This window comes from Oncorhynchus kisutch, unplaced genomic scaffold (genome assembly GCF_002021735.2).
Source record: "Oncorhynchus kisutch isolate 150728-3 unplaced genomic scaffold, Okis_V2 Okis02a-Okis13b_hom, whole genome shotgun sequence".
Taxonomy (NCBI): domain Eukaryota; kingdom Metazoa; phylum Chordata; class Actinopteri; order Salmoniformes; family Salmonidae; genus Oncorhynchus; species Oncorhynchus kisutch.
Genome location: NW_022261979.1, coordinates 16,084,381 through 16,156,469, shown reverse-complemented (window position 1 = coordinate 16,156,469; position 72,089 = coordinate 16,084,381).

Sequence of the window (72,089 nt, the reverse complement as noted above, 5' to 3'; positions counted from 1 at the left end):
TAGTTCATATCACATTAGTGTTTTACATTCTAGTTCATATCACATTAGTGTTTTACATTCTAGTTCATATCATATCTCATTAGTGTTTTACATTCTAGTTCATATCATATTAGTGTTTTACATTCTAGTTCATATCATATCACATTAGTGTTTAACATTCTAGTTCATATCATATTAGTGTTTTACATTCTAGTTCATATCGTATTAGTGTTTTACATTCTAGTTCATATCACATTAGTGTTTTACATTCTAGTTCATATCACCTTAGTGTTTTACATTCTAGTTCATATCATATTAGTGTTTTACATTCTAGTTCATATCATATTAGTGTTTACATTCTAGTTCATATCATATTTGTATTTTACATTCTAGTTCATATCATATCACATTAGTGTTTACATTCTAGTTCATATCACATTAGTGTTTTACATTCTAGTTCAATCACAGTAGAGTTTTACATTCTAGTTCATATCACATTAGTGTTTTACATTCTAGTTCATATCACATTAGTGTTTTACATTCTAGTTCATATCATATTAGTGTTTTACATTCTAGTTCATGTCATATTCGTGTTTTATATTCTAGTTCATATCATATCACATTAGTGTTTTACATTCTAGTTCATATCATATTAGTGTTTACATTGTAGTTCATATCATATCTGTCATTATCATTTAACCAAATATAGTTGTTTACATACTGATTTAAATCATATCACATCTAAAACTATAATTTTAAATAAATCTAGTGGTTTTCACATTCTATTTTTTATCATATCACATCTAAAATTATTATTTAAATACATCTAGTTTTTTTACATTCTAATTCACATAAAATTGTATTTTACATTCTAGTTCATATCATATCACATTAGAGTTTTACATTCTAGTTCATATCATATTTGTGTTTTACATTCTAGTTCATATCATATCACATTAGTGCTTTACATTCTAGTTCATATCATATCACATTAGTGTTTTACATTCTAGTTCATAGCATACTAGTGTTTTACATTCTAGTTCATATCATATCATATTAGTGTTACATTCTAGTTCATATCATATCTCATTAGTGTTTTACATTCTAGTTCATATCATATTAGTGTTATACATTCTAGTTCATATCATATTAGTGTTATACATTCTAGTTCATATCATATTACTGTTTTACATTGTAGTACATATCATGGTAGTGTTTTACATTCTAGTTCATATCACATTAGTGTTTTACATTCTAGTTCATATCATATTAGTGTTTTACATTCTAGTTCATATCATATCACATTAGTGTTTAACATTCTAGTTCATATCATATTAGTGTTTTACATTCTAGTTCATATCGTATTAGTGTTTTACATTGTAGTTCATATCACATTAGTGTTTACATTCTAGTTCATATCACCTTAGTGTTTTACATTCTAGTTCATATCATATTAGTGTTTTACATTCTAGTTCATATCATATTAGTGTTTTACATTCTAGTTCATATCATATTTGTATTTTACATTCTAGTTCATATCATATCACATTAGTGTTTTACATTCTAGTTCATATCATATTTGTGTTTTACATTCTAGTTCATATCATATCACATTAGTGCTTTACATTCTAGTTCATATCATATCACATTAGTGTTTTACATTCTAGTTCATAGCATACTAGTGTTTTACATTCTAGTTCATATCATATCATATTAGTGTTACATTCTAGTTCATATCATATCTCATTAGTGTTTTACATTCTAGTTCATATCATATTAGTGTTATACATTCTAGTTCATATCATATTACTGTTTTACATTGTAGTACATATCATGGTAGTGTTTACATTCTAGTTCATATCACATTAGTGTTTTACATTCTAGTTCATATCACATTAGTGTTTTACATTCTAGTTCATATCATATTAGTGTTTTACATTCTAGTTCATGTCATATTCGTGTTTTATATTCTAGTTCATATCATATCACATTAGTGTTTTACATTCTAGTTCATATCATATTAGTGTTATACATTCTAGTTCATATCATATTACTGTTTTACATTGTAGTACATATCATGGTAGTGTTTTACATTCTAGTTCATATCACATTAGTGTTTTACATTCTAGTTCATATCATATCACATTAGTGTTTAACATTCTAGTTCATATCATATTAGTGTTTTACATTCTAGTTCATATCGTATTAGTGTTTTACATTCTAGTTCATATCACATTAGTGTTTTACATTCTAGTTCATATCACCTTAATGTTTTACATTCTAGTTCATATCATATTAGTGTTTTACATTCTAGTTCATATCATATTAGTGTTTTACATTCTAGTTCATATCATATTTGTGTTTTACATTCTAGTTCATATCATATCACATTAGTGCTTTACATTCTAGTTCATATCATATCACATTAGTGTTTTACATTCTAGTTCATATCTTATTAGTGTTTTACATTCTAGTTCATATCATATTAGTGTTTTACATTCTAGTTCATATCAAATTAGTGTTTTACATTCTAGTTCATATCATATCACATTAGTGCTTTACATTCTAGTTCATATCATATCACATTAGTGTTTTACATTCTAGTTCATAGCATACTAGTGTTTTACATTCTAGTTCATATCATATCTCATTAGTGTTTTACATTCTAGTTCATATCATATTAGTGTTATACATTCTAGTTCATATCACATTAGTGTTTTACATTCTAGTTCATATCACATTAGTGTTTTACATTCTAGTTCATATCATATCTCATTAGTGTTTTACATTCTAGTTCATATCATATTAGTGTTTTACATTCTAGTTCATATCATATCACATTAGTGTTTAACATTCTAGTTCATATCATATTAGTGTTTTACATTCTAGTTCATATCGTATTAGTGTTTTACATTCTAGTTCATATCACATTAGTGTTTTACATTCTAGTTCATATCACCTTAGTGTTTTACATTCTAGTTCATATCATATTAGTGTTTTACATTCTAGTTCATATCATATTAGTGTTTTACATTCTAGTTCATATCATATTTGTATTTTACATTCTAGTTCATATCATATCACATTAGTGTTTTACATTCTAGTTCATATCACATTAGTGTTTTACATTCTAGTTCAAATCACAGTAGAGTTTTACATTCTAGTTCATATCACATTAGTGTTTTACATTCTAGTTCATATCACATTAGTGTTTTACATTCTAGTTCATATCATATTAGTGTTTTACATTCTAGTTCATGTCATATTCGTGTTTTATATTCTAGTTCATATCATATCACATTAGTGTTTTACATTCTAGTTCATATCATATTAGTGTTTTACATTGTAGTTCATATCATATCTGTCATTATCATTTTAACCAAATATAGTTGTTTTACATACTGATTTAAATCATATCACATCTAAAACTATAATTTTAAATAAATCTAGTGGTTTTCACATTCTATTTTTTATCATATCACATCTAAAATTATTATTTTAAATACATCTAGTTTTTTTTACATTCTAATTCACATAAAATTTGTATTTTACATTCTAGTTCATATCATATCACATTAGAGTTTTACATTCTAGTTCATAGCATACTAGTGTTTTACATTCTAGTTCATATCATATCATATTAGTGTTACATTCTAGTTCATATCATATCTCATTAGTGTTTTACATTCTAGTTCATATCATATTAGTGTTATACATTCTAGTTCATATCATATTACTGTTTTACATTGTAGTACATATCATGGTAGTGTTTTACATTCTAGTTCATATCACATTAGTGTTTTACATTCTAGTTCATATCACATTAGTGTTTTACATTCTAGTTCATATCATATTAGTGTTTTACATTCTAGTTCATGTCATATTCGTGTTTTATATTCTAGTTCATATCATATCACATTAGTGTTTTACATTCTAGTTCATATCATATTAGTGTTTTACATTCTAGTTCATATCACATCACATTAGTGTTTTACATTCTAGTTCATATCATATTAGTGTTTTACATTGTAGTTCATATCATATCTGTCATTATCATTTTAACCATATATAGTTGTTTTTCATACTGGTTCATATCACATCTGTCATTATCATTTTAAACAAATATAGTTGTTTTACATACTGATTTAAATCATATCACATCTAAAACTATAATTTTAAATAAATCTAGTGGTTTTCACATTCTATTTTTTATCATATCACATCTAAAATTATTATTTTAAATACATCTAGTTTTTTTTACATTCTAATTCACATAAAATTTGTATTTTACATTCTAGTTCATATCATATCACATTAGAGTTTTACATTCTAGTTCATATCATATTTGTGTTTTACATTCTAGTTCATATCATATCACATTAGTGCTTTACATTCTAGTTCATATCATATCACATTAGTGTTTTACATTCTAGTTCATAGCATACTAGTGTTTTACATTCTAGTTCATATCATATCATATTAGTGTTACATTCTAGTTCATATCATATCTCATTAGTGTTTTACATTCTAGTTCATATCATATTAGTGTTATACATTCTAGTTCATATCATATTACTGTTTTACATTGTAGTACATATCATGGTAGTGTTTTACATTCTAGTTCATATCACATTAGTGTTTTACATTCTAGTTCATATCATATTAGTGTTTTACATTCTAGTTCATATCATATCACATTAGTGTTTAACATTCTAGTTCATATCATATTAGTGTTTTACATTCTAGTTCATATCGTATTAGTGTTTTACATTCTAGTTCATATCACATTAGTGTTTTACATTCTAGTTCATATCATATTAGTGTTTTACATTCTAGTTCATATCACATCACATTAGTGTTTTACATTCTAGTTCATATCATATTAGTGTTTTACATTGTAGTTCATATCATATCTGTCATTATCATTTTAACCATATATAGTTGTTTTTCATACTGGTTCATATCACATCTGTCATTATCATTTTAAACAAATATAGTTGTTTTACATACTGATTTAAATCATATCACATCTAAAACTATAATTTTAAATAAATCTAGTGGTTTTCACATTCTATTTTTTATCATATCACATCTAAAATTATTATTTTAAATACATCTAGTTTTTTTTACATTCTAATTCACATAAAATTTGTATTTTACATTCTAGTTCATATCATATCACATTAGAGTTTTACATTCTAGTTCATATCATATTTGTGTTTTACATTCTAGTTCATATCATATCACATTAGTGCTTTACATTCTAGTTCATATCATATCACATTAGTGTTTTACATTCTAGTTCATAGCATACTAGTGTTTTACATTCTAGTTCATATCATATCATATTAGTGTTACATTCTAGTTCATATCATATCTCATTAGTGTTTTACATTCTAGTTCATATCATATTAGTGTTATACATTCTAGTTCATATCATATTACTGTTTTACATTGTAGTACATATCATGGTAGTGTTTTACATTCTAGTTCATATCACATTAGTGTTTTACATTCTAGTTCATATCATATTAGTGTTTTACATTCTAGTTCATATCATATCACATTAGTGTTTAACATTCTAGTTCATATCATATTAGTGTTTTACATTCTAGTTCATATCGTATTAGTGTTTTACATTCTAGTTCATATCACATTAGTGTTTTACATTCTAGTTCATATCACCTTAATGTTTTACATTCTAGTTCATATCATATTAGTGTTTTACATTCTAGTTCATATCATATTAGTGTTTTACATTCTAGTTCATATCATATTTGTGTTTTACATTCTAGTTCATATCATATCACATTAGTGCTTTACATTCTAGTTCATATCATATCACATTAGTGTTTTACATTCTAGTTCATATCTTATTAGTGTTTTACATTCTAGTTCATAGCATACTAGTGTTTTACATTCTAGTTCATATCATATCATATTAGTGTTACATTCTAGTTCATATCATATCTCATTAGTGTTTTACATTCTAGTTCATATCATATTAGTGTTATACATTCTAGTTCATATCACATTAGTGTTTTACATTCTAGTTCATATCACATTAGTGTTTTACATTCTAGTTCATATCATATCTCATTAGTGTTTTACATTCTAGTTCATATCATATTAGTGTTTTACATTCTAGTTCATATCATATCACATTAGTGTTTAACATTCTAGTTCATATCATATTAGTGTTTTACATTCTAGTTCATATCGTATTAGTGTTTTACATTCTAGTTCATATCACATTAGTGTTTTACATTCTAGTTCATATCACCTTAGTGTTTTACATTCTAGTTCATATCATATTAGTGTTTTACATTCTAGTTCATATCATATTTGTATTTTACATTCTAGTTCATGTCATATCACATTAGTGTTTTACATTCTAGTTCATATCATATTAGTGTTTTACATTCTAGTTCATATCATATTAGTGTTTTACATTCTAGTTCATATCATATTAGTGTTTTACATTCTAGTTCACATCACATTAGTGTTTTACATTCTAGTTCATATCACATCACATTAGTGTTTTACATTCTAGTTCATATCACATTAGTGTTTTACATTCTAGTTCAAATCACATTAGAGTTTTACATTCTATTTCATATCACATTAGTGTTTTACATTCTAGTTCATATCACATTAGTGTTTTACATTCTAGTTCATATCATATTAGTGTTTTACATTCTAGTTCATGTCATATTCGTGTTTTATATTCTAGTTCATATCATATCACATTCGTGTTTTACATTCTAGTTCATATCATATTAGTGTTTTACATTCTAGTTCATATCACATCACATTAGTGTTTTACAGTCTAGTTCATATCATATTAGTGTTTTACATTGTAGTTCATATCATATCTGTCATTATCATTTTAACCATATATAGTTGTTTTTCATACTGGTTCATATCACATCTGTCATTATCATTTTAAACAAATATAGTTGTTTTACATACTGATTTAAATCATATCACATCTAAAACTATAATTTTAAATAAATCTAGTGGTTTTCACATTCTATTTTTTATCATATCACATCTAAAATTATTATTTTAAATACATCTAGTTTTTTTTACATTCTAATTCACATAAAATGTGTATTTTACATTCTAGTTCATATCATATCACATTAGAGTTTTACATTCTAGTTCATATCGTATTTGTGTTTTACATTCTAGTTCATATCACATCACATTAGTGTTTTACATTCTAGTTCATATCATATTAGTGTTTTACATTCTAGTTCATATCATATTAGTGTTTTACATTCTAGTTCATATCATATTTGTGTTTTACATTCTAGTTCATATCACATTAGTGTTTTACATTCTAGTTCATATCATATTAGTGTTTTACATTCTAGTTCATGTCATATTCGTGTTTTATATTCTAGTTCATATCATATCACATTAGTGTTTTACATTCTAGTTCATATCATATTAGTGTTTTACATTCTAGTTCATATCACATCACATTAGTGTTTTACATTCTAGTTCATATCATATTAGTGTTTTACATTGTAGTTCATATCATATCTGTCATTATCATTTTAACCATATATAGTTGTTTTTCATACTGGTTCATATCACATCTGTCATTATCATTTTAAACAAATATAGTTGTTTTACATACTGATTTAAATCATATCACATCTAAAACTATAATTTTAAATAAATCTAGTGGTTTTCACATTCTATTTTTTATCATATCACATCTAAAATTATTATTTTAAATACATCTAGTTTTTTACATTCTAATTCACATAACATTTGTATTTTACATTCTAGTTCATATCATATCACATTAGAGTTTTCCATTCTAGTTCATATCATATTTGTGTTTTACATTCTAGTTCATATCATATCACATTAGTGCTTTATATTCTAGTTCATATCATATCACATTAGTGTTTTACATTCTAGTTCATAGCATACTAGTGTTTTACATTCTAGTTCATATCATATCATATTAGTGTTACATTCTAGTTCATATCATATCTCATTAGTGTTTTACATTCTAGTTCATATCATATTAGTGTTATACATTCTAGTTCATATCATATTACTGTTTTACATTGTAGTACATATCATGGTAGTGTTTTACATTCTAGTTCATATCACATTAGTGTTTTACATTCTAGTTCATATCATATTAGTGTTTTACATTCTAGTTCATATCATATCACATTAGTGTTTAACATTCTAGTTCATATCATATTAGTGTTTTACATTCTAGTTCATATCGTATTAGTGTTTTACATTCTAGTTCATATCACATTAGTGTTTTACATTCTAGTTCATATCACCTTAATGTTTTACATTCTAGTTCATATCATATTAGTGTTTTACATTCTAGTTCATATCATATTAGTGTTTTACATTCTAGTTCATATCATATTTGTGTTTTACATTCTAGTTCATATCATATCACATTAGTACTTTACATTCTAGTTCATATCATATCACATTAGTGTTTACATTCTAGTTCATATCTTATTAGTGTTTTACATTCTAGTTCATATCATATTAGTGTTTTACATTCTAGTTCATATCATATTTGTGTTTTACATTCTAGTTCATATCATATCACATTAGTGTTTTACATTCTAGTTCACATCACATTAGTGTTTTACATTCTAGTTCATATCACATCACATTAGTGTTTTACATTCTAGTTCATATCACATTAGTGTTTTACATTCTAGTTCAAATCACATTAGAGTTTTACATTCTAGTTCATATCACATTAGTGTTTTACATTCTAGTTCATATCACATTAGTGTTTTACATTCTAGTTCATATCATATTAGTGTTTTACATTCTAGTTCATGTCATATTCGTGTTTTATATTCTAGTTCATATCATATCACATTAGTGTTTTACATTCTAGTTCATATCATATTAGTGTTTTACATTCTAGTTCATATCACATCACATTAGTGTTTTACATTCTAGTTCATATCATATTAGTGTTTTACATTGTAGTTCATATCATATCTGTCATTATCATTTTAACCATATATAGTTGTTTTTCATACTGGTTCATATCACATCTGTCATTATCATTTTAAACAAATATAGTTGTTTTACATACTGATTTAAATCATATCACATCTAAAACTATAATTTTAAATAAATCTAGTGGTTTTCACATTCTATTTTTTATCATATCACATCTAAAATTATTATTTTAAATACATCTAGTTTTTTTTACATTCTAATTCACATAAAATTTGTATTTTACATTCTAGTTCATATCATATCACATTAGAGTTTTACATTCTAGTTCATATCATATTTGTGTTTTACATTCTAGTTCATATCATATCACATTAGTGTTTTACATTCTAGTTCATATCATATTAGTGTTTTACATTCTAGTTCATATCATATTAGTGTTTTACATTCTAGTTCATATCATATTTGTGTTTTACATTCTAGTTCATATAATATCACATTAGTGTTTTACATTCTAGTTCATATCACATCACATTAGTGTTTTACATTCTAGTTCATATCACATTAGTGTTTTACATTCTAGTTCATATCATATCACATTACTGTTTTACATTCTAGTTCACATCACATTAGTGTTTTACATTCTAGTTCATATCACATTAGTGTTTTACATTCTAGTTCAAATCACATTAGTGTTTTACATTCTAGTTCATATCATATTAGTGTTTTACATTCTAGTTCATATCATATCACATTAGTGTTTTACATTCTAGTTCATATCATATTAGTGTTTTACATTCTAGTTCATATCATATTAGTGTTTTACATTCTAGTTCATATCATATTAGTGTTTTACATTCTAGTTCATGTCATATTAGTGTTTTACATTCTAGTTCATATCACATCACATTAGTGTTTTACATTCTAGTTCATATCACATTAGTGTTTTACATTCTAGTTCATATCATATCACATTACTGTTTTACATTCTAGTTCACATCACATTAGTGTTTTACATTCTAGTTCATATCACATTAGTGTTTTACATTCTAGTTCAAATCACATTAGAGTTTTACATTCTAGTTCATATCACATTAGTGTTTTACATTCTAGTTCATATCACATTAGTGTTTTACATTCTAGTTCATATCATATTAGTGTTTTACATTCTAGTTCATATCACATTAGTGTTTTACATTCTAGTTCATATCATATTAGTGTTTTACATTCTAGTTCATATCACATCACATTAGTGTTTTACATTCTAGTTCATATCATATTAGTGTTTTACATTGTAGTTCATATCATATCTGTCATTATCATTTTAACCATATATAGTTGTTTTTCATACTGGTTCATATCACATCTGTCATTATCATTTTAAACAAATATAGTTGTTTTACATACTGATTTAAATCATATCACATCTAAAACTATAATTTTAAATAAATCTAGTGGTTTTCACATTCTATTTTTTATCATATCACATCTAAAATTATTATTTTAAATACATCTAGTTTTTTTACATTCTAATTCACATAAAATGTGTATTTTACATTCTAGTTCATATCATATCACATTAGAGTTTTACATTCTAGTTCATATCGTATTTGTGTTTTACATTCTAGTTCATATCACATCACATTAGTGTTTTACATTCTAGTTCATATCATATTAGTGTTTTACATTCTAGTTCATATCATATTAGTGTTTTACATTCTAGTTCATATCATATTTGTGTTTTACATTCTAGTTCATATCACATTAGTGTTTTACATTCTAGTTCATATCATATTAGTGTTTTACATTCTAGTTCATGTCATATTCGTGTTTTATATTCTAGTTCATATCATATCACATTAGTGTTTTACATTCTAGTTCATATCATATTAGTGTTTTACATTCTAGTTCATATCACATCACATTAGTGTTTTACATTCTAGTTCATATCATATTAGTGTTTTACATTGTAGTTCATATCATATCTGTCATTATCATTTTAACCATATATAGTTGTTTTTCATACTGGTTCATATCACATCTGTCATTATCATTTTAAACAAATATAGTTGTTTTACATACTGATTTAAATCATATCACATCTAAAACTATAATTTTAAATAAATCTAGTGGTTTTCACATTCTATTTTTTATCATATCACATCTAAAATTATTATTTTAAATACATCTAGTTTTTTTACATTCTAATTCACATAAAATTTGTATTTTACATTCTAGTTCATATCATATCACATTAGAGTTTTCCATTCTAGTTCATATCATATTTGTGTTTTACATTCTAGTTCATATCATATCACATTAGTGCTTTATATTCTAGTTCATATCATATCACATTAGTGTTTTACATTCTAGTTCATAGCATACTAGTGTTTTACATTCTAGTTCATATCATATCATATTAGTGTTACATTCTAGTTCATATCATATCTCATTAGTGTTTTACATTCTAGTTCATATCATATTAGTGTTATACATTCTAGTTCATATCATATTACTGTTTTACATTGTAGTACATATCATGGTAGTGTTTTACATTCTAGTTCATATCACATTAGTGTTTTACATTCTAGTTCATATCATATTAGTGTTTTACATTCTAGTTCATATCATATCACATTAGTGTTTAACATTCTAGTTCATATCATATTAGTGTTTTACATTCTAGTTCATATCGTATTAGTGTTTTACATTCTAGTTCATATCACATTAGTGTTTTACATTCTAGTTCATATCACCTTAATGTTTTACATTCTAGTTCATATCATATTAGTGTTTTACATTCTAGTTCATATCATATTAGTGTTTTACATTCTAGTTCATATCATATTTGTGTTTTACATTCTAGTTCATATCATATCACATTAGTACTTTACATTCTAGTTCATATCATATCACATTAGTGTTTTACATTCTAGTTCATATCTTATTAGTGTTTTACATTCTAGTTCATATCATATTAGTGTTTTACATTCTAGTTCATATCATATTTGTGTTTTACATTCTAGTTCATATCATATCACATTAGTGTTTTACATTCTAGTTCACATCACATTAGTGTTTTACATTCTAGTTCATATCACATCACATTAGTGTTTTACATTCTAGTTCATATCACATTAGTGTTTTACATTCTAGTTCAAATCACATTAGAGTTTTACATTCTAGTTCATATCACATTAGTGTTTTACATTCTAGTTCATATCACATTAGTGTTTTACATTCTAGTTCATATCATATTAGTGTTTTACATTCTAGTTCATGTCATATTCGTGTTTTATATTCTAGTTCATATCATATCACATTAGTGTTTTACATTCTAGTTCATATCATATTAGTGTTTTACATTCTAGTTCATATCACATCACATTAGTGTTTTACATTCTAGTTCATATCATATTAGTGTTTTACATTGTAGTTCATATCATATCTGTCATTATCATTTTAACCATATATAGTTGTTTTTCATACTGGTTCATATCACATCTGTCATTATCATTTTAAACAAATATAGTTGTTTTACATACTGATTTAAATCATATCACATCTAAAACTATAATTTTAAATAAATCTAGTGGTTTTCACATTCTATTTTTTATCATATCACATCTAAAATTATTATTTTAAATACATCTAGTTTTTTTTACATTCTAATTCACATAAAATTTGTATTTTACATTCTAGTTCATATATCACATTAGAGTTTTACATTCTAGTTCATATCATATTTGTGTTTTACATTCTAGTTCATATCATATCACATTAGTGTTTTACATTCTAGTTCATATCATATTAGTGTTTTACATTCTAGTTCATATCATATTAGTGTTTTACATTCTAGTTCATATCATATTTGTGTTTTACATTCTAGTTCATATAATATCACATTAGTGTTTTACATTCTAGTTCATATCACATCACATTAGTGTTTTACATTCTAGTTCATATCACATTAGTGTTTTACATTCTAGTTCATATCATATCACATTACTGTTTTACATTCTAGTTCACATCACATTAGTGTTTTACATTCTAGTTCATATCACATTAGTGTTTTACATTCTAGTTCAAATCACATTAGAGTTTTACATTCTAGTTCATATCACATTAGTGTTTTACATTCTAGTTCATATCACATTAGTGTTTTACATTCTAGTTCATATCATATTAGTGTTTTACATTCTAGTTCATGTCATATTCGTGTTTTACATTCTAGTTCATATCACATCACATTAGTGTTTTACATTCTAGTTCATATCACATTAGTGTTTTACATTCTAGTTCATATCATATCACATTACTGTTTTACATTCTAGTTCACATCACATTAGTGTTTTACATTCTAGTTCATATCACATTAGTGTTTTACATTCTAGTTCAAATCACATTAGAGTTTTACATTCTAGTTCATATCACATTAGTGTTTTACATTCTAGTTCATATCACATTAGTGTTTTACATTCTAGTTCATATCATATTAGTGTTTTACATTCTAGTTCATATCACATTAGTGTTTTACATTCTAGTTCATATCATATTAGTGTTTTACATTCTAGTTCATATCACATCACATTAGTGTTTTACATTCTAGTTCATATCATATTAGTGTTTTACATTGTAGTTCATATCATATCTGTCATTATCATTTTAACCATATATAGTTGTTTTTCATACTGGTTCATATCACACCTGTCATTATCATTTTAAACAAATATAGTTGTTTTACATACTGATTTAAATCATATCACATCTAAAACTATAATTTTAAATAAATCTAGTGGTTTTCACATTCTATTTTTTATCATATCACATCTAAAATTATTATTTTAAATACATCTAGTTTTTTTTACATTCTAATTCACATAAAATTTGTATTTTACATTCTAGTTCATATCATATCACATTAGAGTTTTACATTCTAGTTCATATCATATTTGTGTTTTACATTCTAGTTCATATCACATCACATTAGTGTTTTACATTCTAGTTCATATCATATTAGTGTTTTACATTCTAGTTCATATCATATTTGTGTTTTACATTCTAGTTCATATCATATCACATTAGTGTTTTACATTCTAGTTCATATCATATTAGTGTTTTACATTCTAGTTCATATCATATTTGTGTTTTACATTCTAGTTCATATCATATTTGTGTTTTACATTCTAGTTCATATAATATCACATTAGTGTTTTACATTCTAGTTCATATCACATCACATTAGTGTTTTACATTCTAGTTCACATCACATTAGTGTTTTACATTCTAGTTCATATCACATCACATTAGTGTTTTACATTCTAGTTCATTTCACATTAGTGTTTTACATTCTAGTTCAAATCACATTAGAGTTTTACATTCTAGTTCATATCACATTAGTGTTTTACATTCTAGTTCATATCACATTAGTGTTTTACATTCTAGTTCATATCATATTAGTGTTTTACATTCTAGTTCATGTCATATTCGTGTTTTATATTCTAGTTCATATCATATCACATTAGTGTTTTACATTATAGTTCATATCATATTAGTCTTTTACATTCTAGTTCATATCACATCACATTAGTGTTTTACATTCTAGTTCATATCATATTAGTGTTTTACATTGTAGTTCATATCATATCTGTCATTATCATTTTAACCATATATAGTTGTTTTTCATACTGGTTCATATCACATCTGTCATTATCATTTTAAACAAATATAGTTGTTTTACATACTGATTTAAATCATATCACATCTAAAACTATAATTTTAAATAAATCTAGTGGTTTTCACATTCTATTTTTATCATATCACATCTAAAATTATTCTTTTAAATACATCTAGTTTTTTTTACATTCTAATTCACATAAAATTTGTATTTTACATTCTAGTTCATATCATATCACATTAGAGTTTTACATTCTAGTTCATATCATATTTGTGTTTTACATTCTAGTTCATATCATATCACATTAGTGCTTTACATTCTAGTTCATATCATATCTCATTAGTGTTTTACATTCTAGTTCATATCATATTAGTGTTATACATTCTAGTTCATATCATATTACTGTTTTACATTGTAGTACATATCATGGTAGTGTTTTACATTCTAGTTCATATCACATTAGTGTTTTACATTCTAGTTCATATCATATTAGTGTTTTACATTCTAGTTCATATCATATCACATTAGTGTTTAACATTCTAGTTCATATCATATTAGTGTTTTACATTCTAGTTCATATCGTATTAGTGTTTTACATTCTAGTTCATATCACATTAGTGTTTTACATTCTAGTTCATATCACCTTAATGTTTTACATTCTAGTTCATATCATATTAGTGTTTTACATTCTAGTTCATATCATACTAGTGTTTTACATTCTAGTTCATATCATATTTGTGTTTTACATTCTAGTTCATATCATATCACATTAGTGCTTTACATTCTAGTTCATATCATATCACATTAGTGTTTTACATTCTAGTTCATATCTTATTAGTGTTTTACATTCTAGTTCATATCATATTAGTGTTTTACATTCTAGTTCATATCATATTAGTGTTTTACATTCTAGTTCATATCATATTTGTGTTTTACATTCTAGTTCATATCATATTTGTGTTTTACATTCTAGTTCATATCATATCACATTAGTGCATTACATTCTAGTTCATATCATATCACATTAGTGTTTTACATTCTAGTTCATAGCATACTAGTGTTTTCCATTCTAGTTCATATCATATTAGTGTTACATTCTAGTTCATATCATATTAGTGTTTTACATTCTAGTTCATATCGTATTAGTGTTTTACATTCTAGTTCATATCACATTAGTGTTTTACATTCTAGTTCATATCACCTTAGTGTTTAACATTCTAGTTCATATCATATTAGTGTTTTACATTCTAGTTCATATCATATTAGTGTTTTACATTCTAGTTCATATCATATCACATTAGTGTTTTACATTCTAGTTCATATCATATTAGTGTTTTACATTCTAGTTCATATCACATCACATTAGTGTTTGACATTCTAGTTCATATCATATTAGTGTTTTACAATCTAGTTAATATTATATCACATTAGTGTTTTACATTCTAGTTCATATCACATTAGAGTTTTACATTCTAGTTCATATCACATTAGTGTTTTACATTCTAGGTCATATCATATTAGTGTTTTACATTGTAGTTCATATCACATTAGTGTTTTACATTCTAGTTCATATCATATCACTTAGTGCTTTATATTCTAGTCCATATCATATCACATTAGTGTTTTACATTCTAGTTCATATCATATTAGTGTTTTACATACTTGTTCATATCAAATTATGTGTTTTACATTCTACTTCATATCATATTAGTGTTTTACATTCTAGTTCATATCACATTAGTGTTTTACATTCTAGTTCATATCACATTAGTGTTTTACATTCTAGTTCATATCATATTAGTGTTTTACATTCTAGTTCATATCACATTCATGGACAGATTTAGGTAAAAATGTCATTTCAGTCGTGTAGCACTTTTTTCTATCTATGTGAAACCCTTCAATGTCAATGTCTCTTTTCTTCTGCAGATCAGTTTGTTTGCACAAAAGCTTTTTTTAATTTAGAGATGGCTCGGTTGTTTTGGACCTGCATGAGAGCAGCATAACATTTAGCCATTTCCTTTTAACTGTTAGGTACATGTTGTCAGTCAAACCCTGTGTACATCTGCCATCCATGCCATCTGCCATCCATGCCATCTGCCATCCATGCCACGTGAAATCTATTTATTTAAAGTTTTGGTCACACATGGAAAGTTCAGCAGACGGTAGAGGGAGAGAGACGCCCCCCTCCCCCCACACTCCTTCTCTAATCCACTATTTGATGTATTATCTTTATGCCTGCCCATCTCCAGACAGCAACACTCTTGTTTTGCCATTATAAACAGATCTAATCAGTAGTGAGTGGATGTTTTATGCATTGGGTGTTGGGACATGGACATCACCACTGTAGATCACTAGAATAAACAACGCTGGCTGATTCCATTACAACAGTCCAGCCACTTTTATCTGCCTGTGACATCATTTCAATCAAAATGTAAAATAATCCAGTCCAATAGATACAATAGAGATAGGATACAGACTGCTGCACTTAGTCATTTAATAAAAAAATACAAGACATTCTCCCTGTGACAGGTCTGATGAAGTCCCCATTCCCAACTCCATTACCTGTTATAATAGTTTTCACACACAACTCCACAGCCCAGACGGTCTATTATTATGTATTAGTCAGAGTTGTTCTTGGAGGATACAGCCTGCTGCTCTTTGGTTCGTTTCATTAACAGTAATAGACAATTCTTCTTCCAGACAACATTTCTCTTTTGTTTTAGCAACAGAAATGACCATGTCGCATTAAAGGGGATGAATTGAAAACTCTGCTCAGCCTGTATTAATAGGAAGGTGGTATAGCTATTCAGAATGATGGGTTTGATCACAATAGGATGCAGACCACTGCACTTTAACCAGTTTAATTAACAAAGCAAAATGCACTTTGACTGAATATTTGGACCATTCTGGAGAAGAGTGATTACTTTCAATAATAATGTTCAAGATAATTGAATGTAGGAACATGTAGGACATAGTTAATAATAAGTCTGGAGCTATCTACACTGGGGTAATCTAATAGAATGCAATTCATTTAGGACACAGGCCACTGCACTTTTTACTCATTTAATTATCGTCTGGGCTGTTTTGTTGTTATAATATAAAGACACCCTGTCAAACCGGAGAAGTTGTTTCTATATTCACTGTGAGGTGGGCTGTGTCTGAGGAGATAAAACCTCACTAGAAACCCCTAAAAGCACTAGATATTAGGTAATACCACACTATATACCTTTATTATCACAGTAACACTGGAACCACACAATCCATGAAGTCCTGCTCATACCATTCAGAAAATCAAATTCTATGTTGCTGTTTATTCAACTGCAACTACAGTAAACTGCCACCCAAGTAAAGTACATCAACTGACCAAAAAGCTCTAGAATATGAATATGCACCTACATCAAAAAAATCTAACCTTTTTTTAGCTAGGCATGTCAGTTAAGAACACATTCTTATTTACACTGACGGCCTAGGAACAGTGGGTTAACGGCCTAGGAACAGTGGGTTAACGGCCTAGGAACAGTGGGTCAACGGCCTAGGAACAGTGGGTTGACGGCCTAGGAACAGTGGGTTAACGGCCTAGGAACAGTGGGTTGACGGCCTAGGAACAGTGGGTTGACGGCCTAGGAACAGTGGGTTAACGGCCTAGGAACAGTGGGTTGACGGCCTAGGAACAGTGGGTTGACGGCCTAGGAACAGTGGGTTAATGGCCTACACCGGCCAAAACTGGACAACGCTGGGCCAATTGTGTGTCACTCTTTGAGACTCCCAATCACGGCCGGTTGTGATACAGCCTGGAATCGAACCAGGGTGTCTGTAGTGACCCCTCAGTTCTATTGAACCGCTGAACCAGGGTGTCTGTAGTGACCCCTCAGTTCTATTGAACCGCTGAACTAGGGTGTCTGTAGTGACCCCTCAGTGCTATTGAACCGCTGTACCAGGGTGTCTGTAGTGACCCCTCAGTTCTATTGAACCGCTGAACCAGGGTGTCTGTAGTGACCCCTCAGTTCTATTGAACCGCTGAACCAGGGTGTCTGTAGTGACCCCTCAGTTCTATTGAACCGCTGAACCAGGGTGTCTGTAGTGACCCCTCAGTTCTATTGAACCGCTGAACCACTCAGGAATAACATGTAGCCCTACTGTAGAAGCACATACCTCAGTAGGTAATATGAAGACATGGTGCTTCCAGCCAGGTACCCTGTAGATTAGAAGTTGAGCTGTAGGTAATATGTACCATGTAGATTAGAAGGTTCAGCTGTCGGTAATATGTACCCCCTATATTAGAAGGTAGAGCTGTAGGTATTATGTACCCTCTACATTAGAAGGTAGAGCTATAGGTAATATGTAGATTAGAAGGTAGAGCTGTAGGTAATATGTGCCCTCTACATTAGAAGGTAGAGCTGTAGGTAATATGTACCCTGTAGATTAGAAGGTAGAGCTGTAGGTAATATGTACCCTGTAGATTAGAAGGTAGAGCTGTAGGTAATATGTACCCTCTACATTGGAAGGTAGAGCTGTAGGTAATATCTACCCTCTACATTAGAAGGTAGAGCTGTAGGTAATATCTACCCTCTACATTAGAAGGTAGAGCTGTAGGTAATATCTACCCTATACATTAGAAGGTAGAGCTGTAGGTAATATGTAGATTAGAAGGTAGAGCTGTAGGTAATATGTACCCTCTACATTAGAAGGTAGAGCTGTAGGTAATATGTACCCTCTACATTAGAAGGTAGAGCTGTAGGTAATATCTACCCTCTACATTAGAAGGTAGAGCTGTAGGTAATATCTACCCTCTACATTAGAAGGTAGAGCTGTAGGTAATATGTAGATTAGAAGGTAGAGCTGTAGGTAATATGTACCCTCTACATTAGAAGGTAGAGCTGTAGGTAATATGTACCCTCTACATTAGAAGGTAGAGCTGTAGGTAATATCTACCCTCTACATTAGAAGGTAGAGCTGTAGGTAATATCTACCCTCTACATTAGAAGGTAGAGCTGTAGGTAATATCTACCCTCTACATTAGAAGGTAGAGCTGTAGGTAATATGTAGATTAGAAGGTAGAGCTATAGGTAATATCTACCCTCTACATTAGAAGGTAGAGCTGTAGGTAATATCTACCCTCTACATTAGAAGGTAGAGCTGTAGGTAATATGTAGATTAGAAGGTAGAGCTGTAGGTAATATCTACCCTCTACATTAGAAGGTAGAGCTGTAGGTAAAATGTAGATTAGAAGGTAGAGCTGTAGGTAATATGTACCCTCTACATTAGAAGGTAGAGCTGTAGGTAATATGTACCCTCTACATTAGAAGGTAGAGCTGTAGGTAATATCTACCCTCTACATTAGAAGGTAGAGCTGTAGGTAATATGTAGATTAGAAGGTAGAGCTGTAGGTAATATGTACCCTCTACATTAGAAGGTAGAGCTGTAGGTAATATCTACCCTCTACATTAGAAGGTAGAGCTGTAGGTAATATGTAGATTAGAAGGTAGAGCTGTAGGTAATATGTACCCTCTACATTAGAAGGTAGAGCTGTAGGTAATATGTACCCTCTACATTAGAAGGTAGAGCTGTAGGTAAAATGTACCCTCTACATTAGAAGGTAGAGCTGTAGGTAATATGTAGATTAGAAGGTAGAGCTGTAGGTAATATGTACCCTGTAGATTAGAAGGTAGAGCTGTAGGTAATATGTACCCTGTAGATTAGAAGGTAGAGCTGTAGGTAATATGTACCCTCTACATTAGAAGGTAGAGCTGTAGGTAATATCTACCCTCTACATTAGAAGGTAGAGCTGTAGGTAGTATCTACCCTATACATTAGAAGGTAGAGCTGTAGGTAATATGTAGATTAGAAGGTAGAGCTGTAGGTAATATGTACCCTCTACATTAGAAGGTAGAGCTGTAGGTAATATGTACCCTCTACATTAGAAGGTAGAGCTGTAGGTAATATGTACCCTCTACATTAGAAGGTAGAGCTGTAGGTAATATCTACCCTCTACATTAGAAGGTAGAGCTGTAGGTAATATCTACCCTCTACATTAGAAGGTAGAGCTGTAGGTAATATGTAGATTAGAAGGTAGAGCTGTAGGTAATATGTACCCTCTACATTAGAAGGTAGAGCTGTAGGTAATATGTACCCTCTACATTAGAAGGTAGAGCTGTAGGTAATATGTACCCTCTACATTAGAAGGTAGAGCTGTAGGTAATATCTACCCTCTACATTAGAAGGTAGAGCTGTAGGTAATATCTACCCTCTACATTAGAAGGTAGAGCTGTAGGTAATATGTAGATTAGAAGGTAGAGCTGTAGGTAATATCTACCCTCTACATTAGAAGGTAGAGCTGTAGGTAATATCTACCCTCTACATTAGAAGGTAGAGCTGTAGGTAATATGTAGATTAGAAGGTAGAGCTGTAGGTAATATCTACCCTCTACATTAGAAGGTAGAGCTGTAGGTAAAATGTAGATTAGAAGGTAGAGCTGTAGGTAATATGTACCCTCTACATTAGAAGGTAGAGCTGTAGGTAATATCTACCCTCTACATTAGAAGGTAGAGCTGTAGGTAATATGTAGATTAGAAGGTAGAGCTGTAGGTAATATGTACCCTCTACATTAGAAGGTAGAGCTGTAGGTAATATCTACCCTCTACATTAGAAGGTAGAGCTGTAGGTAATATGTAGATTAGAAGGTAGAGCTGTAGGTAATATGTACCCTCTACATTAGAAGGTAGAGCTGTAGGTAATATCTACCCTCTACATTAGAAGGTAGAGCTGTAGGTAATATGTAGATTAGAAGGTAGAGCTGTAGGTAATATGTACCCTCTACATTAGAAGGTAGAGCTGTAGGTAATATCTACCCTCTACATTAGAAGGTAGAGCTGTAGGTAATATGTACCCTCTACATTAGAAGGTAGAGCTGTAGGTAATATGTACCCTCTACATTAGAAGGTAGAGCTGTAGGTAATATGTACCCTCTACATTAGAAGGTAGAGCTGTAGGTAAAATGTACCCTCTACATTAGAAGGTAGAGCTGTAGGTAATATGTAGATTAGAAGGTAGAGCTGTAGGTAATATGTACCCTGTAGATTAGAAGGTAGAGCTGTAGGTAATATGTACCCTGTAGATTAGAAGGTAGAGCTGTAGGTAATATGTACCCTCTACATTAGAAGGTAGAGCTGTAGGTAATATCTACCCTCTACATTAGAAGGTAGAGCTGTAGGTAGTATCTACCCTATACATTAGAAGGTAGAGCTGTAGGTAATATGTAGATTAGAAGGTAGAGCTGTAGGTAATATGTACCCTCTACATTAGAAGGTAGAGCTGTAGGTAATATGTACCCTCTACATTAGAAGGTAGAGCTGTAGGTAATATGTACCCTCTACATTAGAAGGTAGAGCTGTAGGTAATATCTACCCTCTACATTAGAAGGTAGAGCTGTAGGTAATATCTACCCTCTACATTAGAAGGTAGAGCTGTAGGTAATATGTAGATTAGAAGGTAGAGCTGTAGGTAATATGTACCCTCTACATTAGAAGGTAGAGCTGTAGGTAATATGTACCCTCTACATTAGAAGGTAGAGCTGTAGGTAATATGTACCCTCTACATTAGAAGGTAGAGCTGTAGGTAATATCTACCCTCTACATTAGAAGGTAGAGCTGTAGGTAATATCTACCCTCTACATTAGAAGGTAGAGCTGTAGGTAATATGTAGATTAGAAGGTAGAGCTGTAGGTAATATCTACCCTCTACATTAGAAGGTAGAGCTGTAGGTAATATCTACCCTCTACATTAGAAGGTAGAGCTGTAGGTAATATGTAGATTAGAAGGTAGAGCTGTAGGTAATATCTACCCTCTACATTAGAAGGTAGAGCTGTAGGTAAAATGTAGATTAGAAGGTAGAGCTGTAGGTAATATGTACCCTCTACATTAGAAGGTAGAGCTGTAGGTAATATCTACCCTCTACATTAGAAGGTAGAGCTGTAGGTAATATGTAGATTAGAAGGTAGAGCTGTAGGTAATATGTACCCTCTACATTAGAAGGTAGAGCTGTAGGTAATATCTACCCTCTACATTAGAAGGTAGAGCTGTAGGTAATATGTAGATTAGAAGGTAGAGCTGTAGGTAATATGTACCCTCTACATTAGAAGGTAGAGCTGTAGGTAATATCTACCCTCAACATTAGAAGGTAGAGCTGTAGGTAATATGTAGATTAGAAGGTAGAGCTGTAGGTAATATGTACCCTCTACATTAGAAGGTAGAGCTGTAGGTAATATCTACCCTCTACATTAGAAGGTAGAGCTGTAGGTAATATGTACCCTCTACATTAGAAGGTAGAGCTGTAGGTAATATGTACCCTCTACATTAGAAGGTAGAGCTGTAGGTAATATGTACCCTCTACATTAGAAGGTAGAGCTGTAGGTAAAATGTACCCTCTACATTAGAAGGTAGAGCTGTAGGTAATATGTAGATTAGAAGGTAGAGCTGTAGGTAATATGTACCCTGTAGATTAGAAGGTAGAGCTGTAGGTAATATGTACCCTGTAGATTAGAAGGTAGAGCTGTAGGTAATATGTACCCTCTACATTAGAAGGTAGAGCTGTAGGTAATATCTACCCTCTACATTAGAAGGTAGAGCTGTAGGTAGTATCTACCCTATACATTAGAAGGTAGAGCTGTAGGTAATATGTAGATTAGAAGGTAGAGCTGTAGGTAATATGTACCCTCTACATTAGAAGGTAGAGCTGTAGGTAATATGTACCCTCTACATTAGAAGGTAGAGCTGTAGGTAATATGTACCCTCTACATTAGAAGGTAGAGCTGTAGGTAATATCTACCCTCTACATTAGAAGGTAGAGCTGTAGGTAATATCTACCCTCTACATTAGAAGGTAGAGCTGTAGGTAATATGTAGATTAGAAGGTAGAGCTGTAGGTAATATGTACCCTCTACATTAGAAGGTAGAGCTGTAGGTAATATGTACCCTCTACATTAGAAGGTAGAGCTGTAGGTAATATGTACCCTCTACATTAGAAGGTAGAGCTGTAGGTAATATCTACCCTCTACATTAGAAGGTAGAGCTGTAGGTAATATCTACCCTCTACATTAGAAGGTAGAGCTGTAGGTAATATGTAGATTAGAAGGTAGAGCTGTAGGTAATATCTACCCTCTACATTAGAAGGTAGAGCTGTAGGTAATATCTACCCTCTACATTAGAAGGTAGAGCTGTAGGTAATATGTAGATTAGAAGGTAGAGCTGTAGGTAATATCTACCCTCTACATTAGAAGGTAGAGCTGTAGGTAATATGTACCCTCTACATTAGAAGGTAGAGCTGTAGGTAATATGTACCCTCTACATTAGAAGGTAGAGCTGTAGGTAATATCTACCCTCTACATTAGAAGGTAGAGCTGTAGGTAATATGTAGATTAGAAGGTAGAGCTGTAGGTAATATGTACCCTCTACATTAGAAGGTAGAGCTGTAGGTAATATCTACCCTCTACATTAGAAGGTAGAGCTGTAGGTAATATGTAGATTAGAAGGTAGAGCTGTAGGTAATATGTACCCTCTACATTAGAAGGTAGAGCTGTAGGTAATATCTACCCTCTACATTAGAAGGTAGAGCTGTAGGTAATATGTACCCTCTACATTAGAAGGTAGAGCTGTAGGTAATATGTACCCTCTACATTAGAAGGTAGAGCTGTAGGTAATATGTACCCTCTACATTAGAAGGTAGAGCTGTAGGTAAAATGTACCCTCTACATTAGAAGGTAGAGCTGTAGGTAATATGTAGATTAGAAGGTAGAGCTGTAGGTAATATGTACCCTGTAGATTAGAAGGTAGAGCTGTAGGTAATATGTACCCTGTAGATTAGAAGGTAGAGCTGTAGGTAATATGTACCCTCTACATTAGAAGGTAGAGCTGTAGGTAATATCTACCCTCTACATTAGAAGGTAGAGCTGTAGGTAGTATCTACCCTATACATTAGAAGGTAGAGCTGTAGGTAATATGTAGATTAGAAGGTAGAGCTGTAGGTAATATGTACCCTCTACATTAGAAGGTAGAGCTGTAGGTAATATGTACCCTCTACATTAGAAGGTAGAGCTGTAGGTAATATGTACCCTCTACATTAGAAGGTAGAGCTGTAGGTAATATCTACCCTCTACATTAGAAGGTAGAGCTGTAGGTAATATCTACCCTCTACATTAGAAGGTAGAGCTGTAGGTAATATGTAGATTAGAAGGTAGAGCTGTAGGTAATATGTACCCTCTACATTAGAAGGTAGAGCTGTAGGTAATATGTACCCTCTACATTAGAAGGTAGAGCTGTAGGTAATATGTACCCTCTACATTAGAAGGTAGAGCTGTAGGTAATATCTACCCTCTACATTAGAAGGTAGAGCTGTAGGTAATATCTACCCTCTACATTAGAAGGTAGAGCTGTAGGTAATATGTAGATTAGAAGGTAGAGCTGTAGGTAATATCTACCCTCTACATTAGAAGGTAGAGCTGTAGGTAATATCTACCCTCTACATTAGAAGGTAGAGCTGTAGGTAATATGTAGATTAGAAGGTAGAGCTGTAGGTAATATCTACCCTCTACATTAGAAGGTAGAGCTGTAGGTAATATGTACATTAGAAGGTAGAGCTGTAGGTAATATCTACCCTCTACATTAGAAGGTAGAGCTGTAGGTAATATGTACATTAGAAGGTAGAGCTGTAGGTAATATCTACCCTCTACATTAGAACGTTCAGCCGTGACGCTGGGTACCTCTCAGTCCCGCTGTGAGTTTTCAACTTTTAAAGGAGGAACCACTGTAATTTAACTTCATGTCTCCAATCAGTTGCCCTGTAACATTCTGACACTTCTCTAAATGAAAGATGACACATCTAACCAGGTCACACACATGGACTATTGACATAGGTAATTTTCATGAAACAAATTTTATTGATATGCCCCAACATAGATTTTTCCTTGTCTAACGTAAGCATAGTAAAGGTTATGACTGTAAGGTTTAGGTAGGGATGGAGGTTATTGAGGATTGAAGGGATGGAGGGAGGGACAGACTGAGTTTTCTCCCCAAACAAGCATTTTATAATTCATCAGCAGTTTGACAGATGAGTCCTGCTGGAGAATATTACAAAATGTCTCAAATCTCATATATATGCTAATGGTATGCTGGTGGAGGCTGACTGGTGGGTGTGTAGGGTAGGGGTGTAGTGTCTGGGTAGTATGGCTGGCACTATTTTAATCTGCCCTGACCACTGAGAAGACAAGTAGAGGAGACAAGTCATTCTGCACTCAACAATTTATGATGAAACATCCGCGAGACAGAGAGGAAAAGAACAGAAGAGGACATACAGGGATAGGGAAGAGAGTTGTTTTCTAATTGAATAGTAATAACGCAACACAAACTCAGTTGGATGTTAAATGAGTCTTGTTGCCATTCACAGTGTTGCATTACACTTCCCTTGTCTCTCCTTGTGATTGATGACATGTTGCTCTCCACATGAAGGTCTTCCCTTTAAGAAGGAAGCTTGTTGTAATCCACATATTTTCTTTGATAAATGTCTGGATGTTCCAAACACTTCTCTACTCAGCAGAAAACAGTACTACTGTTTCTCATTCATGTGACGGTCCTATATAAATGTCTGGATGTTCCAAACACCTCTCTACTCAGCAGAAAACAGTACTACTGTTTCTCATTCATGTGACGGTCCTATATAAATGTCTGGATGTTCCAAACACCTCTCTACTCAGCAGAAAACAGTACTACTGTTTCTCATTCATGTGATGGCCCTATATAAATGACTGTGACAGTTACTGTAATCAGTCCAATCCACTCAGAAGAAGAGGTGCAGAATGTTGCTCTCTAGTGACAGTTGATACTGTTTTGTCAGGTAAAAGCTACGTCACCGATGAGTCTTTCAGCCACTATAAAATGGCACACATAATAGAAGACCCTACACTTGAATAATCCTAGTTTACATCTCTTAATGGAAAACATTTCAAACAACTTATTTCCTCACTACCATTATTCTGTGTGGATATGTCTGTTTACCAATATATCCAGTGACTCGTGGGGGTTGTTTTATACAATTCTAAATGGTTTTCTCAAGATCCTTAGTATGCAGTGATGATATTGGAGAGAGAGATGTTGGGGAACGCTATTGTCCCAGTGCAGTTTGTCCGCTAAGTAACTAAAGACACAGGCCTTCACTGAGGTAGTCTGCCGTCCCCTACATTACCCTTCGGTTTCTAAACCTGGGAACGTCTATGAACCTGTGAACGTCTATGAACCTGTGAACATCTATGAATGTCTATGAACGTCTATGAACGTCTATGAACGTCTATGAACCTGTGAACGTCTATGAACCTGTGAAAGTCTATGAACCTGTGAACATCTATGAACGTCTATGAACGTCTATGAACTTCTATGAACCTGTGAACGTCTATGAACCTGTGAACGTCTATGAACCTGTGAACGTCTATGAACGTCTATGAACCTGGGAACGTCTATGAACCTGTGAACATCTATGAACCTGTGAACGTCTATGAACCTGTGAACGTCTATGAACCTGTGAACATCTATGAACCTGGGAACGTCTATGAACCTGTGAACATCTATGAACCTGGGAACATCTATGAACCTGTGAATATCTATGAACCTGGGAACGTCTATGAACGTCTATGAACCTGTGAACGTCTATGAACCTGTGAACGTCTTTGAACGTTATTGGTCCCATACACATGGTTAGCAGATGTTATTGGTCACATACACATGGTTAGCAGATGTTATTGGTCACATACACATGGTTAGCAGATGTTATTGGTCACATACACATGGTTAGCAGATGTTATTGGTCACATACACGTGTTTAACAGATGTTATTGGTCACATACACATGGTTAGCAGATGTTATTGGTCACATACACATGGTTAGCAGATGTTATTGGTCACATACACATGGTTAGCAGATGTTATTGGTCACATACACGTGTTTAACAGATGTTATTGGTCACATACACGTGTTTAACAGATGTTATTGGTCACATACACATGGTTAGCAGACGTTATTGCGGGTGTAGTGAAATGCTTGTGTTTCTAGCTCCGACAGTGCAGTAATATCTAACTAAATGCTTGTGTTTCTAGCTCCGACAGTGCAGTAATATCTAACTAAATGCTTGTGTTTCTAGCTACGACAGTGCAGTAATATCTAACTAAATGCTTGTGTTTCTAGCTCCGACAGTGCAGTAATATCTAACTAAATGCTTGTGTTTCTAGCTCCGACAGTGCAGTAATATCTAACTAAATGCTTGTGTTTCTAGCTCCGACAGTGCAGTAATATCTAACTAAATGCTTGTGTTTCTAGCTCCGACAGTGCAGTAATATCTAACTAAATGCTTGTGTTTCTAGCTCCGACAGTGCAGTAATATCTAACTAAATGCTTGTGTTTCTAGCTCCGACAGTGCAGTAATATCTAACTAAATGCTTGTGTTTCTAGCTCCGACAGTGCAGTAATATCTAACTAAATGCTTGTGTTTCTAGCTCCGACAGTGCAGTAATATCTAACTAAATGCTTGTGTTTCTAGCTCCGACAGTGCAGTAATATCTAACTAAAAGCTTGTGTTTCTAGCTCCGACAGTGCAGTAATATCTAACTAAATGCTTGTGTTTCTAGCTCCGACAGTGCAGTAATATCTAACTAAATGCTTGTGTTTCTAGCTCCGACAGTGCAGTAATATCTAACTAAATGCTTGTGTTTCTAGCTCCGACAGTGCAGTAATATCTAACTAAATGCTTGTGTTTCTAGCTCCGACAGTGCAGTAATATCTAACTAAATGCTTGTGTTTCCAGCTCCGACAGTGCAGTAATATCTAACTAAATGCTTGTGTTTCTAGCTCCGACAGTGCAGTAATATCTAACTAAATGCTTGTGTTTCTAGCTCCGACAGTGCAGTAATATCTAACTAAATGCTTGTGTTTCTAGCTCCGACAGTGCAGTAATATCTAACTAAATGCTTGTGTTTCTAGCTCCGACAGTGCAGTAATATCTAACTAAATGCTTGTGTTTCTAGCTCCGACAGTGCAGTAATATCTAACTAAATGCTTGTGTTTCTAGCTCCGACAGTGTAGTAATATCTAACTAAATGCTTGTGTTTCTAGCTCCGACAGTGCAGTAATATCTAACTAAATGCTTGTGTTTCTAGCTCCGACAGTGCAGTAATATCTAACTAAATGCTTGTGTTTCTAGCTCCGACAGTGTAGTAATATCTAACTAAATGCTTGTGTTTCTAGCTCCGACAGTGCAGTAATATCTAACTAAATGCTTGTGTTTCTAGCTCCGACAGTGCAGTAATATCTAACTAAATGCTTGTGTTTCTAGCTCCGACAGTGCAGTAATATCTAACTAAATGCTTGTGTTTCTAGCTCCGACAGTGCAGTAGTATCTAACTAAATGCTTGTGTTTCTAGCTCCGACAGTGCAGTAATATCTAACTAAATGCTTGTGTTTCTAGCTCCGACAGTGCAGTAATATCTAACTAAATGCTTGTGTTTCTAGCTCCGACAGTGCAGTAATATCTAACTAAATGCTTGTGTTTCTAGCTCCGACAGTGCAGTAGTATCTAACTAAATGCTTGTGTTTCTAGCTCCGACAGTGCAGTAGTATCTAACTAAATGCTTGTGTTTCTAGCTCCGACAGTGCAGTAATATCTAACTAAATGCTTGTGTTTCTAGCTCCGACAGTGCAGTAATATCTAACTAAATGCTTGTGTTTCTAGCTCCGACAGTGCAGTAATATCTAACTAAATGCTTGTGTTTCTAGCTCCGACAGTGCAGTAATATCTAACTAAATGCTTGTGTTTCTAGCTCCGACAGTGCAGTAGTATCTAACTAAATGCTTGTGTTTCTAGCTCCGACAGTGCAGTAATATCTAACTAAATGCTTGTGTTTCTAGCTCCGACAGTGCAGTAATATCTAACTAAATGCTTGTGTTTCTAGCTCCGACAGTGCAGTAATATCTAACTAAATGCTTGTGTTTCTAGCTCCGACAGTGCAGTAATATCTAACTAAATGCTTGTGTTTCTAGCTCCGACAGTGCAGTAATATCTAACTAAATGCTTGTGTTTCTAGCTCCGACAGTGCAGTAATATCTAACTAAATGCTTGTGTTTCTAGCTCCAACAGTGCAGTAATATCTAACTAAATGCTTGTGTTTCTAGCTCCAACAGTGCAGTAATATCTAACTAAATGCTTGTGTTTCTAGCTCCGACAGTGCAGTAATATCTAACTAAATGCTTGTGTTTCTAGCTCCGACAGTGCAGTAATATCTAACTAAATGCTTGTGTTTCTAGCTCCGACAGTGCAGTAATATCTAACTAAATGCTTGTGTTTCTAGCTCCGACAGTGTAGTAATATCTAACTAAATGCTTGTGTTTCTAGCTCTGACAGTGCAGTAATATCTAACTAAATGCTTGTGTTTCTAGCTCCGACAGTGCAGTAATATCTAACTAAATGCTTGTGTTTCTAGCTCCGACAGTGCAGTAATATCTAACTAAATGCTTGTGTTTCTAGCTCCGACAGTGCAGTAATATCTAACTAAATGCTTGTGTTTCTAGCTCCGACAGTGCAGTAATATCTAACTAAATGCTTGTGTTTCTAGCTCCGACAGTGCAGTAGTATCTAACTAAATGCTTGTGTTTCTAGCTCCGACAGTGCAGTAATATCTAACTAAATGCTTGTGTTTCTAGCTCCGACAGTGCAGTAATATCTAACTAAATGCTTGTGTTTCTAGCTCCGACAGTGCAGTAATATCTAACTAAATGCTTGTGTTTCTAGCTCCGACAGTGCAGTAATATCTAACTAAATGCTTGTGTTTCTAGCTCCGACAGTGCAGTAATATCTAACTAAATGCTTGTGTTTCTAGCTCCGACAGTGCAGTAATATCTAACTAAATGCTTGTGTTTCTAGCTCCAACAGTGCAGTAATATCTAACTAAATGCTTGTGTTTCTAGCTCCAACAGTGCAGTAATATCTAACTAAATGCTTGTGTTTCTAGCTCCGACAGTGCAGTAATATCTAACTAAATGCTTGTGTTTCTAGCTCCGACAGTGCAGTAATATCTAACTAAATGCTTGTGTTTCTAGCTCCGACAGTGCAGTAATATCTAACTAAATGCTTGTGTTTCTAGCTCCGACAGTGTAGTAATATCTAACTAAATGCTTGTGTTTCCAGCTCCGACAGTGCAGTAATATCTAACTAAATGCTTGTGTTTCTAGCTCCGACAGTGCAGTAATATCTAACTAAATGCTTGTGTTTCTAGCTCCGACAGTGCAGTAATATCTAACTAAATGCTTGTGTTTCTAGCTCCGACAGTGCAGTAATATCTAACTAAATGCTTGTGTTTCTAGCTCCGACAGGGCAGTAATATCTAACTAAATGCTTGTGTTTCTAGCTCCGACAGTGCAGTAATATCTAACTAAATGCTTGTGTTTCTAGCTCCGACAGTGCAGTAATATCTAACTAAATGCTTGTGTTTCTAGCTCCGACAGTGCAGTAATATCTAACTAAATGCTTGTGTTTCTAGCTCCGACAGTGCAGTAGTATCTAACTAAATGCTTGTGTTTCTAGCTCCGACAGTGCAGTAATATCTAACTAAATGCTTGTGTTTCTAGCTCCGACAGTGCAGTAATATCTAACTAAATGCTTGTGTTTCTAGCTCCGACAGTGCAGTAATATCTAACTAAATGCTTGTGTTTCTAGCTCCAACAGGGCAGTAATATCTAACTAAATGCTTGTGTTTCTAGCTCCGACAGGGCAGTAATATCTAACTAAATGCTTGTGTTTCTAGCTCCGACAGTGCAGTAATATCTAACTAAATGCTTGTGTTTCTAGCTCCGACAGTGCAGTAATATCTAACTAAATGCTTGTGTTTCTAGCTCCGACAGTGCAGTAATATCTAACTAAATGCTTGTGTTTCTAGCTCCGACAGTGCAGTAATATCTAACTAAATGCTTGTGTTTCTAGCTCCGACAGTGCAGTAATATCTAACTAAATGCTTGTGTTTCTAGCTCCGACAGTGCAGTAATATCTAACTAAATGCTTGTGTTTCTAGCTCCGACAGTGCAGTAATATCTAACTAAATGCTTGTGTTTCTAGCTCCGACAGTGCAGTAATATCTAACTAAATGCTTGTGTTTCTAGCTCCGACAGTGCAGTAATATCTAACATGTATTATCTAACAGTTTCACAGCATATAACAAAAATACACATCAATCTAAGTGAGGATTAAGAATATATACATGTCAGAGCAGCATTGGACTAAGATACAGCGGCGTAGTATGGAGTACAGTTTATACTTAAGAGATGAGGAATGCAAGATGCAGAGACATTATTAAAGTGGTTAGTGTTTATTTCCTTAAAGTGGCCAGTGATTCCTAATCTATGTCTATAGGCAGCAGCCTCTGATGCTGGAGATGGCTGTTTAACAGTCAGTGGTGTAGTATAGAATACAATATCGTATATACATTTGAGATGGGTAATGCAATATGAAAACACAATTAAAAAGTGACTAAGATACCGTGGAATAGTGTGGAGTGCGGTTTATACATATGAGATGAGTAATGCTAGATACGGAAGCATAATTAAAGTGGCTAGTGATCCATTATTAAAAGTGGTCAGGGATTCCTAATCTATGTCAAAAGGCAGCCTCTCTATAGGAGTCTGATATGAAGTATTAATAAATGATTCCCTGCTCTATAGGAGTCTGATATGAAGTATTAGTAGATGATTCCCTGCTCTATAGGAGTCTGATATGAAGTATTAATAGATGATTCCCTGCTCTATAGGAGTCGGATATGAAGTATTAGTAGATGATTCCCTGCTCTATAGGAGTCTGATATGAAGTATTAATAGATGTAGACGATTCCCTGCTCTATGGAAGTCTGATATGAAGTATTAATAGATGATTCCCTGCTCTATAGGAGTCTGATATGAAGTATTAATAGATGATTCCCTGCTCTATGGGAGTCTGATATGAAGTATTAATAGATGATTCCCTGCTCTATAGGAGTCTGATATGAAGTATTAATAGATGATTCCCTGCTCTATAGGAGTCTGATATGAAGTATTAATAGATGTAGATGATTCCCTGCTCTATAGGAGTCTGACATGAAGTATTAATAGATGATTCCCTGCTGTATAGGAGTCTGATATGAAGTATTAATAGATGATTCCCTGCTCTATAGGAGTCTGATATGAAGTATTAATAGATGATTCCCTGCTCTATAGGAGTCTGATATGAAGTATTAATAGATGATTCCCTGCTCTATAGGAGTCTGATATGAAGTATTAATAGATGTAGATGATTCCCTGCTCTATAGGAGTCTGATATGAAGTATTAATAGATGATTCCCTGCTCTATAGGAGTCTGATATGAAGTATTAATAGATGATTCCCTGCTCTATAGGAGTCTGATATGAAGTATTAATATATGATTCCCTGCTGTATAGGAGTCTGATATGAAGTATTAATAGATGATTCCCTGCTGTATAGGAGTCTGATATGAAGTATTAATAGATGATTCCCTGCTCTATAGGAGTCTGATATGAAGTATTAATAGATGATTCCCTGCTCTATTGGAGTCTGATATGAACTATTAATAGATGTAGATGATTCCCTGCTCTATAGGAGTCTGATATGAAGTATTAATAGATGATTCCCTGCTCTATTGGAGTCTGATATGAACTATTAATAGATGTAGATGATTCCCTGCTGTATAGGAGTCTGATATGAAGTATTAATAGATGATTCCCTGCACTATAGGAGTCTGACATGAAGTATTAATAGATGTAGATGATTCCCTGCTCTATAGGAGTCTGATATGAAGTATTAATAGATGATTCCCTGCTCTATTGGAGTCTGATATGAAGTATTAATAGCAGCAGAGATGGCCTTTATTTTTCTTCTTACGAACATATCAAAAATCAAGCATTTATGTAGAGCTGGGAGTGTTGTGATTGGTGGGAGACGGTTCAGGGAAATAAAGTCTCATCCAGGTTTTAGTACTCTCATCTCTCTAACACTGCTTAGTTTAGTCGTTATACCATATGTGTATTATATACTTATTGAAAACAACTGATGATTCACTTATTTTAAAACAACTTGCTATGTCTTGCTAGTTGATTAAACCTATAGAAACAGACCATTACATGTTCCGCCCCATGCCTCAGTTTTTGGAATCAATCACTTTATGAGTTGAAAACCTATAGAATTATGCACATAGACAAAGCCATGTTTAAGTTGAATTTGTCCTCAGTGAAAGGGTTAACTTTTCCCCCTGCTGTGTCCTATGAGGACAAGTCTGCCACGGCCCTGTAAGGTGACCATAAACATGGTTTAATCACCACCCTGTAGCTCTACTATAACCCTCTTTAGGATACAACAGCTACAACCACCGCCAACCAATAAACACCTTCCTAAAAGCATTATGAGGAAATCTCATTGAATATAGCTGTATTTCTCTGACTTTACGGCAATGGACTGAGCAGAGACTAAGAAGATCTCTCTGCTACGATATGGACTGAGCAGAGACTAAGAAGATCTCTCTGCTACGATATGGACTGAGCAGAGACTAAGAAGATCTCTCTGCTACGATATGGACTGAGCAGAGACTAAGAAGATCTCTCTGTTACGATATGGACTGAGCAGAGACTAAGAAGATCTCTCTGCTACGATATGGACTGAGCAGAGACTAAGAAGATCTCTCTGTTATGATATGGACTGAGCAGAGACTAAGAAGATCTCTCTGCTACGATATGGACTGAGCAGAGACTAAGAAGATCTCTCTGCTACAATATGGACTGAGCAGAGACTAAGAAGATCTCTCTGCTACGATATGGACTGAGCAGAGACTAAGAAGATCTCTCTGCTACGATATGGACTGAGCAGAGACTAAGAAGATCTCTCTGTTATGATATGGACTGAGCAGAGACTAAGAAGATCTCTCTGCTACGATATGGACTGAGCAGAGACTAAGAAGATCTCTCTGTTATGATATGGACTGAGCAGAGACTAAGAAGATCTCTCTGCTACGATATGGACTGAGCAGAGACTAAGAAGATCTCTCTGCTACGATATGGACTGAGCAGAGACTAAGAAGATCTCTCTGCTACGATATGGACTGAGCAGAGACTAAGAAGATCTCTCTGTTATGATATGGACTGAGCAGAGACTAAGAAGATCTCTCTGCTACGATATGGACTGAGCAGAGACTAAGAAGATCTCTCTGTTATGATATGGACTGAGCAGAGACTAAGAAAATCTCTCTGTTATGATATGGACTGAGCAGAGACTAAGAAGATCTCTCTGCTACGATATGGACTGAGCAGAGACTAAGAAGATCTCTCTGCTACGATATGGACTGAGCAGAGACTAAGAAGATCTCTCTGCTACGATATGGACTGAGCAGAGACTAAGAAGATCTCTCTGCTACGATATGGACTGAGCAGAGACTAAGAAGATCTCTCTGCTACGATATGGACTGAGCAGAGACTAAGAAGATCTCTCTGCTACGATCTGGATGTTACAGGGGAACCAGGCTCTGTTATGATATGGATGCTGCAGGGGAACCAGGCTCTGTCTCTGTTATGATATGGATGCTGCAGGGGAACCAGGCTCTGTTATGATATGGATGTTGCAGGGGAACCAGGCTCTGTCTCTGTTATGATATGGATGCTGCAGGGGAACCAGGCTCTGTCTCTGTTATGATATGGATGCTGCAGGGGAACCAGGCTCTGTTATGATATGGATGTTGCAGGGGAACCAGGCTCTGTCTCTGTTATGATATGGATGCTGCAGGGAAACCAGGCTCTGTCTCTGTTATCATATGGATGTTGCAGGGGAACCAGGCTCTGTCTCTGTTATGATATGGATGTTGCAGGGGAACCAGGCTCTGTCTCTGTTATGATATGGATGTTGCAGGGGAACCAGGCTCTGTCTCTGTTATGATATGGATGCTGCAGGGGAACCAGGCTCTGTCTCTGTTATGATATGGATGTTGCAGGGAAACCAGGCTCTGTCTCTGTTATGATATGGATGCTGCAGGGGAACCAGGCTCTGTCTCTGTTATGATATGGATGCTGCAGGGGAAACAGGCTCTGTCTCTGTTATGAATTGGATGTTGCAGGGAAACCAGGCCCTGTCTCTGTTATGATATGGATGCTGCAGGGGAAACAGGCTCTGTCTCTGTTATGAATTGGATGTTGCAGGGAAACCAGGCCCTGTTATGATATGGATGTGATCTCTCTTTTGAAGAACATATCAAGACCATTTCAAGGACAGCTTTTTTCCATCTACGTAACATTGCAAAAATCAGAAACTTTCTGTCCAAAAATGATGCAGAAAAATTAATCCATGCTTTTGTCACTTCTAGGTTAGACTACTGCAATGCTCTACTTTCTGGCTACCCGGATAAAGCACTAAATAAACTTCAGTTGGTGCTAAATATGGCTGCTAGAATCCTGACTAGAACCACATTTTTTTGATCATTTTACTCCAGTGCTAGCCTCTCTACACTGGCTTCCTGTCAAAGCAAGGGCTGATTTTAAGGTTTTACTGCTAACCTACAAAGCATTACATGGGCTTGCTCCTACCTATCTCTCTGATTTGGTCCTGCCGTACATACCTACACATACGCTACGGTCACAAGACGCAGGCCTCCTAATTGTCCCTAGAATTTCTAAGCAAACAGCTAGAGGCAGGGCTTTCTCCTATAGAGCTCCATTTTTATGGAACGGTCTGCCTACCCATGTCAGAGACGCAAACTCGGTCTCAACCTTTAAGTCTTTACTGAAGACTCCTCTCTTCAGTGGGTCATATGATTGAGTGTAGTCTGGCCCAGGAGTGGGAAGGTGAACGGAAAGGCTCTGGAGCAACGAAACGCCCTTGCTGTCTCTGCCTGGCCGGTTCCCCTCTTTCCACTGGGATTCTCTGCCTCTAACCCTATTACAGGGGCTGAGTCACTGGCTTACTGGGGCTCTCTAATGCTGTCCCTGGAAGGGGTGCGTCACCTGAGTGGGTTTATTCACTGATGTGGTCATCCTGTCTGGGTTGGCGCCCCCCCATGGGTTGTGCCATGGCGGAGATCTTTGTGGGCTATACTCGGCCCTGTCTCAGGATGGTAAGTTGGTGGTTGAAGATATCCCTCTAGTGGTGTGGGGGCTGTACTTTGGCAAAGTGGGTGGGGTTATATCCTTCCTGTTTGGCCCTGTCCGGGGGTGTCCTCGGATGGGTCCACAGTGTCTCCTGACCCCTCCTGTCTCAGCCTCCAGTATTTATGCTGCAGTAGTTTATGTGTCGGGGGGCTAGGGTCAGTTTGTTATATCTGGAGTACTTCTCCTGTCTTATTCGGTGTCCTGTGTGAATCGAAGTGTGCGTTCTCTAATTCTCTCCTTCTCTCTTTCTTTCTCTCTCTCGGAGGACCTGAGCCCTAGGACCATGCCCCAGGATTACCTGACATGATGACTCCTTGCTGTCCCCAGTCCACCTGGCCGTGCTGCTGCTCCAGTTTCAACTGTTCTGCCTTCTTATTATTCGAACATGCTGGTCATTTATGAACATTTGAACATCTTGGCCATGTTCTGTTATAATCTCCACCCGGCACAGCCAGAAGAGGACTGGCCACCCCACATAGCCTGGTTCCTCTCTAGGTTTCTTCCTAGGTTTTGGACTTTCTAGGGAGTTTTTCCTAGCCACCGTGCTTCTACACCTGCATTGCTTGCTGTTTGGGGTTTTAGGCTGGGTTTCTGTACAGCACTTTGAGATATCAGCTGATGTACGAAGGGCTATATAAATACATTTGATTTGATTTGATGTTACAGGGAACCAGGCTCTGTTATGATATGGATGTTACAGGGGAAACAGGCCCTGTCTCTGTTATGATATGGATGCTGCACATTAACTTGGCAGGCTCCAAGAGGATTAAGGGAGATGGTTTTCAAGAAGGGCAATTTCCTGGTTGATAAATATTTTCCTGCTTACCATGGAGACTACCAGCACCCCTGACCCACACGGCTGGAGTAATGAGAAGGAAAATCAAATGAGTGACAAGGCAGGTTTAAAGACATTCTCAATCTAATTTCTACACCTTTTTCCAGACTAATGCATCTGATAATGCTTTGATATGTTAGAATTTCTCCACACATCCCAGTTCCCCACTGCCTGGTGAGACATCCCCTGCTCCTCTCCTCTCATCCCCTCCACTCCCCTCATCTCCTCTTGTCCTCCTGTCCTCCTCTCCTCTCTTCCTATTCTTCCCTGCTCCTCTCAAATCAAATCAAATCAAATGTATTTATATAGCCCTTCATACATCAGCTGATATCTCAAAGTGCTGTACAGAAACCCAGCCTAAAACCCCAAACAGCAAGCAATGCAGGTGTAGAAGCACGGTGGCTAGGAAAAACTCCCTAGAAAGTCCAAAACCTAGGAAGAAACCTAGAGAGGAAACCTCTCCTCTCCTCCCCTCCCCTCCCCTTGTCCTCCTCTCCTCTCCTCTCCTCTCCTCTCCTCTCCTCTCCTCTCCTCTCCTCTCCTCTCCTCTCCTCTCCTCTCCTCTCCTCTCCTCTCCTCTCCTCTCCTCTCCTCTCCTCTCCTCTCCTCTCCTCTCCTCTCCTCTCCTCTCCTCCTATCCTTCCCTGCTCCTCCTCCCCTCTCCTTTCCTCCTCTCCTTCTCTCCTCCTCTCCACTCTAACATCTACTAACTGACACACTGACAGAACATTATTACATGTCATTACACTTCTTAAATCACAATTTACCCAGCCTCCCTCTGAAAATGATTATTCTATGAGACCAGGTTTTAATGGAAAGTGTCGTCTCCACTTTACGTCCTCCTCTCTCCTCCTCTGTCACATGGAGCTATCAGCTATCTGGTTATCTCAGGACTTCTCTCCCCTCTCTTCTCTTCTCCTCTGTCCCATGGAGCTATCAGCTGTCTGGTTATCTCAGGACTTCCCTCTCCTCTCTTCTCCTCTGTCCCATGGAGCTATCAGCTGTCTGGTTATCTCAGGACTTTTCTCTCCTCTCTCCTCCTCTGTCCCATGGAGCTATCAGCTTTCTGGTTATCTCAGGACTTCTCTTTTCCTTCTTCTCCACTTTCCCATGGAGCTATCAGCTGTCTGGCTATCTCAGGACTTCTCTCTCCTCTCTTCTCCTCTGTCCCATGGAGCTATCAGCTGTCTGGTTATCTCAGGACTTCTCTCTCCTCTCTTCTCCTCTGTCCCATGGAGCTATCAGCTGTCTGGTTATCTCAGGACTTCCCTCTCCTCTCTTCTCCTCTGTCCCATGGAGCTATCAGCTGTCTGGTTATCTCAGGACTTTTCTCTCCTCTCTCCTCCTCTGTCCCATGGAGCTATCAGCTTTCTGGTTATCTCAGGACTTCTCTTTTCCTTCTTCTCCACTTTCCCATGGAGCTATCAGCTGTCTGGTTATCTCAGGACTTCTCTCTCCTCTCTTCTCCTCTGTCCCATGGAGCTATCAGCTGTCTGGTTATCTCAGGACTTCTCTCTCCTCTCTTCTCCTCTGTCCCATGGAGCTATCAGCTGTCTGGTTATCTCAGGACTTCCCTCTCCTCTCTTCTCCTCTGTCCCATGGAGCTATCAGCTGTCTGGTTATCTCAGGACTTTTCTCTCCTCTCTCCTCCTCTGTCCCATGGAGCTATCAGCTTTCTGGTTATCTCAGGACTTCTCTTTTCCTTCTTCTCCACTTTCCCATGGAGCTATCAGCTGTCTGGTTATCTCAGGACTTCTCTCTCCTCTCTTCTCCTCTGTCCCATGGAGCTATCAGCTGTCTGGTTATCTCAGGACTTCTCTCTCCTCTCTTCTCCTCTGTCCCATGGAGCTATCAGCTGTCTGGTTATCTCAGGACTTCTCTCTCCTCTCTTCTCCTCTGTCCCATGGAGCTATCAGCTGTCTGGTTATCTCAGGACTTCTCTCTCCTCCTCTGTCACATGGGCCTATCAGCTGTCTGGTGATGTCAGGACTTCTCTCTCCTCTCCTCCTCTGTCACATGGGCCTATCAGCTGTCTGGTGATGCCAGGACTTCTCTCTCCTCTCCTCCTCTGTCACATGGGCCTATCAGCTGTCTGGTGATGTCAGGACTTCTCTCTCTCCTCCTCTGTCACATGGGCCTATCAGCTGTCTGGTGATGTCAGGACTTCTCTCTCGTCCTCTGTCACATGGGCCTCTCAGCTGTCTGGTGATGTCAGGACTTCTCTCTCCTCCTCTGTCACATGGGCCTATCAGCTGTCTGGTGATGTCAGGACTTCTCTCTCCTCCTCTGTCACATGGGCCTATCAGCTGTCTGGTGATGTCAGGACTTCTCTCTCGTCCTCTGTCACATGGGCCTATCAGCTGTCTGGTGATGTCAGGACTTCTCTCTCCTCTGTCACATGGGCCTATCAGCTGTCTGGTGATCTCAGGACTTCTCTCTCTCCTCTGTCACATGGGCCTATCAGCTGTCTGGTGATGTCAGGACTTCTCTCTCTCCTCTGTCACATGGGCCTATCAGCTGTCTGGTGATGCCAGGACTTCTCTCTCTCCTCCTCTGACACATGGGCCTATCAGCTGTCTGGTGATGTCAGGACTTCTCTCTCCTCCTCTGTCACATGGGCCTATCAGCTGTCTGGTGATGCCAGGACTTCTCTCTCCTCCTCTGTCACATGGGCCTATCAGCTGTCTGGTGATGTCAGGACTTCTCTCTCTCCTCCTCTGTCACATGGGCCTATCAGCTGTCTGGTGATGTCAGGACTTCTCTCTCTCCTCCTCTGACACATGGGCCTATCAGCTGTCTGGTGATGCCAGGACTTCTCTCTCTCCTCCTCTGACACATGGGCCTATCAGCTGTCTGGTGATGTCAGGACTTCTCTCTCCTCCTCTGTCACATGGGCCTATCAGCTGTCTGGTGATGCCAGGACTTCTCTCTCCTCCTCTGACACATGGGCCTATCAGCTGTCTGGTGATGCCAGGACTTCTCTCTCCTCCTCTGACACATGGGCCTATCAGCTGTCTGGTGATGTCAGGACTTCTCTCTCCTCTCCTCCTCTGACACATGGGCCTATCAGCTGTCTGGTGATGCCAGGACTTCTCTCTCCTCCTCTGTCACATGGGCCTATCAGCTGTCTGGTGATGCCAGGACTTCTCTCTCCTCCTCTGTCACATGGGCCTATCAGCTGTCTGGTGATGCCAGGACTTCTCTCTCCTCTCCTCCTCTGACACATGGGCCTATCAGCTGTCTGGTGATGTCAGGACTTCTCTCTCCTCTCCTCCTCTGACACATGGGCCTATTAGCTGTCTGGTGATGCCAGGACTTCTCTCTCCTCCTCTGTCACATGGGCCTATCATCTGTCTGGTGATGTCAGGACTTCTCTCTCCTCCTCTGTCACATGGGCCTATCAGCTGTCTGGTGATGTCAGGACTTCTCTCTCGTCCTCTGACACATGGGCCTATCAGCTGTCTGGTGATGCCAGGACTTCTCTCTCCTCCTCTGTCACATGGGCCTATCAGCTGTCTGGTGATGTCAGGACTTCTCTCTCCTCTCCTCCTCTGACACATGGGCCTATCAGCTGTCTGGTGATGTCAGGACTTCTCTCTCCTCCTCTGTCACATGGGCCTATCAGCTGTCTGGTGATGTCAGGACTTCTCTCTCTCCTCTGTCACATGGGCCTATCAGCTGTCTGGTGATGTCAGGACTTCTCTCTCCTCCTCTGACACATGGGCCTATCAGCTGTCTGGTGATGTCAGGACTTCTCTCTCTCCTCCTCTGACACATGGGCCTATCAGCTGTCTGGTGATGCCAGGACTTCTCTCTCTCCTCCTCTGACACATGGGCCTATCAGCTGTCTGGTGATGTCAGGACTTCTCTCTCCTCCTCTGTCACATGGGCCTATCAGCTGTCTGGTGATGCCAGGACTTCTCTCTCCTCCTCTGTCACATGGGCCTATCAGCTGTCTGGTGATGTCAGGACTTCTCTCTCTCCTCCTCTGTCACATGGGCCTATCAGCTGTCTGGTGATGTCAGGACTTCTCTCTCTCCTCCTCTGACACATGGGCCTATCAGCTGTCTGGTGATGCCAGGACTTCTCTCTCCTCCTCTGACACATGGGCCTATCAGCTGTCTGGTGATGTCAGGACTTCTCTCTCCTCCTCTGACACATGGGCCTATCAGCTGTCTGGTGATGTCAGGACTTCTCTCTCCTCTCCTCCTCTGACACATGGGCCTATCAGCTGTCTGGTGATGCCAGGACTTCTCTCTCCTCCTCTGTCACATGGGCCTATCAGCTGTCTGGTGATGCCAGGACTTCTCTCTCCTCCTCTGTCACATGGGCCTATCAGCTGTCTGGTGATGCCAGGACTTCTCTCTCCTCTCCTCCTCTGACACATGGGCCTATCAGCTGTCTGGTGATGTCAGGACTTCTCTCTCCTCTCCTCCTCTGACACATGGGCCTATTAGCTGTCTGGTGATGCCAGGACTTCTCTCTCCTCCTCTGTCACATGGGCCTATCATCTGTCTGGTGATGTCAGGACTTCTCTCTCCTCCTCTGTCACATGGGCCTATCAGCTGTCTGGTGATGTCAGGACTTCTCTCTCCTCTCCTCCTCTGACACATGGGCCTATCAGCTGTCTGGTGATGTCAGGACTTCTCTCTCCTCCTCTGTCACATGGGCCTATCAGCTGTCTGGTGATGTCAGGACTTCTCTCTCCTCCTCTGACACATGGGCCTATCAGCTGTCTGGTGATGTCAGGACTTCTCTCTCCTCCTCTGTCACATGGGCCTATCAGCTGTCTGGTGATGTCAGGACTTCTCTCTCGTCCTCTGTCACATGGGCCTATCAGCTGTCTGGTGATGCCAGGACTTCTCTCTCGTCCTCTGTCACATGGGCCTATCAGCTATCTGGTGATGTCAGGACTTCTCTCTCCTCCTCTGTCACATGGGCCTATCAGCTGTCTGGTGATGCCAGGACTTCTCTCTCGTCCTCTGTCACATGGGCCTATCAGCTATCTGGTGATGTCAGGACTTCTCTCTCGTCCTCTGTCACATGGGCCTATCAGCTGTCTGGTGATGCCAGGACTTCTCTCTCCTCCTCTGTCACATGGGCCTATCAGCTGTCTGGTGAGCTCTGGCCTCCTCTCATATTAAAACCTGTGAAGCGGTAACATCAAGTCAAGCTAGGTGACTGTGTTAGTCCATAGATTGACCGGTAGAGGTAAACTACATGGCCAAAAGTATGTGGATACCCTTCTAATTAGTGGGTTCTATTTCAACCACACCCGTTGCTGACAGGTGTATGAAATAGAGCACACCGCCATACAATCTACATAGACAAACATGGATGACTTTACTGAAGAACTCAGTGACTTTCAACATAGCACCGTCATAGGACGCCACCTTTCCAACAAGTCAGTTTGTAAAATGTCTGCCCTGCTAGAGCTGCCCCGGTCAACTGTAAGTGCTGTTATTGTGAAGTGGAAACTTCTAGGAGTAACGACAGCTCTGCTGTGAAGTGGCAGGCCACACAAGCGAACAGAACAGGACCGTCGAGTGCTGAAGTGATAGGCCAAATAAGCTCACAGAACGGGACAACTGAAGTGATAGGCCAAATAAGCTCACAGAACGGGACCGCTGAAGTGGGAAGCCACACAAGCTCACAGAACGGGACAACTGAAGTGATAGGCCAAATAAGCTCACAGAACGGGACCGCTGAAGTGAGAAGCCACACAAGCTCACAGAACAGGACCACTGAAGTGGGAAGCCACACAAGCTCACAGAACAGGACCGCTGAAGTGGGAAGCCACACAAGCTCACAGAACGGGACCGCTGAAGTGGGAAGCCACACAAGCTCACAGAACAGGACCGCTGAAGTGGGAAGCCACACAAGCTCACAGAACAGGACCACTGAAGTGGGAAGCCACACAGAACAGGACCACTGAAGTGGGATGCCACACAGAACAGGACCACTGAAGTGGGAAGCCACACAAGCTCACAGAACGGGACCGCTGAAGTGGGAAGCCACACAAGCTCGCAGAACGAGACCGCTAAAGTGGGAAGCCACACAGAACAGGACCACTGAAGTGGGATGCCACACAGAACAGGACCGCTGAAGTGGGAAGCCACACAAGCTCACAGAACGGGACCGCTGAAGTGGGAAGCCACACAAGCTCACAGAACAGGACCACTGAAGTGGGATGCCACACAGAACAGGACCGCTGAAGTGGGAAGCCACACAAGCTCACAGAATGGGACCACTGAATTGAGAAGCCACACAAGCTCACAGAATGGGACTAAAGTCCGTAGCGTATAAAAATCGTCTGTCCTCGGTTTCAACACTCACAACTGAGTTCCAAACTGCCTGGAAACTACTAGAAGCAACATCAGCAGCAGAACTGTTCGTTGGGAGCATCATGAAATGGGTATCCATTGCCAAGCAGCCACACACAAGCCTAGGATCACCATGCACAATTCCAAGCGTCAGCTGGAATGGTATAAAGCTTTCAGCCATTGGACTTTGGAGCAGTGGAAACGTGTTATTTGAAGTGATTAATCATGCTTCAAATTAAATTTTATTGGCTACATACACATGGTGAGCAGAAGATAATTCAAGTGTAGCAAAATGCTTTTGCTTCTAGTTCAGACAGTGCACTAATATCAAATGCAATCTAACAATTCCCCAACAACTACCTAATGCACACAAATCTAAAGGGATGGAATAAGAATACATACAGTATATATATATGGATGAGTGATGACCAAGCGGCATAGGCAAGGTGCAGTAGATGGTATAAAATCTAGTATATACAGAATATATATATGGATGAGTGATGACCAAGCGGCATAGGCAAGATGCAGTAGATGGTATAGAATACAGTATATATATATGGATGAGTGATGACCAAGCGGCATAGGCAAGATGCAGTAGATGGTATAAAATACAGTATATACAGAATATATATATGGATGAGTGATGACCAAGCGGCATAGGCAAGATGCAGTAGATGGTTTAAAATACAGTATATACAGAATATATATATGGATGAGTGATGACCAAGCGGCATAGGCAAGATGCAGTAGATGGTATAAAATACAGTATATACAGAATATATATATGGATGAGTGATGACCAAGCGGCATAGGCAAGGTGCAGTAGATGGTATAAAATACAGTATATACAGAATATATATATGGATGAGTGATGACCAAGCGGCATAGGCAAGATGCAGTAGATGGTATAAAATACAGTATATACATGTGAGTCATGTCAAATATGTAAACATTATTAAAGTGACTAGTGACACCTTTCTTAAAGTTGCCAATGATTTCAAGTCTGCATGTAGGCAGCAGCCTCTCTGTGTTAGTGATGGCTGTTTAACAGTATGATGTCCTTGACATCGAAGCTCTTTTTCAGTCTCTTGGTCCCTGCTTTGATGCACCTGTACTGACCTCGCCTTCTGGATGATAGTGGGGTGAACAGACAGTGGCTCGGGTGGTTGTTGTCCTTGATGATCGTTTTGGCCTTCCTGTGACATTGGGTGGTGTAGGTATCCTGCAGGGCAGATAGTTTGCCACCGATGATGCGTTGTGCAGACCTCACTACCCTCTGGAGTGCCTTAAGGTTATGGGCAGAGCAGTTGTCCTACCAGGCGGTGATACAGCCCGACAGGATGCTCTCAATTGTGCATCTGTAAAGGTTTGTCAGGTGACAAGCCACATTTCTTCAGCCTCTGAAGAGGCGCTGTTGCACCTTCAGCACCACACTGTCTGTGTGGGTGGACCATTTCAGTTTGTCCATAATGTGTACAATGAGGAGCTTAAAACTTTCCACCTTCTCCACTGCTGTCCTGTCGATGTGGATAGGGGGGTGCTCCATATGCTGTTTCCTGAAGTCCACGATCATATCCTTTGTCTTTTTGATGTTGAGTGAGAGGTTGTTAACCTGACACCACACTCTGAGTGCCCTCACGTCCACCCTGTAGGCTGTCTTGTCATTGTTGGTAATCAAGCCCACCACTGTTGTGTCGTCTGTAAACTTGATGATTGAGTTGGAGGCGTGTAGTCATGGGTGAACAGGGAGTGCAGGAGGGGGCTGAGCACGCACCCTTGTGGGGCCCCAGTGTTGAGGATCAGCGAAGTGGAGACGTTGTTTCTTACCTTCACCACCTGGGGGCGGACGGTCAGAAAGTCCAGGAACTAATTGAGCAGGGTGGAGTTGAGACCCAGGTTCTCAAGCGTAATGATAAGCTTGGAGGGTACTATGATGTTGAATGCTGAGCTGTAGTCAATGAACAGCATTTTTACATAGGTATGCCTCTTGTCCAGATGGGATAAGGCAGTGTGCAGTGCATTGTCTGTGGACCTATTGGGGCGGTATGCAAATTGAACTAGGTCTAGAGTGGCAGGTAAGGTGGAGTTGATATGATCCATGACTAATCTCTCAAAGCACTTCATGATGACGGAAGTGAGTGCTACAGGACGATAGTCATTTAGTTAAGTTGTTTTTGCATTCTTGGGTGCAGGAACAATGGTGGCCGTCTTGAAGCATGTGGGGACAGCAGACTGGAATAGGGAAAGATTTAATATGTCCGTAACTACAACAGCCAGCTGAACTGCGCATGCTCTGAAGAAGCAGATAGGGATGCCATCTGGGCCATCATCCTTGGGAGGATTCAAAAGTTTATATGTCTTACTTACGTCGGACACGAAGAAGGGGGAGACCGCAGTCCTTGGTAGCAGGCCACGTCGGTGCCACTGTATTATCCTCAAAGCGGGCAAAGAAGGTGTTTAGGTTGTCTGGAAGCAAGACGTCCGTGTAGGTGACGTGGCTGGTTTTCTTTTTGTTGTCCATAGTTGCCTGTAGTCCCTGCCATATATATCTTGTGTCTGAGCCGTTGAATTGCGACTCCACTTTGTCTCTATACTGACATTTCGCCTGTTTAATTGCCTTACTTAGAGAATAACTACACTGTTTATATTCGGCCATATTCCCAGTCCATGGGTTAAATCTGTGGTTCGCGCTTTCAGTTTTGCCCGAATGCCGCCATCTATCCATGGTTTCTGGTTAGGGTAGGTTTTAATAGGCACAGTGGGTACAACATCTCCAATGCACTTCCTTATAAACTCACTCACTGAATCAGCGTATAAATCAATGATATTCTCTGAGCCTGCCCAGAACATTTCCCGCGTGATTAAAACAATCTTGAAGCGTGGATTCCGATTGGTCAGACCAGCGTTCAATAGTTCTTGCCATGGGAACATCCTGTTTGAGTTTCTGGATATAGGACGGTAGGAGCAAAAATGGAGTCGTGTTCGGATTTGCCGATGGGAGTGCGGGGGAGGGCCTTGTATGCATTTCGGAAGTTAGTGTAGCAATGATCCAGGGTATTGCCCGCATGAGTGCTACAATCAATATGCAGAATTTAGGTAGCCTTGTTCTCAAATGTCCTTTGTTAAAATACCCAGAAACAATAAATGCAGCCTCAGGATATATGGTTTCCAGTTTGCATAGAGTTCAGTGAAGTTCCTTGAGGGCCGCCGTGGTATCGACTTGAGGGGGGATATACACGGCTGTGACAATAAACAACGAGAATTCTATTGGGAGATAATATGGTTGGCATTTGATTGTTAGTAATTCTAGGTCTGATGAAAAAAAGGACTATGTTGTTAGCATACACCCCTCCCTTCTTCTTCCCAGAGAGATGTTTATTTCTGTCAGCGCAACGCATGAAGAATCCCAATTGCTCTATCAAATCACACAACATATCCAGAGAGAGCCATGTTTCCGTGAAACAGATAATGTTACAATCTCTGTCTCACTGGAAAGCAACCCTTGCCCTAATTTTGTTTACCTTGTTGTATAGAGTCTGGACATTAGCGAGTAATACACTCGGAAGCGGTGGGACTTCAAAGTCTGACCAGGATGCCGCTCCGTCTACCTCTTCTGCGGCGAAGTTGTTTTGGGTTGGCTACTGGGATTAGCGCCATTGTCCTGGGTGATGGTTCGAACAATGGATCTGCTTCAGGAAAGTTGTATTCCTGGTCGTAATGTTGGTAAGTTGACGTCGCTCTGATATCCAATAGTTCTTCCCGGCTGTATGTAATAACACTTTAGATTTTTTGGGGCAACAATGTACGAAATAATACATAAAATAACTAAATACTGCATAGTTTCCTAAGGACTAGAAGCCATCTCTGTCGGCGCCATGTTGCTTCAACATCTGGCAATCTGACTGACATATCTGGGTTTGGAAGATGCCAGGAGAACGCTAACTGCCCCAATGCATAGTGCCAACTGTAAAGTTTGGTGGTGGAGGAAAAATGGTATGTGGCTGTTTTTCATGGTTCGGGCTAGGGCCCTTAGTTCCATTGAAGGGAAATCTTAACGCTACAGCATACAATGACATTTTGGATGATTCTTTAATCCAAATTTGTGGCAACAGTTTGAGGAAGGCCCTTTCCTGTTTCAGCATGACAATGCCCTCGAGCACAAAGTGGGGTCCATACAGAAATGGTTTGTCAAGATCAGTGTGGAAGAACTTGACTGGCCTGCACATAGCCCTGACCTCAATCCCATCAAACACCGTGGCATGATTTGGAACGCTGACTGCGAGCCAGGTCTAATCACCCAACATCAGTGCCCGAGCTTACTTATTCACTTGTGGCTGAATGGAAGCAGATCTTCGCCGTAATGTTCCAACATCTAGGGGAAAGCCTTCCCAGAAGAGTGGAGGCTGCTATTGCAGCCAAGGGGGGACCAACTCCATATTATTGGCCATGATTTTGAAATGTGATTATGGAAGATCAGGTCAAATCAAATCAAATGTATTTATATAGCCCTTCGTACATCAGCTGATATCTCAAAGTGCTGTACAGAAACACAGCCTGAAACCCCAAACAGCAAACAATGCAGGTGTAGAAGGACGGTGGCTAGGAAAAACTCCCTAGAAAGGCCAAAACCTAGGAAGAAACCTAGAGAGGAACCAGGCTATGTGGGGTGGCCAGTCCTCTTCTGGCTGTGCCGGGTGGAGATTATAACAGAACATGGCTAAGATGTTCAAATGTTCATAAATGACCAGCATGGTCCAATAACAATAAGGCAGAACAGTTGAAACTGGAGCAGCAGCACGGCCAGGTGGACTGGGGACAGCAAGGAGTCATCATGTCAGGTAGTCCTGAGGCATGATCCTAGGGCTCAGGTCCTCCGAGAGAGAGAAAGAAAGAGAGAAAGAGAGAGTTAGAGAGAGCACACTTAAATTCACACAGGACACCGAATAGGACAGGAGAAGTACTCCAGATATAACAAACTGACCCTAGTCCCCCGACACATAATCTACTGCAGCATAAATACTGGAGGCTGAGACAGGAGGGGTCAGGAGACACTGTGGCCCCATCCGAAGACACCCCCGGACAGGGCCAAACAGGAAGGATATAACCCCACCCACTTTGCCAAAGCACAGCCCCCACACCACTAGAGGGATATCTTCAACCACCAACTTACAATCCTGAGACAAGGCCGAGTATAGCCCACAAAGATCTCTGCCACGGCACAACCCAAGGGGGGGTGCCAACCCAGACAGGAAGATCACATCAGTGACTCAACCCACTCAAGTGACGCACCCCTCCTAGGGACGGTATGAAAGAGTCCCAGTAAGCCAGTGACTCAGCCCCTGTAATAGGGTTAGAGGCAGAGAATCCCAGTGGAAAGAGGGGAACCGACCAGGTAGAGACAGCAAGGGCGGTTCGTTGCTCCAGAGCCTTTCTGTTCAACTTCCCACTCCTGGGCCAGACTACACTCAATCATATGACCCCACTGAAGAGATGAGTCTTCAGTAAAGACTTAAAGGTTGAGACCGAGTTTGCATCTCTTACATGGGTAGGCAGACCATTCCATAAAAATGGAGCTCTATTGGAGAAAGCCCTGCCTCCAGCTGTTTGCTTAGAAATTCTAGGGACAATTAGGAGGCCTGTGTCTTGTGACCATAGTGTACGTGTAGGTATGTACGGCAGGACCAAATCAGAGAGATTGGTAGGAGCAAGCCCATGTAATGCATTGTAGGTTAGCAGTAAAACCTTGAAATCAGCCCTTGCCTTGACAGGAAGCCAGTGTAGGGAGGCTAGCACTGGAGTAATATGATCACATTTTTTAGTTCTAGTCAGGATTCTAGCAGCCGTATTTAGCACCAACTGAAGTTTATTTAGTGCTTTATCCGGGTAGCCAGAAAGTAGAGCATTGCAGTAGTCTAACCTAGAAGTGTCAAAAGCATGGATTAATCTTTCTGCATCATTTTTGGACAGAAAGTTTCTGATTACGTAGATGGAAAAAAGCTGTCCTTGAAATGGACAGAGAGATCAGGGTCCAGAGTAACGCCGAGGTACTTCTCAGTTTTATTTGAGACGACTGTACAACCATCAAGATTAATTGTCTGATTCAACAGAAGATCTCTTTGTTTCTTGGGACCTAGAACAAGCATCTCTGTTTTGTCTAAGTTTAAAAGTAGAACGTTTGCAGCCATCCACTTCATTATGTCTGAAACACATGCTTCTAGCGAGGGCAATTTTGGGGATTCACCATGTTTCATTGAAATGTACAGCTGTGTGTCATCCGCATAGCAGTGAAAGTTAACATTATGTTTTCGAATGACATCCCCAAGAGGTAAAATATATTGTGAAAACAATAGTGGTCCTAAAACGGAACCTTGAGGAACACCGAAATTTACAGTTGATTTGTCAGAGGACAGATAAGATCTAAACCAGGCCAGAACGTGTCCGTGTAGACCAATTTGGGTTTCCAATCTCTCCAAAAGAATGTGGTGATCGATGGTATCAAAAGCAGCACTAAGGTCTAGGAGCACGTGGACAGATGCAGAGCCTCGGTCTGATGCCATTAAAAGGTCATTTACCACCTTCACAAGTGCAGTCTCAGTGCTATGATGGGGTCTAAAACCAGACTGAAGCATTTCGTATACATTGTTTGTCTTCAGGAAGGCAGTGAGTTGCTGCACAACAGCCTTTTCTAACATTTTTGAGAGGAATGGAAGATTTGATATAGGCCGATAGTTATTTATATTTTCTGGGTCAAGGTTTGGCTTTTTCAAGAGAGGCTTTATTACTGCCACTTTTAGTGAGTTTGGTACACATCCGGCGGATAGAGAGCCGTTTATTATGTTTAACATAGGAAGGCCAAGCACAGGAAGCAGCTCTTTCAGTAGTTTAGTTGGAATAGGGTCCAGTATGCAGCTTGAAGGTTTAGAGGCCATGATTATTTTCATCATTGTGTCAAGAGATATAGTACTAAAACACTTGAGCATCTCTCTTGATCCTAGGTCCTGGCAGAGTTGTGCAGACTCAGGACAACTGAGTTTTGAAGGAATACGCAGATTTAAAGAGGAGTCCGTAATTTGCTTTCTAATAATCATGATCTTTTCCTCAAAGAAGTTCATGAATTTATCACTGCTGAAGTGAAAGCCATCCTCTCTTGGGGAATGCTGCTTTTTAGTTAGCTTTGCGACAGTGTCAAAAAGGAATTTCGGATTGTTCGTATTTTCCTCAATTAAGTTAGAAAAATAGGATGATCGAGCAGCAGTAAGGGCTCTTCGGTACTGCACGGTACTGTCTTTCCAAGCTAGTCGGAAGACTTCCAGTTTGGTGTGGCGCCATTTCCGTTCCAATTTTCTGGAAGCTTGCTTCAGAGCTCGGGTATTTTCTGTGTACCTGGGAGCTAGTTTCTTATGAGAAATGTTTTTAGTTTTTAGGGGTGCAACTGCATCTAGGGTATTGCGCAAGGTTAAATTGAGTTCCTCAGTTAGGTGGTTAACTGATTTTTGTCCTCTGACGTCCTTGGGTAGACAGAGGGAATCTAGAAGGACATCAAGGAATCTTTGTGTTGTCTGTAAATTTATAGCACGACTTTTGATGTTCCTTGGTTGGGGTCTGAGCAGATTTTTTGTTGCAATTGCAAACGTGATAAAATGGTGGTCCGATAGTCCAGGATGATGAGGAAAAACATTGTGATGTCTTTTTAGGCATTTCCGTTGAAGAATGGCTGTAAGGGACCATATATAGCATGTGGTCACATGGTGTCTCCCACAGAAAATCTTGCGTAAAATACTGAGGTAGCCATTTTTCCAATCGCTTCTTATGAGAAACCAATTGCCTTGACGGATATATTATCGAATATATATGTTAAAAACACCTTGAGGATGAATCCTAAACAACATTTGCCGTGTTTCTGTCGGTATTATGGAGCAAATTTTGAAAAAAGTTTGGCGTTATAGTTATAGCATTAGCATTTTACGGTCGATTTCTCAGCCAAGCATGATGAAGAAACGGGAGCTATTTCGCCTACAAAATAATATTTTTGGAAAAAAGGAAGATTTGCTATCTAACTGGGAGTCTCCTGAGTGAAAGCATCCGAAGTTCTTCAAAGGTAAATGATTTAATTTGGTTGCTGGAAACTCAATGAGGAACGCTGTATATGGCCCAGGAGGCCTGTAAACAGTAGCTATAAAAAGTGATTGAGTAGGCTGCATAGATTTCATGACTAGAAGCTCAAAAGACAAAAACGTCTTTTTTTTTTTTGTAAATTGAAATTTGCTATCGTAAATGTTAGCAACACCTCCGCCTTTGCGGGATGCACGGGGGATATGGTCACTAGTGTAGCCAGGAGGTGAGGCCTCATTTAACACAGTAAATTCATCAGGCTTAAGCCATGTTTCAGTCAGGCCAATCACATCAAGATTATGATCAGTGATTAATGATCAGTGATCAGGTGTCCACATACCTTTGGTCATGTAGTGACCATAGGGCTCTGGTCATAAGTAGTGCTCTATATAGAAAATAGCATCTATTTGGGACTCATTCCTTCTCTCCTCTCATGCAGCTTCAGCCTCCTCCCCGTCCAAGTGGAGCAGACAGCCACTAGCCTGGAGGCCCTCTCCAGCCACATAGCTGCCTGCCTGCCTGCCTGCCTCAGCCACAACACTAACTACATCTTAAAGACATTTGTCTAGGTTTTGTCTGAGGTCATTTGGGTGAGGCAGCCAGAGGATGAATGGGCCAGGCTGGCTTTAAGGGTCTGAGTGGAGGTGGCCAGAGATTTGGAGCCCCTTCACTATATATATTTCCATTGTCCTCTCACTCTCCTCTCCTCTCCTCTCCTCTCCTCTCCTCTCCTCTCCTCTCCTCTCCTCTCCTCTCCTCTCCTCTCCTCTCCTCTCCTCTCCTCTCCTCTCCTCTCCTCTCCTCTCACAGTGCTTAACATCCAGTCATCCCACTGCCTGGTCCGTTGTGGCTCAGAGGGAGAATGATGATGAATGGTATGACTAGAGGGAATGGAATACATCAGCCTGGTTCTGTCTAGGGATTAGTTAAGTACTTGAGCAGAGCTGTGACCCTATGGCTAAGGGCCGCTTGGCCTGGGTGATTTATAAACTGGCAAAGATGAATGTTGTTTTAAGTGGAGAAGGCAGGGCTGGGACATAAATAGTGGGACATAGAGGCTGGACCACTAAAACAAGGCAGGGCTGGGACATAGAGTCTGGGACATAGAATCTGGGACATAGAGCCTGGGACATAGAGTCTGGGACATAGAGCCTGGGACATAGAGTCTGGGACATAGAGTCTGGGAGATAGAGGCTCGGACATAGAGACTGGGACAAAGAGGCTGGGACAAAGAGGCTGGGAGATAGAGGATGGACCACTAAAACAAAGAGTCCGGTTTCTGAACAGCTTCTGAACAGCTCCCAGTCATATCTACTGGCTATAAATCATCGCTAATGCATTCTCCTTCACATCAAATCAGCCTGTCATTCCCAGGTCAAAGTCTAGCAGTTTAACCGTCCTGTCCTTACCTAGGTCAGATTCTAGAAGGTTAACCTGTACTGTCCTAACCCAGGTCAGATTCTAGAAGGTTAACCTGTCTTGTCCTTACCCAGTTCAGATTCTAGAAGGTTAACCTGTCCTGTCCTTACCTAGGTCAGATTCTAGAAAGTTAACCTGTCCTGTCCTTACCTAGGTCAGATTCTAGAAGGACCTGGTGCTGGTCATGTAGCCCAGGGGATCTGGTGCTTATCTTGTAGCCTAGGGGACCTGGTGCTGGTCATGTAGCCCAGGGGATCTGGTGCTGGTCATGTAGCCTAGGGGACCTGGTGCTGGTCATGTAGCCCAGGGGATCTGGTGCTGGTCATGTAGCCCAGGGGATCTGGTTCTGGTGCTGGTCATGTAGCCCAGAGGACCTGGTACGGCAGGCAGAATAAAACACTAGAGCTCTGAGCTTTCCACATCTGAAAGGAAGACATGTCCTGATGAGAATGGACAACACCACAGTGGTGGCTTACATCAACCATAAGGGTGGACTGAGGTCCCACCACCTCAATCTTATAGCATGGGAGCTCCTTCTCTGGGCTCAGGGCTGTCTACCGTCTCTACGTGTAGAGCACATCCCTGACATCCTGAGTGTGGCACCAGATATGCTCTCGAGGGAGAGCCTGCCACCTTGGGACTGGAGCCTACATCCCCAGGTGATGCAGCACCTGTGGGACAAGTTCGGGAGGGTGCAGGTGGACCTGTTTGCATCCCTGGAAAATGCACACTGCCCACTGTGGTACTCCATGTCAGAGCCACCAGAGCCTCTGGGCTTGGATGCTCTGGCTCACGATTGGCTATGGCTGGAGGTTTACGCATTCCCCCCTTTCCCCCTGATCCAGGCTGTGCTGGTGTTACATTCTCCAGTTTCTGTGTTGTTGTGGGTTTGTGTGTGTGTTTCAGGATGTCTTCCTGGACTCCAAGCAGCTGATTGGTCGGCCCCATTGCAGATTGGAGCTCTGACCTCGCCCTCTCGTCAGGGGAAACAGCTAGCTCAACAATTACCGACTCCTTCTGCAGCTTGAAAAGCCAGTGTTCCTTTGATAGGAGAGAGCTTCTTAGTATGTGCTGTGTTGCTGTGAAGTATTTTGTAGCCTCTCCTCCAGAGATATGTGTATGTCGTAGGACTTAGTGGTTTGTTTCAATTGTTCACTAAGTTTGGTGAATTATTCTGTTTAATTTGTTCTCAGGGGGGAAGGGGAAGGCAACTTGAGAATATTTAGGCAAGGTCATACATAACACGTAGTATTTAGTTTTTATTTTTATTTTACCTTTATTTAACAAGGCAAGTCAGTTAAGAACAAATTCTTAATTTCAATGACGGCCTAGGTACAGTGGGTTAACTGCCTGTTCAGGGGCAGAACGACAGATTTGTACCTTGTCAGCTCAGGGGTTTGAACTTGCAACCTTCCGGTTACGAGTCCAATGCTCTTACCACTAGGCTACCCTGCCGCCCCTAGTCTATCTATGCACACTAGGTAAGACCTGGGCGGACCACCCCGTATTTTGGTTAGCGCGCCACCTGCCCTCCAGGACACCTACACCACCCGATGCTACAGGAAGGCCATAAAGATCATCAAGGACATCAACCACCCGAGCCACTGCCTGTTCACCCCGCTGTCATCCAGAAGGCGAGGTCAGTACAGGTGCATCAAAGCTGGGACCGAGAGACTGAAAAACAGCTCAAAAGGCCATCAGACTGTTAAACTGCCACCACTAACATTGAGTGGCTGCTGCCAACACACTGTCAATGACACTGACTCAACTCCAGCCACTTTAATAATGGGAATTGATGGGAAATGATGTAAATATATCACTAGCCACTTTAAACAATGCTACCTTATATAATGTTACTTACCCTACATTATTCATCTCATATGCATACGTATATACTGTACTCTATATCATCGACTGCATCCTTATGTAATACATGTATCACTAGCCACTTTAACTATGCCACTTTGTTTACATACTCATCTCATATGTTATACTGTACTCGATATCATCTACTGTATCTTGCCTATGCTGCTCTGTACCATCACTCATTCATATATCCTTATGTACATATTCTTTATCCCCTTACACTGTGTATAAGACAGTAGTTTTTTGGACTTGTTAGTTAGATTACTTGTTCGTTATTACTGCATTGTCGGAACTAGAAGTACAAGCAGGTGGTGCTAGATTAGATTAGATAAGTAGTAGGTAGGCAGGAGAGGGGGCTCTTTAACTTTAACTTTCTTTGCTTTGGTTCCATCCAGACCCTTTTCCCCACTTTACCGTGTGAAGGAAATAAATTCCCTGTAAAAGATAACTTTTCTCAGCCTCTGTCATCCTTCCCTGCACCTAAAAACACATACCTCTTTCACTCCACAGGGAGTTGAGTTGTAGCAGGGTTTTGTAGCAGGGTCAGTTGTCGGATCCTCACCTCCTTTTCGGCTTCTATTTACATTTTCTAAATCAAATTCCATCTGTCTAACATGCTCTTCACCTTTTTGCGCCATTTCCAAATGGGCCAGCCTCACCTTTAGCCTAGCGGTCCCGTCTGAACAACATGAAGCAGAAGATAAAGGGTTGAATCGGGACAATGTAAAGGGGGTACAAACAACCCCTTCCTCTGCCGTCTCCTCTCCTGAAGCCTCCCCCGCTGCTCTGAGTTCTCTGTGATTGGTGATTGAGGAGTGGTGGTAGGTTGTGAGTTTAGGTGACTTGTTTAGTTCACGTGTGTTAAGTAGGCTGCTGTGTACAAAATGGCTGCCTCAGCTGTCTACAATTTTATGGAAGCGCCCTCTGTTGATCGGTTGGTGGGGTTGCGTAAAGTAGACCTTTGCGTCATAGCTGACCATTATGGACTCTTCGTTCCTGAGAAAGCCCTAAACCCTGAGCTTTTGGTGATAGTCAGGGAGGGTTTTGTAAGAAAATGAATTTTCTTGTTGAAAGATGAGGAGAGGGAGGCTTCAGGAGAGGAGACGGCAGAGGAAGGGGTTGTTTGTAAGGACATAAGTACTGTATGTCATGCAATAAAATGCAAATTAATTACTTAAAAATCATACAATGCGATTTTCAGATTTTTTGTTTTAGATTCCGTCTCTCACAGTTGAAGTGTACCTATGATAAAAATTGCAGACCTCTACATGCTTTGTAAGTAGGAAAACCTGCAAAATCGGCATTGTATCAAATACTTGTTCTCCCCACTGTATAAGTCAACATCTAAGTATTAATTATTTTAAAGTAAATTGTTATGGCTGTATTGTTTTAAAAACCCAATATTGTTCTGTGTCCATCAGACCTGTGAACATTGGGTGAATAACAAAACATGAACATCACACAGGGGTTAAGAATGATGGATAATGGGGCGGCGCACAATTGGCCCAGCGTCGTCCGGATTCGGGAGGTGGTTTTCAGGGATGTTCTTGTCCCAATGAGCAAGGTCAACTCCTGTGGTGGGCTAGGTGCAATGCACGCTGACACGGTCACCGGGTGTACGGTGTTTCCCCGACACATTGGTGCGGCTGGCTTCCGGGTTAAGTGGGCATTGTGTCAAGAAGCAGTGCGGCTTAGCTGGGTTGTATTTCGGAGGACGCACGGCTCTCGACCTCGCCTCTCCCGAATCCGTACGGGAGTTGCAGCAATGAGACAAGACTGTAACTACCAATTGGATACCACGAAAAAGGGATAAATAAAATATGATGGAGGCCATTGTGTTCTTGGGGACCTTTAATGCTGCAGAAATGTTTTGGTACCCTTCTCCAGATCTGTGCCTCGACATAATCCTGTCTCGGAGCTCGACAAACAATGCCTTCGACCTGATAGCTTGATTTTTGCTCTGACATGCACTGTCAACTGTGGGACCTTTTATATAGACATTTAATTAAATTTACCACAGGTGGACTCCAATCAAGTTGTAGAAACATCTCAAGGATGACCAATGGAAACAGGATGCACCTGAGATAAATTTTGAGACTCATAGCAAAGGGTCTGAATAATTACTGTATGTAAATAAGGTATTTCTGTTTTAAAAAAATATACAAGTGCAAACATTTCTAAAAACTTGTTTTCACTTTGTCATTATTGGGTTTTATTATTGTGTGTAGATTGATGAGATTATTACTTTTTGTAATCAATTTTAGAATAAGGCTGTAACGTAATGACATGTGGAAAAAGTCAAGGGGTCTGAATACTTTCCTAAAGCGCTGTGGTTGGGATACTGTGTTACTTTACATTCAGTCTTTATCTTCGACAATGAAACCTATATCATATTTTGGGATTTCTCTACTCAAATGCATCATCTGGATTCAGATATTTAATTATATACAGTATATGTCATACTATGTTTCAGGTTGGGAGGGGAGGATGTTTTCAGGTCATCATAAAAGAACTGAAGCTTGTTTTCCTCCTTTCACGGAGCGGTGAGATTGACAGGCGGCTCTCTGGATCTGAGTCCAGGGGCTTGAGGTTTGAAGGGAAATTTGCTTCAGCAAGTTGTTGCACCTGCGGGGAGGCAGAAAGAGAGGGGAGTCAAAGAGAGAGCCTGGTGTGTGGGAGGAGAGGGGGGACCATGCTTGACTGTGCAGTGGAAATGGCAGTGTCAATTAAATATCACTTTCAATTTCCTTGTTTTATGATCTCAGGGCTACTAAGCACCAATAATTCCCGGCCTCCTACCTTGTCTGGAGGAAGATTGATTACACCTGTCTCCTCCTATCAAAAGACATTTACATGAAAATAAGAAAACAAGCCATTGTTTGCACGGAAGTGAATCAGGGAAAGCAATCCACATCCAAATGTGATTTCCATACAGAAAGGAGAGATTAGAATCAGAGCATTGAGAGATCTGTCTGGTGTGGATGAGTTTGGATCAGAAAGACAAAGTGGTGACTTATTTAAATGTTATAATAAAGCTGGTGAATGATTTCCACGCTACACTGATGCATGTTGTTTCTACTTCTAGATAGAGATGTTGGAGATTCACAGTATTGCAGATTGCTGCAGATTGGGTCTTTAACAGCTATGAAACATCCAATATATTTCACGTTCCACTCTGAAGATTCATCATGTTCTGTTGTCTTCTTGCAGTTAAAAAGAGACATGACAAAACAATGTTAATATTGTTCATGTTTCTTTCAAAAGTTACATTTTCAATCAGCGTAGTTTATTCTTAAAAATTATGAACTTAAACAAGGCTTCTTGTATTGTGTATATACAGTTTAAGAGAATGTATTGTAATTCAGAAGATATAATTAACTCTGTTCATAAACTATTAGGTATTACTACTTTCAATGTTGTATTGTTGTTGGGTTGAATCTTCGGTTAGAGGTGGATGATGTTCAAGTGTTTATTGTTGTTGAGTTGAATCTTCGGTTAGAGGTGGATGATATTCAGGTGTTGATTGTTGTTGCGTTGAATCTTCGGTTAGAGGTGGATGATGTTCAAGTGTTTATTGTTGTTGAGTTGAATCTTCGGTTAGAGGTGGATGATATTCAGGTGTTGATTGTTGTTGGGTTGAATCTTCGGTTAGAGGTGGATGATGTTCAAGTGTTTATTGTTGTTGAGTTGAATCTTCGGTTAGAGGTGGATGATATTCAGGTGTTGATTGTTGTTGGGGTGAATGTTTAAATGTTTGGTTAGAGGTGGATGATGTTCAGGTGTTGATTGTTGTTGGGTTGAATGTTTGGTTAGAGGTGGATGATGTTCAGGTGTTTTTTGTTGTTGGGTTGAATCTTTGGTTAGAGGTGGATGATGGTTCAGGTGTTTATTGTTGTTGGGTTGAATGTTTGAATGTTTGGCTAGAGGTGGATGATGTTCAGGTGTTGATTGTTGTTGGGTTGAATCTTCGGTTAGAGGTGGATGATGGTTCAGGTGTTTATTGTTGTTGAGTTGAATGTTTGGTTAGAGGTGGATGATGTCCAGGTGTTTATTGTTGTTGAGTTGAATCTTCGGTTAGAGGTGGATGATGGTTCAGGTGTTTATTGTTGTTGGGTTGAATGTTGATGATGAACAAGGGACTCAATTATAACTATTGCGTTAAATTTAACACAAGATATCTATGTGCACCTTTCTGAAAAGACTGCATCAACCTAAAATATAGAGGTTTCTTGTCGCATACAATGCATATGCATGTTTCCCATTGGAAATCAGAGCTGTCGTAAATATGTGCGTGAATGAGCATTGTAACTCATCATTCAACTTTTATGGTGACAATAACACCCCTTATTTGCTGTATACTTTACAAGTATTGGAATTAGGCAAAGACAGTATATCTAAAGGAAAAAACAATGGTGAACTTGATCAAATGTCTTTGAACATGTTGGCAGAATGTGTTTCCTTTGCAGTGAAATTTGATCAATCTGTCGCGTTTCAGGTATGACCCAGATGCTGACAGTGTCAAAGAAACATTTTATTTCTAAAACAGGGGCAGGCAAACAACAGGTCTTAGGCAGGCAGGGGTCAGTAATCAAGTAAAGTGCCAAGGGTCCAGAAAGGCAGGCAGTATCAGGGTCAAGGCATGCAGGGGTCTATAATCCAGTAAGGTGCCAAGGGTCCAGAAAGGCAGGCAGTATCAGGGTCAAGGCATGCAGGGGTCAGTAATCCAGTAAGGTGCCAAGGGTCCAGAAAGGCAGGCAGTATCAGGGTCAAGGCATGCAGGGGTCTATAATCCAGTAAGGTGGGGTAAGGTACAGAACGGCAGGCAGTATCAGGGTCAAGGCAGGTAGAACGGTCAAAACTGGGAAGGACTAGAAAACAGGAGCAGGGGAACTGTCACGCCCTGACCTTAGAGATCCATTCAATTGTTTGCTTAGGTCAGGGTGTGACTCAGGTGGGAAAGTCTATGTTTTCTATTTCTTTGTTTTTGGCCGTGTGTGGTTCCCAATCAGACACAGCTGTCTATCGTTGTCTCTGATTGGGGATCACATATAAGTTGTCATTTTCCTTTGAGTGTTTTTTGAAAATAAATATCATGAACACTTTCCACGCTGCGCTTTGGTCCACTCCTTTTGACGAGAGCCGTTACAGGGACAAACGCTAGTAGGTTTCACGGAAAACAAAACTGGCAACAGACAAACGGAAAACACAGGTATAAATACACAGGGGATAGTGGGGAAGATGGGCAACACCTGGAGGGGGTGGAGACAAGCACAAAGACAGTTGAAACAGATCCATGTGTGACACAATCTGACAGTTTCTGAAAGAGAAACTATTGCAAGTTGTTGTGGACCTGTAGACAGATTGTTTGAATTTGTTTTGTCGTGGGTGAATAGGGAGTACAGGAGGGGAGAGCCCTGAGGGGCCCCCGTATTGATGAACAGCTTGGCAGATATGTTGTTGACTACACTTACCACCTGGGGGTGGCCTGTCAGGAAGTCCAGGATCCAGTTGCAGAGAGAGATGTTTAGTTCCAGGGTCCTTAGCTTAGTGATGAGCTTTGTGGGCACTATGGTGTTGAACTCTGAGCTGTAATCAATGAACAGCATTCTCACGTAGGTTTTCCATTTGCCTGGTGGGAAAGGGCAGGGTGGAGTGCGATTAGATTAGTTCATCTGTGGATCTGTTGGGACGTGGTATGCGAATTGGAGTGGGTCTAGGGTTTCCAGGATGATGGTGTTGATGTGAGCCATGACCTGCCTTTCAATGCAATTCATGGCTACCAACGTGAGTGTTATGGGCGGTAGGCATTTAGGCAGGTTACCTTCAGTTTCTTGGACACATGGACTATGGTGGTCTGCTTGAAAGATGTAGGACTCGGTCAGGAAGAGGTTGAAATCTACTTGCCAGTTGGTCCGAGCATGCATCTGTCTGGCCCAGCAGCCTTGTGAATTATGACTTGTTTAACTTCTCTAGGGTAGGGGGCAGCATTTGGAATTTTGGATTAAAAGCATGCCCAAATTAAACTGCCTTCTACTCAGGCCCAGAAGGCCCAGAAGATAGAATATGCATATAATTAGTAGATTTAGATAGAAAACACTCTAAAGTTTCTAAAACTGTTATAATAATGTGAGTACAACAGAACTGATTTGGCAGGCGAAAACCGGAGAAAAATCCAAACAGGAAGTAGGATATTTGTTGTTGTTATAGTTTTCTAATCAATGCCAGTATCCATTGACTTAGGATTCAATTTTTGTATTTTTTTATTTTTTTATTTAACCTTTATTTAACCAGGTAGGCTAGTTGAGAACACCTTTATTTAACCAGGTAGGCTAGTTGAGAACAAGTTCTCATTTGCAACTGCGACCTGGCCAAGATAAAGCATAGCAGTGTGAACAGACAACACAGAGTTACACATGGAGTAAACAATTAACAAGTCAATAACACAGTAGAAAAAAAAGAAAGTCTATATACATTGTGTGCAAAAGGCATGAGGAGGTAGGCGAATAATTACAATTTTGCAGATTAACACTGGAGTGATAAATGATCAGATGGTCATGTACAGGTAGAGATATTGGTGTGCAAAAGAGCAGAAAATTAAATAAATAAAAACAGTATGGGGATGAGGTAGGGATGAGGTAGATAAAATTGGGTGGGCTATTTACCGATAGACTATGTACAGCTGCAGCGATCGGTTAGCTGCTCAGATAGCAGATGTTTGAAGTTGGTGAGGGAGATAAAAGTCTCCATCTTCAGCGATTTTTGCAATTCGTTCCAGTCACAGGCAGCAGAGAACTGGACCGAAAGGCAGCCAAATGAGGTGTTGGCTTTAGGGATGATCAGTGAGATACACCTGCTGGAGCGCGTGCTATGGGTGGGTGTTGCCATCGTGACCAGTGAACTGAGATGAGGCGGAGTTTTACCTAGCATGGACTTGTAGATGACCTGGAGCCAGTGGGTCTGGCGACGAATATGTAGCGAGGGCCAACCGACTAGAGCATACAGGTCGCAGTGGTGGGTGGTATAAGGTGCTTTAGTAACAAAACGGATGGCACTGTGATAAACTGCATCCAGTTTGCTGAGTAGAGTGTTGGAAGCTATTTTGTAGATGACATCGCCGAAGTCGAGGATCGGTAGGATAGTCAGTTTTACTAGGGTAAGTTTGGCGGCGTGAGTGAAGGAGGCTTTGTTGCGGAATAGATAGCCGACTCTAGATTTGATTTTCGATTGAAGATGTTTGATTTGAGTCTGGAAGGAGAGTTTACAGTCTAGCCAGACACCTTGGTACTTATAGATGTCCACATATTCTAGGTCGGAACCATCCAAGGTGGTGATGCTAGTCGGGTGTGCGGATGCAGGCAGCGAACGGTTGAAAAGCATGCATTTGGTTTTACTAGCGTTTAAGAGCAGTTGGAGGCCACGGAAGGAGTGTTGTATGGCATTGAAGCTCGTTTGGAGGTTAGATAGCACAGTGTCCAAGGACGGGCCGGAAGTATACAGAATGGTGTCGTCTGCGTAGAGGTGGATCAGGGAATCGCCCGCAGCAAGAGCAACATCATTGATATATACAGAGAAAAGAGTCTGCCCAATATTTGAACCCTGTGGCACCCCCATAGAGACTGCCAGAGGACCAGACAGCATGCCCTCCGATTTGACACACTGAACTCTGCAAAGTAGTCTGCAAAGTACCAGGCAAGGCAGTCATCAGAAAAACCGAGGCTACTGAGTCTGCCGATAAGAATATGGTGATTGACTGAGTCGAAAGCCTTGGCAAGGTCGATGAAGACGGCTGCACAGTACTGTCTTTTATCGATTGCGGTTATGATATCGTTTAGTACCTTGAGCGTGGCTGAGGTGCACCCGTGACCGGCTCGGAAACCAGATTGCACAGCGGAGAAGGTACGGTGGGATTCGAGATGGTCAGTGACCTGTTTGTTGACTTGGCTTTCGAAGACCTTAGATAGGCAGGGCAGGATGGATATAGGTCTGTAACAGTTTTGGGTCCAGGGTGTCTCCCCCTTTGAAGAGGGGGATGACTGCGGCAGCTTTCCAATCATTGGGGATCTCAGACGATATGAAAGAGAGTTTGAACAGGCTGGTAATAGGGGTTGCGACAATGGCGGCGGATAGTTTCAGAAATAGAGGGTCCAGATTGTCAAGCCCAGCTGATTTGTACGGGTCCAGGTTTTGCAGCTCTTTCAGAACATCTGCTATCTGGATTTGGGTAAAGGAGAACCTGGAGAGGCTTGGGCGAGTAGCTGCGGGGGGGGGGGAGCTGTTGGCCGAGGTTGGAGTAGCCAGGAGGAAGGCATGGCCAGCCGTTGAGAAATGCTTGTTGAAGTTTTCGATAATCATGGATTTATCGGTGGTGACCATGTTACCTAGCCTCAGTGCAGTGGGCAGCTGGGAGGAGGTGCTCTTGTTCTCCATGGACTTCACAGTGTCCCAGAACTTTTTGGAGTTGGAGATACAGGATGCAAACTTCTGCCTGAAGAAGCTGGCCTTAGCTTTCCTGACTGACTGCGTGTATTGGTTCCTGACTTCCCTGAACAGTTGCATATCGCGGGGACTATTCGATGCTATTGCAGTCCGCCACAGGATGTTTTTGTGCTGGTGGAGGGCAGTCAGGTCTGGAGTGAACCAAGGGCTATATCTGTTCTTAGTTCTGCATTTTTTGAACGGAGCATGCTTATCTAAAATGGTGAAGAAGTTACTTTTAAAGAATGACCAGGCATCCTCATCAGACGGGATGAGGTCAATATCCTTCCAAGATACCCGGGCCAGGTTGATTAGAAAGGCCTGCTCACAGAAGTGTTTTAGGGAGCGTTTGACAGTGATGAGGGGTGGTCGTGTGACTGCGGATCCGTAGCGGATACAGGCAATGAGGCAATGATCGCTGAGATCCTGGTTGAAGACAGTGGAGGTGTATTTGGAGGGCCAGTTGGTCAGGATGACATCTATGAGGGTGCCCTTGTTTACAGATTTAGGGTTGTACCTGGTGGGTTCCTTGATGATTTGTGTGAGATTGAGGGCATCTAGCTTATATTGTAGGACTGCCGGGGTGTTAAGCATATCCCAGTTTAGGTCACCTAACAGAACAAACTCTGAAGCTAGATGGGGGGCGATCAATTCACAAAGGGTGTCCAGGGCACAGCTGGGAGCTGACGGGGGTCTGTAGCAGGCGGCAACAGTGAGAGACTTATTTCTGGAGAGAGTCATTTTTAAAATTAGTAGTTCGAACTGTTTGGGTATGGACCTGGAAAGTATAACATTACTTTGCAAGGCTATCTCTGCAATAGACTGCAACTCCTCCCCCTTTGGCAGTTCTATCTTGATGGAAAATTTTATAGTTGGGTATGGAAATCAGGGTTAGCAGAGTGTGCTAAAGCAGTGAGTAAAACAAACTTAGGGAGGATGCTTCTGATGTTGACATGCATGAAACCAAGGCTTTTTCGATCACAGAAGTCAACAAATGAGGGTGCCTGGGGACATTCAGGGCCTGGGTTTACCTCCACATCACCCACGGAATAGAGGCACTCTAGGCACTGGGTGATGATAGGGGCCCGAGCTGACAATGTACAAATCTGTCGTTCTTCCCCTGAACAGGCAGTTAACCCACTGTTCCTAGGCCGTCATTGAAAATAAGAATTTGTTCTTAACTGACTTGCCTGGTTAAATAAAGGTAAAATAAATAAAAAATAAGAGAGGTTGTATCTCTGGACATGCTGGTTGTAAAGGGTGAGGTCACCGCATGTGTGGGAGGTGGGACAAAGGAGGTATCAGGGTTATGATGAGTGGAACTAGGGGCTCCATTGTAAACTAAAACAATGATAACTAACCTGAACAACAGTATACAAGGCATATTGACATTTGAGAGAGACCTACAGCGAGGCATACAGTAATCACAGGTGTTGATTGGGAGAGCTAGCTAAACCAGTAGGTGAGACAACAACAGCTAATCAGCTAGCACAACAACAGCAGGTAAAATGGCGTTCACTAGGCAGAGAGGGTCGGATTAACTACACACAGAGCCTGAGTGCGGCTGGGGCCGACAGATAAAACATAAACAAGCAGAATGGAGTACCGTGATTAATGGACAGTCCAGCAGGCATCAGCTATGTAGCCAAGTGATCACAGTGTCCAGGGTGCAGCGGTGGATGGGACAGGGAAGCTAGACTGGCGAGTATTATCCAGGCAAAAAAAAACTGGCTGGCTGTGCAGAAGGTAAAAGCCGCTAACAATGACTAAATAGCTTGTAGCTAGTTAGCTGGTTAGCTTCTGGAGGTTCTTGAATGTGTTCTAAAAATGAAAAATAATAGCGATTCCGTATCACATTGGGTGAGGCAGGTTACCGGAAGGTATAATCGAATTAAAAATCTAAAAGAGTTTGAAAGTAAATATGGGTCCAGTGAGTGGTTGGGCTGGCTGGGGACGCGGCGATTCAGACAGTTAGCAGGCCGGTGCTAACAAGCTAACAGTTAGTAGGCCGGGGCTAAACAAGCTAGCAGTTAGTAGACCGGGGCTAAACAAGCTAGCAGTTAGCAGGACGAATTAGCAAGCAAGCAGATAGCAAGGGCTAGAAAGTTAGCCTTTGGGGGACGTTGCGATAGTCTGTTTATGCCTCTTCATGCGGTGACATCGATAGACCGGTCGTGGGTCCGGATTTTGTAGCCCAGGAGTATACTTCGGTGGTAGCACAGGAGCTCTGGCCGGGCTAGCTTCAAGCTAAGTGGATGGAAGATCCAGATGAAATGTTCCGTTTGCTCTGGTTAGAGTCACGTTGTTCGAATTGGCGAGAGCTTTCCGAGCTAAAGGTTAGCTGATGACCGCTAGCAATGGTTTGCTGACTGATAGCTGGTAGTTAGGTGGCTAGCTTCAGTTGAGGGGTTCCGGATCCGAAGTAAATATAAATACTTTAGAAAAAAAAGCAGATCCACGCTACATTGGGTGAGGCGGGTTACAGGAGAGTATTTAGATGTTGAGGTTTAGCAAAATGTTGTAAAAGTTTTGCAAAGAAAAATATGTAAAAAAACGATATATTCAAGGGACACAACACGACAAGACGTCTGACTGCTACGCCATCTTGGATGCAGTTCCTATGCCTTCCACTAGACGTCAACAGTCTTTAGAAATTGTTTCAGGCTTATATTATATTATTATTATTATTATATTCAGGCTTGTATACTGAAAAATGAGGGAGTAAGAGCAGTCTGAATGAATGGTCGTGTCATAGAGCTTTTTCATGCGCGCGACTGAGAGAGTGCCTTTCTGGTTTACCTTTTATATTGACGACGTTATTGTCCGGTTGAAATATTAGCGATTATTTAGGCTAAAATCAACCTGAGGTTTGAATATAAACATCGTTTGATATGTTTCTATGAACTTTACGAATACAATTTGGATTTTTTTTGTCTGCCTGTTGTGACTGCGTTTGAGCCTGTGGATTACTGAAGAAAACGCGTGAACAAAACGGAGGTTTTCGGATATAAAGAGACTTTATTGAACAAAAGGAACATTTATTGAATAAATGAATGTCTTCTGAGTGCAAACATATGAAGATCATCAAAGGTAAGTGATTAATTTTATCTCTATCTCTGACTTGTGTAACTCTTCTACTTGGCTGGTTACTGTTTGAAATTATTTGTCTGCTGGGCTATGTTCTCAAATAATTGTAAGGTATGCTTTTGCCGTAGAGCATTTTTTTAAATCTGACACTGTGGTTGGATTCACAACAAGTTAATCTTTAAACCTATGTAAAATAGTTATATCTTTTCTGAATTTGTATAATGAGTATTTCTGTATTTGAATTTGGCGCTCTGCAATCTCACTGGATGTTGGCCAGGTCTAGCATCCCACATACCCTAGAGAGGTTAAAGGTCTTGCTCATATCGGCTACGGAGAGTATAATCACACAATCGTCCATAACAGCTGGTGCTCTTGTGCATGTTTTGGTGTTGCTTGCCTGGAAGCGAGCATAAAAGGCATTTAGCCCATCTGGTAGGCTCGCATCACTTGGCAGCTCGCGGTTGTGTTTCCCTTTGTAGTCCGTAATAGTTTGCAAGCCCTGCCACATCCGACGTGCATCAGAGCTGGTGTAGTAGGATTCAATCTTAGTCCTTTACTGACACTTTGTCTGTTTTGATGGTTCATCTGAGGGCATAGCGGGATTATTGTCACGCACATTGAAAGCGCTAGCTTTAGCTTGGTGTGGATGTTGCCTTTAATCCATTGCTTCTGGTTGGGATTTGTACATACTATCACTGTGGGGATGACATCGTTGATGCACTTATTGATGAAGCCGTTGACTGAGGTGGTGTACTCCTCAATGGCATTGGATGAGTCCCGGGAACATATTACAATCCAGCAAAACAGTCCTGTAGCATTCGCATCATCTGACGACTTCCGCAATGAGCGAGTCACTGGTACGTCCTGCTTTAGTATTTGCATGTAAGCAGGAATCAGGAGGATATAATTATGGTCAGATGTGCCAAATGGAGGGCAAGGGAGAGCTTGGTACGCATCTCCGTGTGGAGTAAAGGTGGTCTACAATTATTTTCCTCTGGTACAGAGGTGACATGCTGTTAGAAATGAGGTAAAACGGATGTAAGTTTGTCACCATTTATGTCCCTGGCCACTAGGGGTGCTGCTTCTGGATGCGCATTTTCTTGTTTGGTTATGGCCTTATACAGTTTGTTGAGTGCGGTGTTAGTGCCGGCGCCTGTTTGTTGTCGTAAATAGACAGCTATGAAAAATATAGATGAAAACCCTCTTGGTAGATAGTGTGCTCAAAAGCTTATCATAAAGTACTCTTCTTCTTTAATATTAGACATTGCGCACCAGCAGTTTGAAATATAGACACACACCCCTTCTACGCCCTTCTACCCCCTGCACCTACCGTACGCCCCTTCCATTACTTTCCACCACCTGCATTCCCCTTCCACCTCCTGTATACCCCTTCCATTATGTTCCACCACCTGTATCCCCCTTCGTCTCTCTGTATCCTCCTGTAATCCCCATTCCAAGGCTGTACCCCTTTCCACCCCTAGTATCCCCATTCTACCCCTTTCCACCCCTAGTATCCCCATTCTACCTCTTTCAACCCCTGTATCTCCTTTCCACACCTAGTATCCCCCTTCTACACCTTTCCACCCCTAGTATCCCCATTCTACCCCTTTCCACCCCTAGTATCCCCATTCTACCCCTTTCCACCCCTAGTATCCCCATTCTACCCCTTTCCACCCCTAGTATCCCCATTCTACCCCTTTCCACCCCTGTATCTCCTTTCCACACCTAGTATCCCCATTCTACCCATTTCCACCCCTAGTATCCCCATTCTACCCCTTTCCACCCCTAGTATCCCCATTCTACCCCTTTCCACACCTAGTATCCCCATTCTACCCCTTTCCACCCCTGTATCTCCTTTCCACCCCTAGTATCCCCATTCTACCCCTTTCCACCCCTGTATCTCCTTTCCACCCCTAGTATCCCCCTTCTACCCCTTTCCACCCCTGTATCTCATTTCCACCCCTAGTATCCCCATTCTACCCCTTTCCACCCCTAGTATGCCCCTTCTACCCCTAGTATTCCCATTCTACCCCTTTCCACCCCTGTATCTCTTTTCCACCCCTAGTATCCCCCTTCTACCCCTTTCCACCCCTGTATCTCCTTTCCACCCCTAGTATCCCCATTCTACCCCTTTCCACCCCTAGTATCCCCCTTCTACCCCTAGTATTCCCATTCTACCCCTTTCCACCCCTGTATCTCTTTTCCACCCCTAGTATCCCCCTTCTACCCCTTTTCACCCCTGTATCTCCTTTCCACCCCTGTATCTCCTTTCAACCCCTTGTATTCCCATTCTACCCCTATCCACCCCTGTATCTCCTTCCCACACCTAGTATCCCCCTTCTACCCCTTTCCACCCCTAGTATCCCCTTCTACCCCTTTCCACCCCTAGTATCCCCCTTCTACCCCTTTCCACCCCTAGTATCCCCATTCTACCCCTTTCCACCCCTAGTATCCCCATTCTACCCCTTTCCACCCCTGTATCTCCTTTCCACCCCTAGTATCCCCATTCTACCCCTTTCCACCCCTAGTATCCCCATTCTACCCCTTTTCACCCCTGTATCTCCTTTCCACCCCTAGTATCCCCCTTCTACCCCTTTCCACCCCTGTATCTCCTTTCCACCCCTAGTATCCCCATTCTACCCCTTTCCACCCCTGTATCTCCTTTCCACCCCTAGTATCCCCCTTTTACCCCTTTCCACCCCTGTATCTCCTTTCCACCCCTAGTATCCCCCTTCTACCCCTTTCCACCCCTAGTATCCCCCTTCTACCCCTTTCCACCCCTAGTATCCCCCTTCTACCCCATTCCACCCCTGTATCTCCTTTCCACCCCTAGTATCCCCCTTCTACCCCTTTCCACACCTAGTATCCCCATTCTACCCCTTTTCACCCCTGTATCTCCTTTCCACCCCCTCCACCCGCTCTATCCCCCTTCCAACCCTCTCCAAACCCTGTATCCTGCTTCCATCCCCTTCCAATCCCTGAAACAACCCTCCTCCCCTTTTAACCCCCTTTATCCTCCTGTATCCCCTTTTCACCCCTGTATCTCCTTTCCACCCCCTCCACCCGCTCTATCCCCCTTCCCCAACATGTATCCCCCCTTCCACCCCTCTCCAAACCCTGTATCCTGCTTCCATCCCCTTCCAATCCCTGAATCAACCCTCCTCCCCTTTTAACCCCCTTTATCCTCCTGTATCCCACTTCCACCCGCTGTATCCCACTTCCACCCGCTGTATCCCAATTCCTTCCCCTTCCACCCGCTGTATCCCAATTCCTTCCCCTTCCATCCCCTTCCACCCGCTGTATCCCAATTCCTTCCCCTTCCATCCCCTTCCACCCCCTGTATCCCAATTCCTTCCCCTTCCATCCCCTTCCACCCCCTGTATCCTCCTGTATAGCCTTTCCATCCGCTCTATCAAACTTCCACCCCCTGTATCCACCTTCCACCCACTTCCTTCTCTATATCCGCCTTCCAGTCACTTCCACCCCCTGTATCCACCTTCCACCCACTTCCTTCTCTATATCCGCCTTCCTCCCACTTCCACTACCTGTATCCCCTTCCACCCCCTATTTCCCATAGCCTACACCAGACATGGTCCTGGTCTGAGACTGAGTTGAATTAACAGGCTGCAGTAGATTACGGCCAGGTTCTGGTCTGAGACTGAGTTTAATTAACAAGATGCAGTAGCTTCTGGAAAGATCCTAGTCTGAGACTGGGCCTGAGGCTGTACAGGGTTGTCTCTTAATGAGCTGCCCATGGTGATATAGAGAGACTCAGTGTGCAATATGAGCACAATCACAATCTATTGGGCTGATTCATCTAGAAAGGAACATCATTTAACACAACGCTGCCTTTTAGTGGCTGATCTTCAGCTCATCAGGACATCAAATATTATTTTACTCCTGTTTGGTAAAATTATATTTGCACATTTTAATATCAGGTACTCCATGTACAGTCTATTACACAGCTGCCATTCATTCCCCGTTTATGTTCAGAACTTAACAAATTGAATAAGGCCTGGCGACAGATAAAGGTAGATAGGCTGCCATATTATTCTCCTGGAACCAACCAAGGACTTGGTCACTAGCACTGTGTTTAATCACAGGTGTTGTTTTGGAACCTGAATTAATACAGATAGAGGGAGAGGAAGATAGCATCTCAGCTTTACCTACACAGATATACTGGGCCTACTGTTTTTCATTAGCCTCTAAGGTAATATGCAGCACAGTGAGATAAAGAGAGAGGTCATGAGCAGATGAGCTCCTGAAAAATATACATTTAGAGTTGGATAAACTTGGATTGATCCACAAGGACATATACAGGATACTACCCTCCACAACATAACCTTCACTATGTCACCAGGACATATACAGGATACTACCCTCCACAACATAACCTTCACTATGTCACCAGGACATATACAGGATACTACCCTCCACAACATAACCTTCACTATGTCACCAGGACATATACGGGATACTACCCTCTACAACACTATGTCACCAGGACATATACAGGATGCTACTCTCCACAACACTATGTCACCAGGACATATACAGGATACTACCCTCCACGACATAACCTTCACTATGTCACCAGGACATGTACAGGATACTACCCTCCACAACACTATGTCACCAGGACATATACAGGATACTACCCTCCACAACACTATGTCACCAGGACATATACAGGATACTACCCTCCACGACATAACCTTCACTATGTCACCAGGACATATACAGGATACTACCCTCCACGACATAACCTTCACTATGTCACCAGGACATGTACAGGATACTACCCTCCACAACACTATGTCACCAGGACATATACAGGATACTACCCTCCACAACACTATGTCACCAGGACATATACAGGATACTGTCCTCCACAACATAACCTTCACTATGTCACCAGGACATATACAGGATACTACCCTCCACAACATAACCTTCACTATGTCACCAGGACATATACAGGATACTGCCCTCCACACCATAACCTTCACTATGTCACCAGGACATATACAGGATACTACCCTCCACAACATAACCTTCACTATGTCACCAGGACATATACAGGATACTACCCTCCACAACATAACCTTCACTATGTCACCAGGACATATACAGGATACTGCCCTCCACAAC